This window comes from Mus musculus, chromosome 16 (genome assembly GCF_000001635.26).
Source record: "Mus musculus strain C57BL/6J chromosome 16, GRCm38.p6 C57BL/6J".
Taxonomy (NCBI): domain Eukaryota; kingdom Metazoa; phylum Chordata; class Mammalia; order Rodentia; family Muridae; genus Mus; species Mus musculus.
The window spans coordinates 86,211,241-86,283,329 of record NC_000082.6 but is presented as its reverse complement, the minus strand read 5'-3'; the positions used below and the strand labels follow the sequence as shown (position 1 = coordinate 86,283,329).

The 72,089-nt window shown below is 36.5% G+C and overlaps 1 long non-coding RNA gene across 1 annotated transcript; it reads right to left on the bottom strand.

The window, feature by feature from the left end:
• Positions 1-13,541: 13,541 nt before the first annotated feature.
• Gm32357 lies at positions 13,542-47,496 on the bottom strand. Its single transcript, XR_385003.3, has 4 exons — positions 47,006-47,496; positions 44,503-44,553; positions 35,872-35,930; positions 13,542-14,393 (listed from the first exon to the last, which is right to left on the bottom strand). It is a non-coding gene; the product is annotated as a predicted gene, 32357 (long non-coding RNA).
• Positions 47,497-72,089: the final 24,593 nt, after the last annotated feature.

Here is a 72,089-nt window from a genome sequence, read left to right as displayed (position 1 = left end):
ACCCTATAGGTGGAACAACATTATGAACTAACTAGGACCCCTAGAGCTCATGTCTCTAGCTGCATATCTAGCAGAAGATGGCCCAGTCGACCATCACTGGGAAGAGAGGCCCCTAGGTCTTGCAAACATTATATGCCCCAGTACAGGGGAATGCCAGGGCCAAGATGTGGGAGTGGGTGGTTAGAGGAGTAGGGCATGGGAAGGGTATAGGGGACTTTCGGGGTAGCATTTGAAATGTAAATGAAGAAAATATCTAATAAAAATTTGAGAAAAAAACAAACAAACAAAAAGAAGAATCACCTGCTTCTAGTTGACACTTAGATCAAGAATAAGTATCACGGGGCATTAATTGGAACAGGCTTCATTACTTATCTCAAAATTGATAAAATATATTGAATTCATATAGTTTAACTGGGATATTTTTGTCCATAGCATATTGATTCTGTGGATCCCACAAAATGATTAGTTAATGTGTCCATATTATAAAATGTCTTATTCAATACAAAACAATAACAGGAACAGCTTATCATTAGAGCACAGTGCAGTGAGAGAAGAAAAGACATTTGGTAGATAAATGGAGGCTGTAGGAGATGCTCTCTCTCTGTTAAGTTCCATAGCATAACAAAGAACAGGAGTGCCTTTCCAACTAGGAGAATAGTTATACTTACTATAAACAAGCTCAAAGGATGCAGTATGTACTTTCCAATCTATGGCCCAGACCTGTTTATTTACGAGAAAAAGTATCCTATGTTCAAAATCAAAACAAAAACCAAACAAACAATTAAAGAACAGCTAAAGTGATCATGTTTTCCCCCAAAGATTCAAACTTTGGTCCACTGAAAAGTGACAGATTTTAATGTCCCAAACAGTGAAACACGTGTTCTCCAAATGTATGCATCAACAAATCTCAGCTAAGTTCGGTGTTAACACCTAATGTTGACTTGAAAAAATGATAATGAATATTTGGACCCATGATTCCAAGAGAACGGTGGGAATCTGTGTTAGTCGTGGTGCTGTGATACAAGTGATTTGGCTTCCTGAATTTATATGGACAACTGATGTTGACCCAAATGCAATAGCTGGAGGTTCTGGATTCTGGTTTCCCCTGATGTTTTTATTTGCTTGGAAGAAAAGTCATCTAGAGGAGGATAAGGCTGGTGAGGTAAGGGGCCTGTGCTGGGGACAAAACAAGAAGAAAAGGCATGGGTGCATATCTTCAGAGCAAGGATGTGATATCTGTGTATGAAGGGTCAGGATTAGGGTATGCTGTCAGGGGAGCAACAATTATCTAGATTCTGGATAGTGAGCAGGGTAAGATCTATCTTCATTTAATTAGAAACAGGCAAAAAAAAACTAAGTATAACTAAACTGTTCTTTTGGGACCAGAGTGCAAATATTAATGTAAGAGGAAGTATTTGGTTGGTTGAAAAGATGCGAAATCCAATTTTAACATGTTAATGCCCAGAAGAGTTATTGGTTGACTGTGGTTTGTCCGTGAGTGACTTTAAAACAAACACATTACTTATGTATGTCAATATTTCACTTCGTTCACACATTTGTAATTTTATGTGAAGTATGCTAGCTCATTCAGGTCATTGGACTGACACTAAATAAAATGAAGAGTTGGCTTGGAAATGAATAATACTTAAAATTAAGTCAATTGGCAAAATAGCTTAGATTTTTTTTTTTACTCATAAAGTTGACTTATAATTTCTCACTGTGGACATTCCTAATTTCATAAACCAGAAAGTCCCCGCAAGTCTGTGGGTTTCCTCAATCTCCAGCTGGCTTTGCAGACATTGGAAAAAAGAAAAACCAACATCGAAGGGTATGTGCCAAAGTCAACTTTAGAGTCTTGCAAAAAATTATGAATGGATTCAGTAATGTAAACAAGAATACTATGAAGAACTGGGAATAGAGTTAGGGAACAATGTCTGTAGGACACACACATATTTTAAAAACCTGTTGCATTCTCTCCCTCTCTCTCTCTCTCTCTCTCTCTCTCTCTCTCTCTCTCTCTTTCTCTCTCTTTGTAAAGCTTATGTATTTGGGAAGTCAATTGAAATAATTGCTTAAAAGCAGACATTTATTCAATGTCCCAAAGGGCACATATCATTTTACTTCATTTTACTCATGATATTGAAAAAATTACTCATAATTACTATGGTAAAATTCATTACTGATAATGAATTGCCAAATTGTTCTTTTCTTTGATATAGTTTGTTCTAGATTTTTTTTCACAATCCAGTCATTATTCCCATCCTGGTCTGCCCTCTCACAGTTCCTCATCCCATTCCTCCTCTCTAAGAGGATGTTCTGACCCCATGCCCAGGCCAGGCCTCCAGACTCCCTTGGCCCTCAAGAGAGGGTTAGGCTCATCTTCTCTCACTGAGGCCAGACCAGGCAGACCTCTGCTGTACATGCCCCAGTCCAGCAAGTGTATGCTGCCTGGTTGGTGGTCTAAGAGGTCTATCTCAGTTGACTGAGACAGATGGAGATGCGTACACTCAACCAATGGACTTACTTCATGCACCCCTGTGGCTGGATTTGGGAAAAGCTGGAAGAAGCTGAAGAGGAGGGCTACCACATAGGAAGATTATTCTTCAAGAAACCCCCTTTGTGTGGTACTCTTTTTAACTGTTAAGTTTTAGTCTTTTTTGAATGCTGCACAGGTACAATATCAAAGGCTGTAGCACACTGAGCCTCTATATAAATTTCCATTTCTGCAAAGTTTGTAATATTCACTTCTTATCCACCTGGTCAAAAGAACAGAGTAAGTATCAGCAAGTCCTCAGGGCATTTACTTGACTACCAGCAATTTGAAACTTCAGACAACAGATTATACAAGCTTTGTATTTTTTTTTCACTTAGAAGAAAAATCACTTGTCAAGAAATAAAGAATCAAGGTCAAGTGATTTTCATTGAGAATAACAAAAGCATCCATTCTTACAATTTAGAACCAAGTGGTTGTGAGAACAATGTAGGCTTGGAAAATATACATCTCAAAGAATATCATTTTGTTTGTTTTTAATTTAAAAAAAATAATATGAACCATGCTACTTTGACATACAAGTAGCATGCTGTGTACACTAACACAAAGTTTAGTGTTTATTAAAACATTTACAGTCTGCCATTCTACACCATGATTGCCAAACATCCATGTCTATATGGTATATATATATTGGAATCTCAGCCTCAGCTACTGAGGCCGCTAAACTAAATCAATCACTATTTTCCCATCCTGATGATTCTGTAGATGAAATTTCCCTCTAAACCATTATCCTCAAGCCACTGGTTCAACTCTTCAAGTGAACAAAAATTGTCACACATCAATCATTCTTCTTTTCAAGCGTCATTTACTGAACTGATAAAGCTTGCCTTGTGAATCCTAAACCTTTGTTCTCTTTAATTTTGAGTCATAGCCTCGCCATGGGTCTAATTTCAGTTTCTTCTGTTTTGATTTTTAATTTATTGATTTTTTTCTATTTATGCTGTAAATGATATGAATGTATGAGCACATGTAAACATAGTACCTGCAGAGGTAAGAGGAGAGTAGCAGATCCTCTAGAACTGGAGTGACACACACACACACACACACACACACACACACACACATATATGCCACAATTATGGGGTCAGGGAATCATATGCAGAACTTCTGCAAGAGTTGCTTAGTCTAAACCAGAAGGGTTACCAGTGCTGAGAAGGGAGTACACTCCTGAAACTATCCTTAACCTACACAGTTTATCTAATGGTTAATCACTTGCAAAATTAGTTTTCTCCAGTGGAGTCTCACTGAGAATACAAACCACACTTATGGGTAGGCTCCATGCTCCAGACTCAGATGTAGATGATCAACAGGAAATGAACTTTAAAGGGTATTTTGTTGTTGTTGTTGTTGTTGTTGTTGTTGTTGTTGTTCATAACACTTTGCCAGGGCTTTTTTCCTCACAGACAGCTTGCTTATATATTATCGTTTCTGAATTATATATTATGGTTTGTTCTTATGGGATTCCTGAATGTGCAAATGAGTGTGTCTCAGTGTGTGTATATGTTTTTTATGCTTTTCCTTTTTTTTTCTGTTTGCTTGTTTTGGCCTGTTCTGATTCTTTATTTATTATTATTATTATTATTATCATTACTTTAGATGCCTGTTTGCATTATAACAGCAGATGAAGAAAAGGTGTGAATTTGGGTAATGGGGAGCTGAGGAGAACTAAAAGGATCTGGGTGGATCTGGTAAAGGAGATACTGAAGTTACTACACATATGAAAAAAATCTACTATAAAAGGCACAGGTCCAGATCTATTTTTATCTATCAATGTATTATCTGTCTATCTATCTATCTGTCTATCTGTCTATCTGTCTATCTGTCTATCTGTCTATCTATCTATCTATCATCTATCTATCTATCTATCTATCTATCTATCTATCTATCATCTGTCATCTACTTATATATCTATCATCTGTCTATATGTCTATATCATCTATCTAAATATGTGCAATTCTTAAACTAATCTATATTTGTCTGCATATCAATAAACCCCCATATATCTACCATCCTTCTTTATATCTATCTATTTCAATATATCATCTGCCTCTAGATAGATAGGTAGATAGATAGATACATACATAGAAAGAAAGAAAGAAAATAGTGAGATCAAAATATTGTTAATACAGAAATCATATATTTTTTCCAAATTGAAACAATTCTTTTAGGTGAAACCTTAATAAAAAGGATAAATCCATCAAGAAGAGAGAACAGCTGGCATGGTTCACGTTTTTTCCACTTCCTATATTCTTCTTTCCATGTACACCACACTTTACAAAAGAATAGGATGTTATTTGATGAAGTACAACTCTTAATGGGCAAGTGTGAACCAAATGTGTATATTTAAGATCTGATTCTCTGACTCATTATTATTGAAGCCATGGGCTGGGGGAGATTTTGTCTTTATAGGAGAAACAATACTATTGTTAATCAGCCTGTTATGACAGATAATCTGATGAAACATCCTTTGCTGTGACTGGCAACAAATTAGGACTCAGTTTCTATGTGCAGTAAAATCTGCTGCTCCACAGAGAGAAGGGCTGACTTGCTTAATCATAGGCTATTTCTCATGCTTATCCAGATCATAAGAGCTCTGTGCAGTTCATAAATGCAAGGCAGTCACCACTTCTGAACTGAATGTATTTTGAGCCTAAATTCCAGCAATTCTGTAAACGTCATAAAGACTATTCTGGTGATTTTACTACAAGTCAGTCAGTTTCAGAGTTTACACAGTATACTTGAGCTTGGTGATGTGAGACATGCAAAAGAAGTTGATGGTTTATTTATGTACATGTAAACTGGTTATGAAAGAAAATGATAAAAAGCATAGATCTGATCAGAAGAAGAAAAGGTAGCCTATATTTGCATGCTATGTGTGTATTCATACATACAAATGAAAATGTGTACACATAACATATATATGTATATACATATATACATAAATACATAGTTATGTATATGTATACCAGATATCCAATAGGAAAGTCTATTACATTGTCTTACATTGTCTATAAACTTTTATATAGCCTCTAAGTAGAATCATATATTTGCTCTGTTATGAATGTGCCTCCTAAACTCAAATCCCTGACTTTGAAACATCCTAACATAACAATAGTGAGATCTAAGGTTTAGCAGGAAGAGTTAGGGTCCTAAGGACTCTGTCTTCATGGGTATATTAATGCCATTATAAAAAGACTTGACAGAAAAGCTACTAGCAGCATGTGCTTTTCCATTTCCTTTCTCTTATCTCCAGGACATGCCACAGTCAGTGTGTGGGCTGCTGAGCACTTTCCACAGTCTGACTCTCCAGCATTTTCTTAGACAGCATAGTCTCCTCAATGCATGAGATAATGAATTTTCATTTTTTATAAACTACCTAGTCTTTGGCAGCATTGGACAAAGGCACAATAGTATGACTTTATGCCCACTTTATTATTGTTTTATCTTGTAATTTGTAGGAGACATGGTTCTATGTCAGTGTGTCTTTAAAATTTTTATTTTACAGGCCACAATTTTCTGTGATTAAGAACTATTAAAACAATTTATTTCCTCATTAACTTGAAAGTTGGAACAATTTATTCCCTCATTAAGTTGAAGATTGAAGCAATTTATTCCTTCATTAACGCAACTTGCCCTTGAATACTCCTTTGTCCTCACTTTCACTAACAATGGAAAATGCTTTACTCTTTGGTGACCTTGATATTGAAAATAAATACTGTACACATTTAGGTGAATAAACATTTAGATTTCTTAGTCATTTTAAATTGGAATGTGGTTGACATTTTATAAAGAATAAGAAACTCATTGGAAATCTATCTATCTATCTATGTGTTTATATATGCATCTATCAATGCAGTGAAATACTGGGACTCTAAATATTCTGATAACATTTTAGTAATTAGCTTTTAATATTCCCGCTTTGATTTGAATCTGTAATTTTCACTTTGAGCCACTTTATATTTTATTTTTACTTTTACTTTTTAATCTTTGTTTTCCTCTTTGAAGAATTAATCTCATCCTTGACTTTTGCCTTCTCACATCATTTGCTAGAATAAGACAAGCAGATCTTTCTAAGCATTCAAGTCTGCAAAACTATAGTAACCCTCTCTCATTTTAGACTTTGGTATCCTTTTCAGCAAAGTTTTCTAGTTTGCATATGGTTTTAGTTTTTACATTTAAGACTTTAATCAAGTCAGAATCTATTGTTTGTGAAGGTTGGGAAACAAGAATCTATCTTCTCTGCCACTTCCTCTAAAGTGTCTAGTGGACTTTCTTCGCCCCGTGGGTTTTTGTTTTTTGTTTTTTTTTGTTGTTGTTGTTCTTAACAATCTCTGCTTGCCTCATGTTTTAAATACCATTTAAATACCATTGGCAATTCATTAGTTTTGATACACGCAGCTGTGTTTTCTTGAGATTTTAATTGAGTTATTTTGAGCCATTTGTCATTTGTGTCTCTGTGCCACATTGAGTTACTTATCATGATTTAATCTGGTAAGCTAACTGTTTCCTTAACCAACACAAGTTTAGTGCATATTTGAACCAAACTCTTCCCAGGACACTATGGGGATAAATTCCAAACACATCCTAGGCAACTGAACTAGAGAAGAAAAATGGCTTTAAATTCTGGATTTTATACCAGATGAAAAGTTTTAGTATCATAGTAATTTTAAGGTTAAAAAAGTATTTAGTTGTTTTTGTAAGTGTGTGTTTTGCCTGTATGTATGTATGTATGTATGTATGCATGCATGCATATATGTACACAACTTATGTGTTTGGTGTCTGTGGAAGACATAAGAGGGTATCAGATCTCTGAAACTAGAGTTTGGGCAGTTGTGATCTCCTGTGCTGAAAACAGAACCCAGGCCCTCTACAGGAACAGCAAGTACTCTTAACCTTTGAGCCTCTATCCAGTTCCTCATTTAACAACCAATAACCATATCCCTTCTATACTTTTGTAGAATCTTACCCAGCTATTAAGAGATTAATTTAACAATAAGAAGATAGTTCTCTTTAATTCATAGACATGAATTCCCCCCTTGACTTAACTCATAGTTAATAATCCAAGAGAAATGTTATCTCGTTTTGTAATCAACAGGCTCAGCCACTAGCGGAAGTAGGAGTTTTGCATAGCTCAGCACCAGCACAAGAACCAGTGCACAGGAAACAACTCCTGAGATTTATTTCTGCAGAATTCCCAGAAGCCCTTCAAAACAGACAGCACATTTATAATCTGGTATCTAAGTCAGCAAATATGACTAGGCCTTAACATAACTATAATTAACTAAAGAAGATTATTAGGATTTTCCCCAGAGTGTATAAATGGAACAAAAGCTCTCATCTCTCTAATAACATCTAATTTGAATAACTTAAGTCAAAACACATTCATCTATTTTTCTTCCTATTAAAACATAATTATAATAGAATCATAGGAAGAATAGATGTTAAGGAAAGTTTATGACATAAAAAATAACTTTTTAGTGGTTGAAGTATTAAATAAATTTTCATTACAAAAATTAATGTGTAGAAATGATTCTGGTCTCAGAATCATCCAATTGCCCTTCAGTACCCAGACTCAGACTCTTGAATACCCAGAGAAACTAGGAGATACCACATAGTTAAAAAATATAACTAAAAGATGTGTGTGTCCCTCACACATATACAGCAGAGGACTTCCTGGTCTGGCTTCAGTCAGAGAAGATGTACCTAACCCTAGAGAGACTTGAGGCCCCAAGGAGTGGAGAGGTCTGGTGGGGTAGGGTGGAGAAGTGGGGATGAGGAACAGTCAGAGGGCAGAGCGGAATGGGGATAATGAATGGATTGTGAAAAAAAGAAAAAGAAAAAAAAAGATATTAAAGATAATAATAAAAAATGTTATCATCAAAAAGATGTGTTTTTAATTCATTTACTATTATTTATCTTCTTTTAGAAGCTTACATGCATTTTTATTTTGGAGATTCACTGTGTTCAATTGGTACTGTCTATGTGTGCATGGGTGTGGGGCAGAATAGCATGGGGTTGCTATCAGTGGCCAAATCCACATAAACAATGACCCCCCTGCCAACATAAGTAACTCTAAACTGTCAGTAGCTCCTTAGCAAAGGTTCAAAGCGGCAAGTCATTGCCCATCTATAACAGATTTTTGGCTGGTTTGGTACTGTGCAAGATTTGTATTGAGAACCATAGACCTTGGAAGTTCAGGAGTGTGATTGTGATCAGGATGTTATGTCAATAAAACAGATTTGTAGAGCATCCCTCCACATCTTCTGGCTCTTACACTTTTTATGCTTCCTCTTCTATGATGGTCCCTGAATGTAAGTGGTGGTGACAAATGATTTGTTGACTAAAAATTCAGTCTCTTACTTTCAGTGCTTTTATCAGTTATACATTAACTGCTGCCCAGTGCAAAAAGAAAAAAAGAAAAAAAGCTTTTCTGACAACAGTTGAGAAGAGTCTATTCATGGTATAACATAAATAGTTAGAAAGCATTTAGAAAGCAAGACCATTTAACAACCTAACAATAGCCAGTTCTATACTGAACCCTGTGATCTCTCTAACCATGGGCATTTGATGAGAATTACAATATTTTATAATTTTCAGTTATTGGATATTTTCTTTATTTATATTTCAAATGCTATCCCCTTTTCCAGTTTCCCCTCCAGAAGCCCCCTACCCCCTATCCCCAACCCCTGCTTCTATGAAGGTGTTCCCACACCCACATTCTCACTCCAGCCTTTTCATCCTGACATTCCCCTACACTGGGGCATAGAGCCTTCACAGGACCAAATACCTCTCCTCTCATTGATGCCCAATGAGGCCATCCATTGCTACATATGCAGCTGGAGCCATGAGTCTCTCCATGTGTACTCTTTAGTTGGTAGTTTTAGTTCCTGGGAGCTTTGAGGTGTCTGGTTAGTTGATATTGTTGTTCTTACTATGGGGTTGCAAACCCCTTCAACTCCTTCAGTACTCTCATTGAACTTATGAAAGAAAAACTGGTTTGAGAATTGAACATTACCTAGTCAACATGGCTGCCAATATTAATAATGTTGTTTCATTTTTCTGTCATAATATTGATCATAAGTCCACAGCTATGACAGATAATAGATAAGATCAAATTATGTCATAATGTTGAATAGACCAATAAGAAATGGAATTTTTATGGTAAATTTGAAATGTAATTGTCTTAGTCAGGGTTTCTATTCCTGCACAAACATCATGCAAGAAGCAAGTTGGGGAGGAAAGGTTTTATTCAGCTTATACTTTCACACTGCTGTTCATCACCAAAGGAAGTCAGGACTGGAACTCAAGCAGGTCAGAAAGCAGGAGCTGATGCAGAGGACATGGAGGGATGTTTGTTACTGGCTTGCTTTCCTTGCCTTGCTCAGCTTGCTTTCTTATAGAACCCAAGACTCCCAGCCCATGGTTGGCACCATCCACAAGGGGCCCACCCCCTTGTCACTAATTGAGAAAATGCCTTATAGTTGTATCTCATGGAGTCATTTTCTCAACTGAAGCTCCTTTCTCTGTGATAATTCTAGCCTGTGTCAAGTTGACACACAAAAGTAGCCAGCCTAATGTTCATGAGAAACTTTCATTAGTACAATATTTAGTGTTGTGATTTTCTTTATATAGAGTTGCTCAGAAAATACAATGTTAAACTAAACCTTTATAGGATCTTACAAAAATATTGAAATCACTTGAACATTTACTCTTTTTGGTCTGTTCTGATTTGTATGCCACATGTTTAAATAAAAGTACTAAGAGGTTTTTTAATATATGTGATATACAATGTGCTGCCTTGTTGAATATCTTGATTTAGTAAAACATCACAGCATTAGTATCAAAACCAAACTGGACACTAAACATTTTTGTCAGTTATTTGTTGTTTGTTTTCGCTGGGAGTTGGGTGTTATGATATTGATTCTTTAAGAACTGATAAATACACAGATTATGAAAACTGGGAATCCTGATCATGGATATCATCCTGACTCAAATCTGAAAAGGGCATGCTAATCAAAAATAAATGGCAGCCACCCAAAAGAGACATCTGGACAGAGACAGGATGCATGTTGCAAGCTAAATGCCAGGTGCTGGTTCTGTTTCAGAAAGAAATAGTTAAACGGGTAGTAGTATTTCCCTACTATATTGAAAAAAATATATTTACAGCCATGTCATGAAAATATTTCATAAAATTCTATTAATTTTAGTATGTAATACAGCTAGATGTTTTGCCTCAGGCACACATACCTTGTATGAAAAACACAGAGTGCCAATAATGTCTTCTTAAGTTCATGCACATTCCTATTTATATGCATATTTTAGAGGTCACATATAAAGAGGGTAATTTACCCAAACACAGAGGTCACCAATAGGACACAATTTCCTCTTGCTTCAAAGGTTCTGTGGAGTAATGAAAAACCTGATCCAAATAACTATAGAAGGAGGCTGATTTTTACTCTCTTGGTTTTCAGGTGTATGATTAGAGGAAATTTGAGCATCAGGAAATGATTTTCTGAAATGGATAAAGTCAATACTGTATTATCAGTTTTGGTTGAGAAGTTACTATTGTTCTGCTTAAAGTGAGAGACTCCAATATTTTCCCCTCTAGTGATTTGCATAATAATACCAGAAAAATAAACTAGTTAAAATCTATACTTGTCTCTTGGAAGACACAATAAGTTATGGAATCTTTCTTAGGTTAGATAGTATATCAATTAAAATACTGAAGTTAATTTTGTAATTCTGCTTAGCGTTTTGCTATTGTTGATATTTTACTGCATTTTGTTTGTCAAAAACATACCTTGTATAAGGTATGGATTATATTATAATATAATGTAATCTCATTATCTCAGTAGCAGCAAAGTACCAAAGAAAACATTAAGGAAAATGTAGGAAAATGTCATTTTTAAATCACTGTCTTTCAACTTTAGAAATGCTGATCTTTGTCAGTTGACAAAGACAGATTACAAGTTTCAGATATGTTACCATAGCTAACAGCTAAGAAAGTCCAAGGGCTATCTGAGATGAACACAGCCGTGGACTGACAATCCTTGATAATGTGAGTTAGAAAAAGATTGTTGGTTCTTTACATGTAAATGACCTGATATCAACATCAAATACTTGCAATACTGTCATCTAAGACTCCATGCATCATACAGTGTATCTAATAGTCTCCAAGGACTAGATATATGTTTAGGATGACTCAAAACCTTGTTTTTTAAATGTTAATTAGATAATATATTCAACACATGGTTCTGAAAAAACTGTATAACTACAAGTAAAATAATGAAAAACTAGGTTTCCATTTGTCCCCCGAACAAAGTCAACCAGAAATGGATGAAACAAAAGAGTTTGGTGGATATGAGGACATGGTTCAGTGGTCAAGAGCACTTGTTGCCCTTGCAGAAGGCCAGGATTTTCATTCATTGTATCCACAGAATGGCTCACAACTGTCTGTAACTTTAGGTCCAGAGCATCCACTAACCTCTTCTTGCCTCCACCAGGCATTGCACACATGTAATGCAGTTATATACACACAGGCAAAATATTCATACACAAACATTTTTAAAAGGAAAAAAAATGACATTGGTGGATAATGTCATTCCCAGAAGCCATGGGAAATAAAACTTCCAGAGGCAAGAGTGGAACACTTCCCAATAAGTTGTTCATCAGAATGTGTCCATAAATCCTTGAAGCAATGCAGGTTGTTATATTGCTATTGTGCTTGGTATACTCTGGAACTAGATGTTCATTCCTGAAGACATCACACAGCTTAGAATGGTATAGGAGAAGCAAATTGAGATTGTGAACTAGTAGTGCATTCCCTGTGGGCTAGCGTAGATAGTGCCAAAAGGTGTTACCCAGCCTTCTGGGGGAGAAGAGTCATCAAGTTTTATGCAGCTGGAACACTGTGAGCTATAATACAAACCTACTAGACAAGATGTATCTATTGGTACAGTACTAGTATATCTGGTATGTGGGTAACTGACTATTCTTTGATTGGATTTATGACTTGCTGCTCAGAAAATAATTCATGCTCCATGCTATAAACTTAATATGAAATAACTTTTACTATAGATAGCATTATATGGTTAGTAGTTATCATAGACTTATGTGGTTAGTGTGTTAATTACACACATGGATACCAATATGTGAAGATTTCTTCTTATGTTCACTTGTTCCTCTGGTACAAACACCTATAGTCTTTAGAAATTCCATTCTCTACTACCTAAATGGCCATTTATATCCTTTCATGTGAAGATACTCTTAAATTAAAAGCATGATATTCTAACATCAGAATTATAGTTCTACTGGAATTTAAAAATATAATTAGTTTTTCCTAATACCAGATAAATACTAATCCCAAATAAAGAATATTCAATATGTATTGTTATTTTCTATGCTCAATATAGGTATAGTCTTTCAATCTCAGTTAGATACTATTTCAACTGCAATCAAGTTACTATTTCAACACTACTTAAGTACCATTTCCACTACAACATGGGTCATTAAAGAAACATTATTTGTCCATCTGGACTTTGTTTTTAATTTATGTGTCACTATTAAAATACTCTCAAATGTTCCCACTGTTATTTGCTTAATCAAATGAATATTTTTATGTCTGTATGTATTTTTTTACTTATTTAATATTTATTATGAGAAACAAATTATTAAGGATCTCATAATATCCAAGGCAATATGTTAGTCACATATGAAGGTGATTAAAACAGAACTCAATCCTTTGAAACTTAAAATCCATAGAGCATAGTTGTCTGTAAAGAGGACAATAACCAAAGCTAGTAAGAGTTGAGTGTGGCCTGAAGAAGTTTAAAATGAAGAGATACGTGGAAGTCACATGGAAGAGTGTATATAGAAATAAGTGTAAATATCAATGAGGGAGTTAAAATCACACAAATTATGTTTAACACAAGACTTTACTGTACAATGCTGGAAATACGATGCATAAATTAAAGTAAAATTAATGAGAGAACTGTGTAAAATAGTTTATTGTAACCAAGCACTAAGGCTACTCTATTCCTTGAGCATAAACATAAACAGCAGAGAAATTGTGATATTTCAATCTCTGCGCTTGTGAACCAAATTCTATGATTATGGACAGAGAAGATTTATTTATGAACAAAGCCTTAGATAATCATACCTGAAACATTATATATGCTCAAATAAATAATCATATGCTCAAAACTCACGGTTAATATTTGAGTTATTATAATGATACATTAATTTTTGAGTGAAACAACCAGATAAGATTTAAATATTACATATAGGACCTCAGCACCATTTATAAACCCATGATATTATTATTTGTTAAACCATCTTATATTTAATGGCATGATAAATATTTTGTATTTCTGTTAATAACCTCCACACCAAATCTTCAAATAGACTTCTAGTAAGCACATCCATTTGAGCATTATTTAACTTGTCCTTATTATCATGGGCATATTTCTATATAGAAATGAAGAATCTCATATTCTTTCTGAAGATTTTTGAGCCATAAAGTTCATACTCTTTCTGAAGATTTTTTTGTGACTTTTATAAAATCTGAGGTCCAAAAACTAATGTTAGTTTTCTGTAATTTGAACTGATTGAAATATTTTTGGAATAATACACATTTTAGAAGGTTGTTTATTTTAGAAGATCATTTGTGGCAGGTTTCTCAGAGCTATCCAATCTATCTTACTCAGAAGTGAGAATTTCCTCAGTGATAACAACCTTCAGCCAGCTCAGGCAGGTTCACGTCTGGGCATGAGTGTTGCTCCTTGATTCCTGAGCCTCTGGTACAATAGAAGGGTGTGGACTCCTGGCTGAACCTGAAATTCTGCTAGAGTAGAATTTTGAAATAACGTGATTAAATTAATATTTATTGACAAACACATTTACAAATTTAGCTTTTGTTATGAAATTATGGAGTAATATATTTTTCTACAAAATATGTATTTTACTCATTAGCAAATAAGAAAATCCAGGACAATGGTGCTGATATCTTCATTGGCTTACTTAAGTTAAAGGTTTGGTAAAGCTTTTAATGAAGTTAAATTGAACTTAATCATTCATTAATTTCCCAAGAGGATAAGAAGCCCAAAAGATATTCTACACTGTTTACACAGTCTAGACAAAGTTAGGGTGTGATGGAATTGATTCAGTTGGCCAGAGTGCCAGGAACTGTGTCTCCTGCTCTGTGACCTGGGACGAGTCATGAGATGTTCCTGAAAGAATCTCATCTATGTTAAAGGAGTACTGATAAGAATGAGGGCAATTCAGTACAGAAATGCAAACTCAGGGAAATCAGTAAAGCTCCAAATACCCAAGATACAATTCACAGACCACATGAAGCTCAAGAAGAAGGAAGACCAAAGTGTGGATATTCTTCCAAAAGCTCTGAATACCCAAGATACAGCTATGAAGCTCAAGAAGAAGGAAGACCAAAGTGTGGGTGCTTTAGTCCTTCTTAGAAAGAGGAACAAAATACTCACAAGAGCAAATATGGAGAAAAAGTGATGAGCAGAGACTGAAGAAAAGGCCACCCAGAGACGGTCCCACCTGGGGATATATCCCAGATACAGTTATCAAACCCAGACGCTATTGTGGATGCCAACAAGTGCATGATGAAAGAAGCCTGATATAGCTGTGTCCTAAGAGGCCCTAACAGAGCCTTACATATAGAGACAGATGATCTCAGGCAACCATTGGACTGAGCACGGTGTCCCCAATGGAGAAGTTAGAGAAAGGATTGAAGGAGTTGAAGGAGATTGCAACCCCACAGGAAGAACAGCAATACCAACCAACAAGTCCCCCAAGAGCTCCCATGGACTAAACCACCAACCAAGGAGTACACATGGCTCCAGCTTCATACATTGCTGAGGATGGCCTTGTCATGCATCAATGGGAGGAGAGGTCCTTGGCCCTATGGAGGCTTGATAGATGCCCCAGTGTAGGGGAAATGAGTGCTGGACGGTGGTAGTGGGTGGGTGGGTGTAGGAACACCCTCATAGAAACAGGGGGAGGGAGGGTGGGATGGGGGTTACTGGGTGCAGAGAACCAGGAATGGAGATAACATTTGAAATGTAAATAAAGAAAATATCTAATAAGACCTATTAAAAAATAAGCTACCTGTAAATCTCGATAACTATAGTTGAGATTTCAACAGGTGTCTACTATAAATATAAGACTAATATTATGCATTAGGATCCTTTGAAACTAGTTGTCAGATAGTTTCATTTAAGATTGGACAATCTTACATGAATCTATTACAATTTTTTTAATTTAAATTTCATCACACAGTAAAGAGCTATCAAAGGCTAATGACTTTAGGTAATTTCCTAAGTTCGTTGTTTTTTTTTTTTTTTTTTTACAGAAAAAGAAAAACAAAATTGCAGCTATCATTAGCTTTCTAAACTCTCATCCTCTGTGCCTGAATGTGACTGGAATTAAATCACTCACTGTCTTTGCCTTGATCTGAGGGAAAATATTATTCATACCTTCAAAGTGATAGATACTTCTTTCTCATGAGAAGTTTCTTCAGACACTAGTTATTGCATTGTTTCTTGGTGTGGCTTAGAAAAATATCCTTTGAACTCTCTGCCAAAGGAACTAACTTTATTGTCTACCACCTGAATTGGCTGAGCACAGTGCTGGTTAAGAAAGACTACTCTCTCAATTCAAGCTTTCAGTTTGTGGCCAAAATTGCTCTCTTACACTGCTGGGAGACACTTAAATTGTAGTATATATTTTTCTATAATTATCTGATCCTTCCACAGTAGCAATGGTAAATTTCAATGAAAAACTCATTATCTACTTCTCACTTCTTTTGTACTGATAAATCATTTAGGATGGAAACAAATGTCTGAATCATCCAGTTACTAATTAGGATGCAAATTTCTTACAGGAACCACTGAATTGCAGCTATTTTATGATTGGTATAGTTTCACAACTAACAATGTTTTGTTTCAAGAGATTTCTCCTGATATAACCGTGCTGAACTGAACATAACGATGACATACTTATTGTGTTATATATTTTTATAAAAGACTTGGAATCTTTCTGAAACAGGAGTGCATATCTCAAGTTAAAATTAAAAGTGCTACATATATAAATAGAATTTTTAGAATCATATACTAAGAAATAGGAATTAGATATTCAAGTATCTTCCATAATTATTAATATTTAACTTTAAAAACTGACCTCCAAAATTGAATATCATTTTCTCAAATTATGGAAACTGATATTTTAACATTGGAGCAGGTAAATAAGTACATTGAATGTGTAGTACACTCTTATCAAAAATGTGACCTGGTAGGACATTAAATACCAAGAGATTAAATATCTGAGATATCTCATCAAAGAATTGGGCTCTTCCTTTGTAGTCAAGTACAGTTTTTCAAATATAAAATACACACAGTTTTTAATAGAAAATATTTAGCATTTAAAATTATTAGAACTTTTTGCTATATCTTAAACCTTCAAAATTTTAATTATTGATGAATAACTAAGTAGATGCTTTTCCAAATGTGCTATGAAATCATTATCAATAAAAAAGAAATTGGTCTTTTGCTTAACATGATCAGACATTATTTTGTTTCATTTTGTGGCATCCAGTCTGCTATAATAGGACCTGGCAGAAGTTCCCATTCTCAGAAACATCATGAAAATATGTAATTACTGAAAGGCTTTTAATTCACATTGCTGTTCTCAGAGATAGTAATTGATTCAGTGGCTAAATGGCTACCCTACACACTGCTCCACACTTTGTATGTCTTGAGGATGGTTGGAGCCACATTTTGATGGTCTTTGGGCCATAGATTTTCCTGAAATCATAACAACCATACTAGTGACACCACTGACTAACTGATACTCTCCCAGAAGCATGACCCCTTGAACCTGTGAAGTCCAATAAAAATTGAAGCATTATTTCTAAACAAGACAAGCTAATTTAGATGGTGACCTAAAAGTAGTCTTGCATGGCATGAAATCTATGGTGACATTGATAAATTAATAATACAGTAAATTTGTACTCCCATTATGAGCAAGGCAGTATTATGTATTGGCCCAATAGTCTAAGAAGTAGAAACAATCTCTAAGACTTCTCTTCAAGTCCTTGATCCTACAGTGTATATTTTCAACTTTAGTCCCAAGTACTTAATAACGATCCAGTTGATCATTCTTGTCTTTAGGAAGAACACATCTACAATACATAAGCACTCACTTGTGTGAGACATGTAGTATAGTGATGAGAAAGAAAACTCAAGAACTGTAACACAATTGCAGGTGGCTATACCTTCAAATATTCCTGTACTCAGTGTTCTGGGCTCTCAACAGATACAACTAGAGAGAGGGAAGATTAATTCTGAATAATGCCTCTGGTCAAGATCATAGTCATAACTTGTAACTGTGGTAAGGGAAGCCTGGGATGACTGGTTAAATCTTGTGGTCCTCCAGTAATGTACTAGAGATTAAACAGAAACCAAAACAAAGCAATAATTGATAAGGTTTACCCTCAGTGACCAGTTTCCTCCAGAATGCAACATCTTTTAAGTTGAATCTTCAAAAACAGTATTACCAGCTGGGACCAGGTGTTCAAGCACAAATAAATACTAGTGTGTGTATGTGCTTCCACCCAAATCATTCTCATCTTTGCTGGCTTGTAATGCTGTCTAGATGATATTTCACAAATTGCTTTCACATAGGAATTTGTTTTCTCATATTTACTATCGTTGATGCTTTAATCTTGACTAATAATGTATCAATCAATACATTATTAATTATAAGGTATAGTTATTTTCTATATATGTCTAATTATTTTTCTTTTACTGTGCTAAGCCTCCATTTTGATCTAGACAAGTTATAAATTAAAACATTTAATTTGGGATTCAGGGTTCCAGAGGATTGGAGTCCATGACTGCCATGGAGGCAAGCATGTCAGCAGACAGGCAAGCATGGTGCTGGTCCAAAACCTGAGAGCATAGATATTGATCCACCAGCACAAGGCCAAGAGAAATAATTGTAAGTGGTGTGGGCTTTTGAAACCTTGAATCATACCTCCTTCAATAAGGTCTCACCTCCCAATCCTTCCCCAACAGTTCCCCAAACTGTGAACCAAGCATTCAATATATGAGCACATGGGGCCATTCTCATTCAAACCACTAATATACCCCCATATTAATTATTAGTCAGGGTTCTCTAAATAAAAAGAATATGTGCCTATGTGTATGTGTGTATATTAATATATGTACTAATACAGATACACAATTTGTTAACACTCTATGTAAAGTTTGTATATATATATATATATATATATATATATATATATATATATACTTGCTAATGGAACAGCTACATATAGCTTATGTGTGCTTATTAAGTAAACCAAATTATTAGATCATATCACAATATACTTTCAATATTGGATTCAACCTAAAAATTGCTTGATAGTGGTCAATGAAATTTATACTACTCTGAATTCTGTTGTTCAGTAATTTGAATGCTCATAAAATTCAAAAATACAGTGTTTACTTTGCTAAGTATCTTTACTCAGACTTATTATGCACTTGGGTGAGAAATGAAGAAACATTCACAGCAGTAGCTGGTCATATTTCTGTAAAATAATTACCACATAATGTTTCAATATTAAAACGTTAAATATTAAAATATAAAACAGCTTCATTTCTAATGAGTAAAGTAATTAATTCCATACTCATCTATACAGAATTATTGGATACTAAAACTTGCCTCATATCTTTGGTATCACTCCTTAGAAGGCTGGCTCATGTGCAGTTAATGATTATTGGTTAAATACACTCTTTTTAATAATGTTGTTCTTGCTACAGATTAGCTGGTATATTTGCAAATATCATGGACACGTGATATGTGTCAAAAAGTATGGGACACGGGAAACAGCTGTGCATGCAATTGGTGACAAACATGCTGAACTTTACACACTTTAAACAATGTACCAGGGACTATGTGATTCAGAGACAGGAAGACATGAATCCTGACAAGGCAGCATGATTTAACCAGATAATCACAACTAGGGAACAAGCTAAGACATGAGAGAGAGAGAGAGAGAGAGAGAGAGAGAGAGAGAGAGAGAGAGAGAGAGAGAGACAGAGACAGAGACAGAGACAGAGACAGATACAGACAGACAGAGACAGACAGACAGAGAGAGACAGACAGAGAGACAGAGAGACAGACAGAGAGACAAAGAGACAGACAGAGACAGACAGAGACACACAGAGAGACAGACAGAGAGAGAGACAGACAGAGATAGAGAGACTCAAAGAGAGAGAACAAATTGTTTGTGGTATATGTATAGAAGGGGCTAGGAAACACCCAAACTCCAACATCTGCCAAACTGGCTATGTTGAAAGGGAGACTAGATATCTCAGTGCGAAGCTGCTCACCACAGACAGAATTTCCTCCTAGTTGGGGATGTGAAGCTGAATTCGAAGTCCTTTTAGCTGATTAATCTATGCCCTTTGCCGATTATTTGGGATCATTCTCTGTACTTAACTTCAGTTAATAATGAACTGTAACTGACAAAACATTTCCTCTGACTCACTCAGACTTCTAATGAACTAAATCACTGGAAACCATCTCCTAGCCACACAGATGCGTTATGTGATGTGCATGCTAAAGAAACCTATATTATATATTCCCTTAGGAAGACAGAATGGAATCAATCAAAGAAGTGAGCACTCGCCAGTTGTGCTTCATATTTATGAGTTCAAAGAAAAGTGATACTGAGCCAGTCTATATTCTAGGAGAGTGAACGTTGCTTCTCCAAATAAAGGCAGTATCTTTGATCTGAGCCTCATGCATCTACCAGAGTATTTCATGCAGTTTCTGCTCCTAGTGTCATCTGAAGAGGGCTTTGAATACAGTGGCAGCTAAACAAATATAAAGCAAGTGTGAATACATCATTAGAAGAGAGTTGACTTTGAGAGTCAGGATCTGTGACTAGGAGGTTTCAGAAATGGTGATCAAACCAAGTTTATCTCTATTTGCATGCATGCAAATCTATAATCAAAAGAAATATTTTATTTTCTGTAAAGTAAAACTTTTTGGCTATGTTTAGAATATACTTAAGATCTGGTTCAAATTTTTCAAAAATTCTGTTACTATGAAATATGAGATTCATACATTTTACATATGCATGCAATATGGTTAATGAGGGAAAGGATCTATGAATTAGAACAGGGGAATGGGTATATGAACATTTGGGGATGGTGGTAAGCAAAAGGAGAAATGTTAGTTATACTATAGTATAGTACTAAAAATTGCAAAGCACTGTGCTACCTTTAAAGTGAATCCCTTAAATTTAAATAGGATTTTTGAAAACAAAAAAATATGTTTCTCATGCTGTTTTTCTCAGCAAAATAAAAATTAATTAAATTTATATGTCTTAACTTGTTTTAAGACTCACTTGAAAATTATGTTATTTTAATTTTATTCTAAGATGACAATTATCAATAAACTATCTAAACTCATTCATTTATCAGGAAGCATTGGCTTAAATTCCCTTCATCCATAGTATTATACACATGATTGTCCATACTTATTTCTGTCCTTCTAGAAGAACTACAGCTTAATATGATTAAATTTATGGATTTCTATTGATTCCTTTTCAGTTTTCTGTCTCACCACTACAGCTATCTAGCCAGGAGATAGCTTCTTAGAAAGAAAAAAAAAGGGGGGGGGGTTCAAATAAGCTGCAAGCATCATAGAAAGAGGATAAAGGAACTATAGATATGGGGCATTTTATAGGCTTTCTAATTCACAAACTGTGAGCACTTTTTGGAATGCAGCCAACTGGAAGAGATATTGCTTGTAGGGGTCTAATCCCTGACATCTAGATCATGGATAAGCGCATAATTATAGGATCTTCCTCTTCCAGAAGAGGAAGGAAGCTGCTCATTCAGACGGGCGTCAGTAGTGCCGGAAACTGCTACTGAATAGAAACTCACCTTAAGTGGGAAGGAAAACGTACTGGTTGCTAAGCTACTGATAGGGTTTGCCCTTCCTCTGCAGCATGGGCAGCCACTAGGTCAAGGCACAAAAGATGACGCCAAAGCCGCCTTTCTTTTCTGGTTTAATGATTTCATAGGAAGTGGCTCAACTTTTCCTCCAAATTATCTGCTACCCCTTGCGATCCTCTGGCTTTCCCAGCTACGGTTGAAGGTTGTGGATGAAAGCACACTCCTGGTGTGAATGAATTATGGGATCTGAAGAGTTGCCACTTGCTAGAATAGTCAAACCAGTAATCATTAAATATGCATCCAAATATTACAGTTTCATAAACCAAGAGTTTAATTCTAGTCTTAAACATATCCTATAATAAAAGAAGTGTGGTACACCTTAAGTACTCTTGCCTATTCTGTGTGTCCTTGGATGTATTCCTAATGGTAAAGTATTGTGAAGATCTCTTCTCATTAGGGCTGGGGCATGGAGATAAGCAAACTCTGAAACGGATGAAGACAATCTAGAGGGACAAGAAGCCACTTCACCACTGTGGTAAAGTACAATGAATGTGGTATTCTTCGGTTGTTTCTGGCTTATTGAATTAAATTTTAATTCACTTAGTGCTCAATTAAAATGAACAGCTACTGTTGTCAGACTTGTAGATCTAATGACCTCTATTCAGCTCTATTTCATGTCGGACTTCTGGATGTCTGAGTTATAGTTCACTGATGATTACAAGATAAAAGAGATAATATCCAAGAGCACAGCCAAGAAAATGAAATGAGAAAACTTTATAAATTGAATTTTTATAACTTGATGCCTGTAGGCATTGGCTATGGGCTGGGACAACAGTGGAGCAGTGGTATGTATGTCACACTAATTACAGTGACCCAGTCTTGCACTACTTGGACAATGGCCCCCAGACAGATATTGGTGAACTGGACTTTAGACAAAAGACATTGTTTCGGTCTATGGTGGTGTTGTGTTATTCAGTGATCACTTGAGTTAGATTTTCCAACTGTATGCATGAGAACTATTCTGCAGTTTAAGTTATTTGTAGTTTGTTTCTTGCAGTATAACAGGTGTTATCTTGCACTATATTGATTACCAGAAGACAATTAGTTAAAACAAAAGATTTTTTTTGCCAAATTATGAAAATAGATGAAAAGGGCTGAACCTTGAATCACTGGAGTTATGGTGAGCCTGTTTTACTTTGTATATATAATCCAACTATTTCAATGAATCCATTTTTAAATAGGTTTAAGCCTCAAGTAGTCATAAGGCACAAAGGAGATTGATTTTTTTTTTCTTTCTCATTATCAAGTTTTGTGAAAATGTAAAGAATTGCTTTTCTATATACAAAATAGAAGACGAAATTGGTATACACACACAACACCACATGATTTATTGCAACCACCATGATTAAAGACAGTCATTACAGTTACATTGGACATTTTGAGCAAAAAGTGGTAGTGATTTTGAATTCTTTCTTGACCTAGTCATTCTAACACCAGAACAAAATTTGTCTATATACAAATAAAACAGAAGTACACATTATCAATAGATTTTAAGTAATACTCTTCTTTCTTTTAAATATTTTCACTCTAGGGAAAGTTTAATGAAGACTGCTTCTGGTTCTACTCATTAAAATCACTCCTCCTTACATAGCTAAGTGACAGGACATAAACAATAAACAGCAAGGAACAGAGTAGGGGACTAGAGTACAAATTAAACAAATGGTATGAGAAGATCTTCTTGAAGTGGTAGCATGTGACTGTGGAACCATGAATAAAAGTTCTTACTTTTCAGATGGCTCAGGGAAAATGATGCTAGGGAATTATCATAGAAGAAAGAGACAGAAACCCAGCTAGGTTACAGAAGTGAGGTAGGTGATGGGAGGAAGTGACATCATGCCAGCCCGGTGCTAGAGGATAAGAAGCTCTGTGAATTTACAGACATTCTTGAGATGTTCTCCTTACTAATAGAGGAGACTAATTTAGGTGTGTGCTTCTGAAAGAAAACCACCCTATTTGCTTTTTGTTTGTTTGCATTTCTGTTTTTGTTGTATGTTTCTTTCTATCTTTTTAGAAGAAACCTGGATATTTTGTGAATAATGAATTCCAGCTGACTCATATATCAATATGCTTGAGTCATGGTGGTTGACATTTAGACAGGAATTATTCTATCCTGTATCGAAGGGGCTGTTTGCTTGTTTCATTTGCTTATGTTGTTTTTTGTTTTTGCTTTTTATAATCAAAATTGTAAAGAATAAGACAGATTGTCCCCTGTAGTTGGAATGGAGCAGAACCAGTCATTATAAGACCTAAAAAGAACAGATAATTTCTCCTCCAGTTACTTCATCTGGGACATTGGCCTTTCTCTCCTCCAGCCTCAGTTTCACAAATTGGCTAGTTTGTGTCTGGAACTTGGCAGTCTTCAGACCAGTCCTAAAACCTACCAAGTGTCCTGGGTTTTAGACCTTTTGGGGCTTAGATCGGAAGTACATCATCCAAGCTCCTTGTCTCCAACTTTTAAATAAATCTGCACACTTCTTTTTCAGAAGAGTTGATTCATTATGCATCTTTTATCTATGTATCTATCCATCCATCTTATTCATATATTTTCAGAATTTAAAGATTAGAGGAACAGTGGCAGAATAAAGAATCTTATTTATGCCCTTTATTATTATTTTTTTTGTCCTCAGTTTTGTTCTGGTGATATTCTGAAGGCCAAGAATACTTTGGAAATATATAAGGATCATTGAAATTTACCAAACAGAAGCAAATGAAATCAATAAACTGAATTACATTTGTGTGTACAAAAATATATGTATGATTAAAATATACATGAATATAAATACTATTAAAAACAGTCAAACTAATTTTATTTTTCACTTTCCTTCTTTGCTATGCATCTTTTAACCAATATTCTTCTTTTTTTTTTTTTTAGTTTTTTTTTTTTTTTTTGAGACAGGGTTTCTCTGTCTATCCCTGGCTGTCCTGGAGCTCTCTCTGTAGACTATGCTGGCCAGAGAAGGCTGGCCTCAAACTCAGAAATCTGCTTGCCTCTGCCTCCCAAGTGCTGGGATTAAAGGCATGAGCCACTACTTCCTGGATTAACCAATATTCTTGACTTTCTGGATCATATTAAATTTAATTGGAAGAATTTATAAAGATCAAGTCTCAAATATCATAATTTATAAAATGAGAGATGCAGAACAGGAAAATATAAAGACACATGGAAAAACGGGAATATAGTAAAAACATTGAGGAGACAAAGAGTCTGAAAACTTAATAACTGACTTTGAGATAGGGTAAGAAGCCATCATTGGAATTTAAATTTTACATTACTGTCATTTAGTTTAAATTTTTTCATTTAACTGTTTATGTTATAGTGTATATATGTGGTATGTGTACTATATGTGGGTGTCCACATTCCTGTACACATGTGCCAAGGAGATAGAAGAACACTGATTTTTTTTTTCTCAATTACCCTCTGTTGTATTCTTTTGAGACAGAGTCTCTTACTCAACCTGGAGGTTACATTTTCAGTTAGATTGGCTAACAATCCTCTTACCTCTATCTACTAAGAACTGACATTTCTGGGTTTTGTTCCCAGTCTCAGCACCCTTCTATAATGTGGGGACCTATGATCAGTTTCTCATGCTTGTACAATACGTACTTCTACCCAACAAGCCCTCGCCTTGAACACCTAAATCATATTTTCTAATGCTATCACATGCCTTACAGACAATATACTTTTTACTTATTTGTAATTTTTTATTAAAGTTTATTTCAAAATATATTTACAAGCATAAGAGGAACTATAAGCATGTTGGAATTATTTCAATAATCCTGGTAAGGTGTTGGCCATCTATTTCTAGGGTGATACCTGCTGCAACATTTAGGATTGAAAATCTGTGATATTTTTAATATAATTTAAAAGGGAAATGGTGGTGATTAGACATGTGGCTTCAAAAATAATTACACAGTATTTTATGCCCTTAGTACCTCTATGTACAGCAGGTTTTCACTAAAATAGGAAAGAATTTGGGTACAGGTGGCTTGATCATAGAAATGGAGTGTTATTTATATTATGTCACACCACTAAGGTTAAAATGTCAGACACATTGAACACATCCATAGAGCAGACAGATGCTGGAGTGTGTTAGAGTACATACATGAACTGGGGATCTTTAAGCCATGGAATGGTATATAAAGAATACATGAGAAACAAAAATGGACCAGTTATGTTTCCTGTGGCACTCCATCATTTTCAGCTTTGAGAAGGGATGGGAATATTATCCAGGAGTCTGCAAAAGAAAGCCTATGAGATCAGTAAAACGTCAGCAGACTGAAATTTCCTGAAAGTCAGATACAAATTATTTTCAAGAGGAAAGATGTGGACACTGCTAACAAACACTGTTGGGAAATGGATTGCAACAGGGAGCAGAAGTTCCTTTTGGCAAGATGGGAGTCTGGGAAAATGTTGACAATAGCATTTTCAGGGGATACAGTGCAGATGAAAATCCAAATGACACCTGAATCATAATTGCAGTCAAAAAATGCACATTTGAAGATTTTTGTTGTAGAGATAAGACTGAAGTGGGTGGAGAGAGATGAGGAAATTGGAATCTTTGAGTTTGTTGCTATTGTAATATGGTATTTACTTACATGTTTGTTTATGCTTATTATAAATATAGGGAACTTGCATTCTGTTTGAATCATATAACCTACAAAGGTTGATAGTAGAGAGAAACAGGATGTATTTATTGGAAAAAAAATGAAATAAATATCCTGACTGCTTCACAGAATTTGAGATGGTAGAAAACAAGTCAAGACAGAAGGTGACATGAGAGGGGACAGCAGAATTTTTTACATTAAAATTAAAATAATATTCATGGTGGAATAAAACTAAAAAGTTATTCAAAGTGGCAGCTGTATTTGCAAGCTCTTAACAAGAAAATAAAGACGTTTCAGCTGAGAAAATAACGAAGAGACAGAATGATAGGAAGAAGCTAGACAAGTAGAGCGGTTTACAGGTTCTCAGCCAGCGTAAATATTCTCATGTGTAATATGTCCCAGATGCGCAGCTTTATGTTGGTCTGTGAGTTACAGCTCTGGGTTTCATACAAACATGTCTTTTGTTATTAAGCCACAGAACTATCTGCAGCTTACTGTTAAGAATTGATTTAAATGGACTAAGTAGTTGCACACTATAGATTTCATTCTTGGAGGATTCCTAAGTTTTTCTCTCCTTATCAGATCTTCAGACAGGAACCCTGGTTAACCCCTCCCATGACAGTACAGCTAATTGTATGAGCAGGTATCTGCTTGTTAGACTTGTTGCTTCTTAGGCAGTATTTCTGACAGCATGACCAAATGTTGATTTACTTTATAGTATGAATATTAAAATTATAAGAGTGGGTGATAACACATAAGCCAACATCCCTTCCTGATTTTACTTTATATCATTTGACTTGTCTCCATTTTAAAAGTGAATATTTCCCTAATTATAAAAATATGACCATTAGGACAATCAATAGCCACCCAGCAGGCCTGTAGCCCTTAAACTGCTCGGCGATCTTACAATTTACTTTCCCTTTTAATCACACCAGTGAGAGTTTCTTGACCTTGAATCTATGAGAACTGGGTAAAATTTTGACCATGTAATGTCAGCGTGATGAATTTCTTTAAACCATTAAGTTCATTGGAAAAGGCTTATTTTGCATGAATTTTGCAATGTGAATACCTTTGAAGAAACTTTTGTTAGATACACTAATTGAGCACATGGAGCTCTGCAGGGAAACAGAGCAGATAAGATAGAGCGAAAGGTATGCAATAAAAAAGGCTTATTATGGGAACTAGTTCATGGAATTATAAAGACTAAGAAGCTCCATGACCTGCTGTCTCCACATTGAGAACAAGACAATCAGTGTAAGCATGGCATGTTCCAGTGATAACTTTTATCCAGAAACTGTTTCTCCACTTTCCAATTATCTTCAATATAATATTTTAATCGATTTGAGAATTTTATACAATGTATTGATTAGATTCAACTTTTACTCTCCCTCTAACTTCTCCCACTTCTATAACCCCCTCCTACCTCCCAATTACTGTCTCCTAATTGTTTTCTAATCAATTCAATTTTTTTTCTACCCATGTACTTCTGGGTGTAGACACATCAAATGGAGCATGACCCACCTATCATGAACCATAATCTTAGAGAAATCATGCTCTTTGCTCCTTGAACTCACCAGTTTTTCATGACTCCTTTGTTAGCGTTGGGGGCTCAAACAAAACCAGGCTACAATGTTGCCAGATTTTATCTTGTGCAGGAAACTACAGGTATCATAAGCTCATGAGTACAGGTCTGTCTGACCTTGTTCTGTCCTAAAGACACTTAACTCTTGTCCTCCCTGACATCTGACTCTTACAATCTCCCTGTCTCCATTTCCCGGATGAACCAAAAGGCTTTCCAGGTAGTGAGTTGATGAAGATTATCAATATATGGATGAGATGCTCATTGGCACAGTCCTCTGCACTAGAAAACCTCTCTAATGACGCATGAGAGCTACACTAACCTATGGACATGGAGATATGAATTTAGATGGCAGTGTTATACTATGTGAATTTAGCTGAATAATAATAGTAGTTTCATTTTTGTGTCATGCAAGCTCTCTAAACAAGGGTTCTTACACAGATTTACCTTACTAAGCATCTGCATCTATCCGTGAAACAGGCCTTAAATCCAACCAGAAAATGGCTGATAATCACAATCATGTTCATGACACTGTTGGACAGATCTGTATGTTTTGCCAAAATAGTTCTTATTTTAAGCACTGTGTTCACAGCAGCGTAAGACTGACTAACTTTCTTCCTCCGTTGCCTTCATAATGCCTTCAGGAAATATGGAAGCTAGCCTTGGAGGAGGGGGTTGATTAAGGGCTAAACACTTGACTATGGTTAAGTCTTTTCGACTTGGCAGGTTGTAGGTCTCTGTTTTGATCATAATCAAGTACAAAAAAAGAACTTCAAGAGTGAGTGTTAAGAGATGAGCTAATCTATCATTATAATAAGTAGTTAGGAGTCCATTTAGCAGAGTAAAAATAGTGACTTCTTTTCCGGAAATTGCAATGTGTTTTGAAATGGGTTCTTGATCCCAATAACGATTCCAAGTTTGAGCTTCAATATGTGAAAAGGGCCTTAAAGGGAATCAGAAAGTGATTAGTGACTCTAAGGATATTTATGCTTCCATGGGACCAGTAGGCATTTCTTGAGAGACTCATAATTGTGACTTGCATCGTTCACATATGTGCAATATGTATAGACCTGATAGTTATTTTGCTCCTCTGGTAGCATATTTTTTTCTTTTCTTTTTCCTTTTTCCCTTCCCCTTCCCCTTCTTCCCCTTCTTCCCCCTCTTTCCCTTCTTCCCCTTCCCCTCCTTCCCCTTCCCCTTTCTTCCCCTCTCCCTTTCTTCCCCTCTCCCTTTCTTCCCCTCCCCTTCCCCTTCCCCTTCCCCTTCCCCTTCCCCTTTCCTTTCCTTTTTTTGCTTTTCTCTTTATTTTTTCCCAGTTAGAACTATGAACTTAGACAGTAGGAAGAAAACTTTGATTTGAATACCAGCTTCGGTTTTTGTATTCTGTGACTCAAGCATGCTATGCTATCAGTAATAGTGTCATTGTGTCACAATCTGGAGAATAACTAAGAACATGGCAATAGCCTTTATGTCTAGTGGTCTAAAGGACCTCACTGGTCAATGATTCTGAAGAATTTAACCCATTCCCAGTCCTGGGAGTTTTTATTTGTTAGCTAGTCGTGTCTAGTAGGAATATTGTAATCTCATTACAAAGTATTACCTTTTTAACTCTTTATGGAAATTTACTACAATAGAAACTATTCTAAGAGAAGACATTTAATGATAGTAGGCAAATAAATGTTATTTACCAAATATGGTATTTTAAAAAATGTGGTGATCTGAATATTGCTAATGTCATATGTTTATCTTCATCATGAAGTTTTCAATGGTTTATGAAATAAAGTTTTATGTTTATCTTTGCCATCTTGCTGTTTTCTATGTAAATCTTCCAGCAATCTCAACACTGTGCTTTCATTCTTAAGATTTTCTCTCACATAAGATAAGAGGTTCCATTAAAAATACATGAAATCTTATACAGGAAATTCTGATATAATTTTGTAAAAGAAAAACTTGACTAACATACTTTACATACCATAAGGGTCACCCCACCCTGAACACACACATTTTCTCTCAGTACAGATTTCAATTTTACTAGCTATTTTCTAGAGTTGAATTTTACAAGCTTAGTAAACATTAATTTCTGAGTGCTTCTGCCTGGGGCAAGATGAAATAAATTTAAGGACCATGTTTTAGTATCTGTGCACATTGTTTCTAGCAGAGCTGGTCTACTTTATGAATAAATATGCTACCTCCACATTGTATAAGTATAATTTCATAGGTAAATGAGCATCTGTTTTTCAGGTCTCCACATACTTTATTGACAAATACAGTTTATAGGAGTGTGTTATATGCACTCAGATGCTGTCTTCTCCTTTATGTCGATGATGCAGTAGAAATACATAAATGAGCGTTTCTCTTCTCAGATACAGCTCAGTCTTTTCTTTTTCTTCTTGGGAGACATTTTTCCTTCTTAAAGGTCATCTGGCATTCTAAGGGTTTCTTACTTAGCACATGATAATAGAATGAGTGTTAGTAGGGTGAGCTGTACAATAACTAATTGTGTACCTCATTATGAAGCACTTTTTAATGTTTTTTATTGCCATAAATTTATAAAAGTTCCATTTGGGAACAGTATCTGTGTGAACTAGATGTGCTTTTCCAGTTCCAGGGATGACAAAGGTTAAATTCAAGCTCCCAGCTGTTTCCCACATGCTGGGTTTACAAAGGAATGTATCCAGCTTCCTTCCTCTGTTGGTACCTCCCCTGTGTTCTTATCTCTCTTTCCTCTACCCCTCCCTTAGAATGACAGCCCTAACTAGGTCTCAGGGACTTCAGGCTGGTTGATAAGAGACAGGATGTGAATGGTTCCTCTGGAAAAAAAAAAAAAGCTGGATTGAAAATGTGCCTCCCTCCCATAGACCAGGCTTAGAACCAGATACTTACATGCACACAGAACTGTCTCATCAACAACATGATTACTTGATTTGGTGAGTATAGCAAGAAGATATCAAACAAAATTTAAATGGATAACAAAATTTCCATCACTTAGTTGCCAGGCTCCCATTTATGATGAGATAGAGTAGAAAAAGGAGAGGAGAGGGTAAATAATTGTCTACCTAAAATATGAAATATCCATGTAAGAATTCTTGAACGTCTGAAAAGTGTATGGTACATGGAAAAAAGAGACTTGGTAGATGTTAGCCTGTGATTGATTTTAAAAAATATATACATTATCTGAGTAAAGCCAATGTAATCATATTCTTCTCAAGATGAGAATTTAATCTAGCTAATGCCAAAAAATTGCAATCACAGGTCTCCCAATGTGACAGAAATTCAACCTCAACAAGCGTTTTCTCTTGCAAGTTTTAGGTGGCCATAAATAAATACTGAGATTAGTCTGGGGCAATGTGGCCAGTTTCCAACGTATAAAATGAGAAATTGTGAACCTTCCATCGAACCCATAAAGATCTGGCCAATGGTATGATCCACCCTCCCCCAACTCCACACATTGCCTCAAGTAATGAGCACCCTACTCCTGACACCTGGGCTGTAGTCTAGGCCTTAGGCTTACATTCTGTGTTAATTTGTTACAGAAACCTATCAATCTAATAGGACAGAGTTGAATATTGACATACATACATGCACAGACACAAGCTTAGCACTGAGGACTGGTGACATACAAGCGATCAAGCACAACTTCAAAGACACAAAGCAGAGCAAACCCGGCCCCTTATGCTCCAAAGTAAATCCTACCATGACCATTGACCATAGAGATATGTTTCGTGTAATACCAGAAAACATATATGAAAGTAGGTCCTTAAGCTTAAGGATTCATTGCATCAATAAATCAATCAATCAATCATCATCATCACCATCATCATCTCATAATACTGTAATTACTAACTTTGTGTAGAAATTCTTTCTTATCTTCTTACATTCACCACTTTCCCTAACAATACATTTGTTAAATGTAACCTGTTATAAGGCGATGCATGATTTTATTATCCTTAATATGCTACCTTCTTCCAAGACTTTATTTCTCTTCTGGCTAAATGACAAGTTTATATATTCAGGGAATGAAAACAATATAAAATTGAATCACTCCTTTTTTAACTTAATGTTTTTTTTTCTTTAACAAACAAGCATTTATATGTAAAAGGAAACATGCAATGTTTATCTTTCCGAATCTCTGTTACTTCTCTCAGAATAGTTGTTTCCAGCTCCATTTAGTTACCTGCAAGTTTCAAATTTTCATTTCGCTTTAAATAAGCATATTCCCTTTAGAATACCCACAGAGGTTAGGTAGCTAACAAGGGAGCAGAAAAAAGAAAGGAAGCTCCCAAGGCGGGAGAAATCGTATATAGTGCTATGAAGAAATTGAGGGAAGTTTATAAAGAAGGGTTAAATACTTTGGGAACAGAATGAACGCGGGATGTATGAGGAGAGGAGGGCAAGGTAGAAGAATAGATCTGTGGAAAGATTGCTCTAACTAAAGGCCTTTGGAAAAGCCATATAGAAACATATATAGAAACTTCCTAATACATATACCTCTCTGTGTATATGTGTGTATATGTGTGTATATGTGTGTATATGTGTGTATATGTGACTTGAACGCAGGTAATCAAGGTGATCAGTAGAGGCCATCAAACATCAGCTCTCTTGACATTCAGGTTCCAGGTAGCTCTGAACACCTTGATTGGGATCTAATCATCCGAGTAGTAAGAGCAGCAAGCTCCCTTAAATACTCAGCCATCTCAAAAAAAAAAAATTAAGAAGAAAATTTCAGTAATAAAACTTGATAGTTCCTTTGATTTTTAAGTATTTTATTTATTCTTTGAAAGTTCTCCATATGTACACACTGTATATTTAGATCCAGCCAATAAATGCCATATCTTCTAAAGGACAGTGAGTCTCCAATAGTAACCACTCATTGCAAACAGTTTCTCCTTGTCAAGGTGGGATCTTTGGGTCCCCACTATCTATACTTTGCATAGTATCATTCCTATTAATAATTATACACAGATATCATAGTGTGACATCGGCATATCCTATATCTTCTTCCACACTATATAAGTCTGCAATGAAGGTACTGACAGGTCACAGTACATCAACGAAATCAAAACTCTGAAAACATACAATGAAAGGCACACTGTGGACATATTTTCATTTAAAAGTTCTGATGAAGAATGTTTATAGCTGCCTCATTAATGTTAACATGATTGAGACACTTTGGTAAGGACTTAATAAGAACTGGGGTGTTGGTGTGTTCCTTGTGAGTGTTCACTGTCTCAACATTACACAAACCCTGAATAAGGCCCAAAACATGTGCCCCACTGTTCCCGCAGCTCCGTGCTCACCAGTTGACCACATCTGGAATTGGTAGTCTGGCAAAGAGCAAGGGAGGGAGCATGTACTAGGCTGTTTTGCAACTTGGAGGAAGCCGGGGAGTGCCAAGAAAAATGGCAAAGCAAACACTTTGCTACTGACGGTCTGGATCCAGCTTTCTTGCCATAACAGAATGGTGTCAAATTGGCCCGGTAAAGCACCGAAAGCACTACTCAGAATAAATAAGGCAATGAAGGCTTGTGTTTATGAGGATAGATTAAAGAAGTTCTACAAGTGTGACTTGGCCATGAAAACATGAAATGAGAATATGAAAACTATGAGTAAGTACATGAAAATTCACCATGATTAGGAGGGAAATGAATTGTTTAATCAATGAACAAACCTTGAGAATGAGTATCTTAAACTGAACCGACCTTAAGAGAAATAAGAAAAGACAAGCATTTCCTAAGTTAAAAGTAATGTAGAAGAACAGAAACCTAAGCATATAGTCCTTATCATGAGGCTATCCAGGGTGTATTGTAAAGGAATGATGATTCATTATGGCCATAAAGCACCAGGAAAGTGGAAAACTGACTGGCAACAAACACCAACAATTTAGCAAGTTTGTTATGAGAAAGAGATTCTATGGCTTTCAGAGTGCGTTTCCAAAGTAGACAATGTAATGAATTCTTTCCTCTCTACATCATCTCTATTGACAGACTACAACAAAACCTACTCAGGTGGGGAAAAAAATGTATATATGTGTATATCTCCAACTTTTTAGTTTTCTTACCTTAATAGACACACACACACACACACACACACACACACACACACACACACACACACACACAAGACTGGTCCAGCATGAATAAAAATTGGATTAATAAATTACCAAATAAGTTCTTAACCTCTTCCCCACCACCTCTCCAGAGAATACAACATTTCAGCTAATTAAGTCATAAGTCTTCAGGAACAGGGTGGTTGCTGACTTTGGTAATCTGCTCTCAAGAACTTGCAAAATGTATCTCAGAGGGACAGGCATGGCATTACTCAAAAATACAAGGAATATTTTTTTAAATAGAGAGAAGAATATGGAAAAAAACAGATTAAAAATTTCACTGACTAGAAAAACTACACTTAGAAGATGCTGTAAATTATGGCGGTAGTTTCTGCAAGTCCTGTTTAAATAGCACCAAGAAGAAACATTCAGTTCAGTGCTGTCCACTGCCGGGAAAAGCACATGAATCAAGGGAATGTACTAATGACTCTGATTGACTCATTCCACAATGAACAGTAATGTATATGCAAGCAAGCACACACCCAGAAGCCAAGGAAGGATGGTGAGTTTAAAGTCAGCATAGGCAGTGAAGGAAAAGCCTACCCCTAAAATTTAAAACATATACAATCAAAGAAAATTCAGTGTTTAAATAATCATATAAGGCTTTCTTCAGACTTTATTGGTCTTCCTTCTCATTGAGCTTCATGTGGTCTATGAATTGTTTCCTGGTTATTTGGAGCTTTTGGGCCTGTATCAACTTATCTATATCATGTGTTTTCTTTTGCGATTGGGTTACCACACTCAGGATGATATTTTCTAGTTCTATCCATTTGCATAAGATTTTCATAAGTTCATTGTGTTTTATAGCTGAGTAGTACTCCATAGAATAAATATATCACATTTTATGTATCCATTCCTCTGTTGAAGGAAATCTGGGTTCTTTCCAGCTTCTGTCTATTATCAAAAATGTTGCTATGAACAAAGTAGAGCACATGTCCTTGTTATATGTTGGAGAATCTTTTGGGTATATGCCCAGGAGTGGTCTAGCTGGGTCCTTAGGTGACACTATTTTCTGAGAAACCTCCAGGCTGATTTCCAGAATGGTTGTACCAGCTGCAATCCCATCAGCAATGGAGGAGTGTTCCTCTTTCTCCACATTCCTCACCAGCATCTGCTGTCACCTGAGTTTTGATCTTAGCCATTCAGACTGGTGTGAGGTGGAATCTCAGAGTTGTTTTGATTCTCATTTCCTTGGTGACTAAGGATGTTGAACATTTTCTTAAGTGCTTTTCAGCCATTTGGTATTCCTCACTTGAGAATTCTTTATTTAGCTCTGTACCCCAATTTTAATAGGGTTATTTGGTTCTCTAGAGTCTAACTTCTTGTATTCTTTGTATATATTGAATATTAGTCCTCTATTAGATGTAGGGTTGGTAAAGATCTTTTCCTAATCTGTTGGTTGCCATTTCACCCTATTGACAATGTCCTTTGCCTTACAGAAACTTTGCAATTTTATGAGGTCCTATTTGTTGAATGTTGATTTTAAAGCATAAGATATTGGTGTTCTGCTTAGAGAGTTAGAAAGAGCAATTTCCAAATTCACTTGGAATAACAAAACCCAGGATAGCAAAAACTATTCTCAACAATAAAAGAACTTCTGGGGGAATCACCATCTCTGACATCAAGCTGTATTACAAATCAATAGTGATAAAAAACTGCATGGTATTGACGCAGAGACAGGCAGATAGATCAATGGAATAGAATTGAACACCCAGAAATGAACTCACACACCTATAGTCACTTGATCTTTGACAAAGGAGTTGAACCATCCAGTAATAGAAGAGAAAGTGCAGAAGAGCCTTGAACACACGGACATGGGGGGAATTTTACTGAATTCTTTGTTCTTAATCCAAGGCAGAAAAATATTACACAACCATTAGATACTTCAAACATGAGCAGTAATTCATTATTACTGTCTTCTCAATTCATTTTACAAAGCTCTTAATCTCGCTGTAAGTAGGAACATGACTCAGCTTACCTCTGGTTATCCTTTTTCTAGAGCTTGTCAATTGCATTTTTCTGCCTTGTATATATGCCCTGTAAAAATGATTTTATCTTTGTCAATAGAGTTCGAATTACTATTGTTTCAATGGACCTATTACGAGTGTAATATCTTTTTTATTTTGAAAGTACACTTTAAATCAGAGTTGCTTTTATACAAATTTATACAAAAGCTAAAGTGCAAAGCAGCAGTAGATGCTGCAAAGGAAGAGGAGGAAGAGGAGGAGGATGAGGAGGAAGAGGAGGAGAAAAAAGGAGGAGGAGGAGGAGGAGAAGGAGAAGGAAGATTACCACACAATTTTGAGCAAATCATTATCATAAGATTGATAATACTTTTGTGTATACATTAGCTTAAAGGTGAACTCCACTTTTAGTCTAATATTCTCTTTCAGAGCTAAACCTATTTAAGTGAGAACACCCTATGTAAACCCCAGTAGAAAGCAGATTAATGTAAAAGCAGAACAGACAAGTGGCTGTTAACAACATTATGTGCATGCTTGTGTGTATACACACAGAGAGACACATTGAACTGAACCTTTGGTTTTCTTTGATTTCTTTAGTGGAATAAATAGGAGCATTGCCCCTTCTATATGAAAGCTATGAACATAGAAAATGGTTGCTCACAGATTAAAGAAAGACAGTTGGTAACAGTAGCAGTTCTTTGTTGTATAATTATTAGGGTAAAATAGCTGTGTTCTTTAGTAGTACTAGCTTTATTGCTTTGAGAAACTTCCATGAATATTTTCCTAAGGCCTGAATTGATTTTTAACCCTCCTGAGAAGCAGTGAAGAATTATTTCTCTTTCCCTACACCTTTTCCTCCTTTAATTATTGCCTTAATGACAGTTAGACAGTTGTTCTAATTGTAGTGAGAAGGAACCTCAAAACGTTTTCATTTGTATTTTTTCTTTTTTCTGATGCCTAAAGGTTTACACGTATATAAATATGCGGAGAACATTTTACTTCTGTCTATTCATTTCACTTACCCATTAATTCACTGGAAGATTTCATTTTATACCTGTGTATATGTGGCTGTGTGTGGATGGAGGTCATAGAACAACTTAGGCATCATAAAGAGAAAGATCTGAAGTAGGTAAGAAAAGCAAAACATGGCAGTAGGACCCAGTGAATGAAAGCTCTCAGACTGAGCTGCACTGCAAGGCTGAGTGGCTGGTGAGAACTTTCATGAAAGAAGAGGTTGGGACATTGAAAGCTCAGACCCAACTCACAGTTTATCTTGATTTATTGTTAGCTGCCTTTTTAGTTATCCACCTCTTACCTACTCATGATTATCCCTAAAATTCCTGTGACTAATAGGTGAAACATTTTGCAATATATTAAAGATCAATAGCTTCCAGCATGCTAATGTTAAGAGTATTGTTAGTTTCTGAAGACTTCATCAAAAAGTCCAGCTTTGTTCTAACCTGATGCTCTAGTTATCTGATATTTCCACCTATGTATTTTAAAGGCATCTGAACTTAGGATTTCCCTTTTTTTCTCATAAAATTTTATCAAGCTATTAACATGTTGGAATAGGGGATTTGTAGAAGCCAACATCTGCATTTTGCAGCCAAGGCCAGTCATATTATTTTAGAATAAGTTCCCCATTTTTTGCTTGTGGTGATAATTGTGTTTATGTGCCAATAAGATATGTGACAGGAAAGCAGAAAGGAAGCTATAAGTGAGAAAGAGGAGCAGGGGAAAGGAGAGAGATGGAGAGACAGCAGAGGGAAGTAGTTTCAACAAGGACCTCTTTATGTATTAAGTATCAGAATGAAACCATTACTCTTATGATAAGTTTTAGAGAATCATGAAAAATCAGACAGATAGTAAAATATAATTTATTTTTCTGTAATAGTGTTAAATACTATTATCAATTTCTTTTATTATTATTATAACACTTTCACCCTATTAACAATGAGACTATTACAATTATGTGAGTAATACATGTTCATGTCCAAATTCAGGACTGGACGGATATGTGGACATGTGATAATGAAGTAAGCACAGACCTTGGGCACACCTATGAAAATGGCTATTGACTTAAGCATTGAAAATGTCAAGTTAAAAAGAAAACTATGAGACTACAAATAACTAGAAAGAAAAGTGCATAGAAATTCTTCGTGATAAAACTAGTTTAGAGCAGTGAAGACTGGGTCCCTCACTCAGAAATTCTGTTTAGACTGAAGTCTTAAAATTTTAAAAAATCCTCTCACCTCTCTAGATGTCAAGGGAACTGAAAATATACATACTGCATGTTAATGGGGTTATGACACATCCATGTAGCACCTACAGATTGATGGAAGCAAATACTACTTCTGCAAAGCTGAAGTGCTGGAGACTTACACAGACGACCAATAGGAGGGCAGATTATAACACACCAAATTCTGACAACGCAACCAAACAAGCTATTTTGGATATCACTGATTTTCATGAGTGGAATATTTGAAGCTTAAAATTATAGTTTTAAGTATATTTAATAAAATCTGTATATTACCTTAGAGAATCTATACACTACATTGATCCAGATGAGGGAAACTCACTTGAAAGTTTTCCAGAGACCCCCAGGCCCATGAAAAATAATTAATATGTAAAGACGAAGGTCTTTGACTCAGAAGGCTAAGATGGGATAAAAACATGTTAAAGATGGTGTAAACGGTATATCCTCCAGTTTATACATAGTAAGCAGGTTAGATGATTACTAAGGCTATTTCAAAGTCTGGAATAAGCCTAGTAAAGAGCAGGGGTTTAAGTTCAATTGAAGGCCAACATGCAGATGTTTTGCAAAGCACATACTGTTTATTTAACTACAACAGAATTATTGATTAAGTTCATCAGTTTCACACAGAAATACATACTGAGAACATATATAAGTCACACATCCAATTCAATACCATGTCTACCATGTATTGTGTGTGTGACTATCAGCAAATGGTTCTTTCTTGGTGTGTGCATTCTTGAGAGGGCATTCTGCAGAGTAAACCTTCCTTGTGAAAGCCAGCTGTGCCTTGTTGCTGTAGCATCACACTTGTGAGCTCCAGAGTCTTCGTGAGTAATGGTCACTCTGCTAAGGCAGAATTGGAATTACTGAACCTTTCAAGTCTGGTAATTACAATGTCCATCTAAATTAACTACAGGCTGTGACAGCATTTTATGGTATGCTGGGCTTTGGAATGCACCAAGAGAGATGTGTGTTGTTTACATAATGAAACTTAAGAAAAGGATAGAAACGCAGTAGTTAAAACTATGGTGTTTAAAATAATAGTTTTATATTTATATATGCAAATGTACTTTTTTATAAGTCATGGGAACCATATAACTTTTAGAATCTAATTTTGAAATTTTCATGTAGCATTTTCTCCCTAAAACAGTTTAAGTAATATAAAATCATGTGTTGGGTAACGTGTTCAAATTTAAATTCCTGAGAAGGCATTCAGGGAAAATCTTGAATGATATGATAGACTACAAATATGAGGGGAGGAATGAGCCAAAGATTAGCAATGTTTAACAATAGTGCTGCTAATTGTTCAAAAATTAAAGCATAAACAATATTTTCTATTTGTCTTAGAATATTGGCCCAACATAAGGCATATACATATTGCTTTAGGTAAAGACAAAAAAAATGAAATGAGCAAAAACAGATTTAAAGGTATTATCTTTAAATAGCTACAAGTGATTATGTGGAAGGAGGAAAAAAAAAAAAAAACAATCACCAAAAAACAGGAAAGGGACAACTCGTGAAAACTCGTGAAGAAGGGAGGCCAAGGATGACTCAAGTGAAGAAGAATCCCTCTTAACATTCCTCTGTATTATACCTCAGATGAACTTGTCCCCATGTAGAAAACAAGGTAACCTAATTTCTCAATAGTCTTGTTACTCTTATTTTAATTTGTGATACAATTTTTGCTTCCTTTAAAACTGTATTGATTGTGGTAAGATTCAGAGCACATCCATTTTCCTATACTTGGTGTTCTCTATTTATTAAAATATATTAAAGACGGCTATGCTAGTATGTCTTCCAGGCACATCTGTCCCCATTCCCTCTCCTCCATGTTAAACCACAAGTCTCTTGCCAGGGAACAATCCTGCACAGAACTGAGTCAGAACATCTGGATTCTGATCTCATGGCCCTGGGAAGATAAGCAAAAAATAAAAATTGTTCTGAATTCCCAATGTCTTCCCTAATAGGCATTTTGTAAAAGAATAATAGTCCCTCTGGGCAATAGAAAAATGACTGAAATGATCACATTTAACCCTAAACCATTTGAAAAAAATGGATTAGGATTGCAGACAGTTTGAGGCCTGGGTGTTTATATTCAAACTGAAGATGTGACAGCAAGAATCAGTCACAGAAAGACTCAAACTTTTGGCATTTGAGAAGAAATATTTATTTTGGCAAATTAGCAAATTTCGGTCTAATGATTTGAACAAGTCTATTTAGAAAACACAAAATACTGGATTACAAAACCGAAGCAGAACCATTGGACATGCAAACAGGAACACATCTGCTCAGCAAGAATGCCTGCTGTTGGACCTCAAGTCAAGAAAACATGGGTACACAGTGATTTTTGCTATTTACACACACACAAAAATAAGAAAATATTGCAGTAGATGGATAATTAAAATAGCTGAGCTAATCTATTGGCCAGAATGCAATGTACATGTTGTGCCTTTTTCTATTGCACTGTCAAGGAAGTGACATTTGCAAATAGAAACTATGTGACTTTTTTAAAAAGGACTAAAGACAAGTGTTTTCTGCTGAAATTTTCTACAAAAAAAATTATCTTTCTAACAAAATATTTAAAGCATTTGAAATAGGTTGAATGCGTTTAAAACACTTAAGTTGATATCACCTTTTCGCAGGTTACCTCCATTTCATAAATTATTTGCAATTGATCCTAGCGATATGTTAATTATTTTAGCCTGGAAGGGTTTATAAACAATTGTTTGGGATTGTAAGTTTTAAGCTGTTGGAACTGTGAGAAAGAATTGTAAGTGAGGTCAATAAAACAAAACCAAAACAAATCAAAACTTCAATGTGGTATTTTAGAATAGGTAATAAGAATCCTGACAAGTATAGAGGATTTCAAAATTATTAATATGCCAGCTGAACTTTAATCTGAGGTCTCAGACTTTTTCCTTCTATTTTTTTCAAAAAGATTTATTTATTGATTTTATGTAGGTGAGTACACTGTAGCTGTACAGATGGTTGTGAACCTTCATGTGGTTGTTGGGAATTGAATTTTGTTTTTTAGGACCTCTGCTCAGTTCGGTAGGCCCTGCTTGCTCAGGTCGGCCCTACTCCCTCAGTCCTTGTTTGACTTCAGAGGCACCAGAATAGGGTGTCAGATCACATTACAGGTGGTTGTGAGCCACCATGTGATTGCTGGAATTTGAACTCAGGACCTTCAGAAGAGTAGTCAGTGCTCTTATCCACTGAGCCATCTCGCCAGCTCCTCTTCTCTATTTTTGTTGTTTAGTGTGGACCAAAGGAGGCTGCCTAAATAACTCATAAAAGAGAGCAAAGTGGAGCCTGGATTGCATCCCATCAAGGCCGTGCTGCTCTGCTCGGTCACCATTAAGCGGAATTTATACATGTGTCTTTACCTGCTTTTAGATCATTCTATGCTTCATATATTTGTAGGACAGGAAAGTATATTTATATTCATGCAAGCTCCTTTGGGATGTCCTCAACTATAAGGACAAAGTCAAAGGTCTCAAAAGCACACTTAGAGCGCATGAGTACTTTCTTTGAAATACAAAAACAACAGTTTTCCTGTAGAATACCAACCTTTTTTTTTCAAGAAAGAAACCAAGATAATAATCTCTCACATAGTTTAAAAATAAATATATAAAATACCTAGGAATGAACTTAAACAAAATGTCTGCAATGAAACTGTGAGACACTAACAATTAATTAAAGAAGGCACACGTGCCTCCATGCTACTGTATTGACTTAATTTAATATTATGAAAATGGCTGTGTTACCAAAGTCAATCTACTGACTCAGAGGAAACCTTATTAAAATTGCATGATATTCTTCACAGCTCTAGAAAAAACAGTCTGTAAGTTAACATGGAACCAAAACCAAAACCAAACCAAAACAAAACAAACAAACAAACAAAAAGTCCCACAAATAGCCAAAGAAATCTTAAGTAAAATAACCCCTGTTGATACAGAAAATGTGGTTCATTTACACAATGTAATACTACTCAGCTATTAAAAAAAAAAGTACAGCCTGAGTTTTGCAGGCAAATGGATGGAACTAAGAAATATCATCCTGAGTGAGGTAACTCAGACAAAAGGATATACATGGTATGTACTCACTAATTAGTGTATATTAACAATTTTAAAAAGTACAGAATAACCAAGATACAGTCCACAAAACCCAAAAAGTTTAACAAACAGAAGGGCCCAAGTGAGGATGCCTCAGTCCCACTTGAAGGGAGAAGAAAGTAATCACAGGAGGGGGGAGGAAGGGAGAGACCTGGATGGGAAAGGGGACAGGGAGGGGAAGAGGGGAACATGATCAGGTATTGGGTGGGGGAAAGGGACAGAAGCCTTGAGGATCAGCAGAAAGAATCGAAACAGGTTTTGGGAGGTAGGATGTGTGTGGGGGGGGACCCTCCTGAATGTACTAGAGACATGGGAGGTGAGAGATTCCTCAGGACTCATAGGGAGGGGCCTTAGATGAAATGCCCTACAGTGCGGAGAGGGAACTTGTTGAGCCCACCTCTAGCAGAAACACAGGGCACCAACTTAAGGGATGGGGTTGCCATCCTACAGTCAAAACTTTGACCCACAATTGCTTCTGTCTGAAAGAACTGCGGGGACAAAAATGGAGAAGAGCCTGAGGAAAAGGGGGTTCAGTGACAGGCCTAAAGTGGGATCCAGCTCAAGGGGAGGTCCCAAGGCCTGACACTGTTACTGAGGCTAAGGAGTGCTCACAAAAATGGACCTATCATGACTGCCCTCTGAAAGACCCAACAGGCAGCTGAAAGAGTCAGATGCAGATATTTACATCCAACCAATGAACAGAAACTGCTGACCCCTGTGGTTGAATTAGGGAAAAATTGGGAAAAGCAGAGGAGGAGGGTGACCTTGTAGGAGAACCAGCTGTCTCAATTAACCTGGACCCTGAGATCTCTCAGACACCGGATCACCAACCAGGCAGCATACATCAGCTGATATGAGGCTCCCAACACATATATAGGAGAGGACTGCTGGGTCTGGATTCAGTCAGAGAAGATGCACCTAACCCTCAAAAGACTGGAGGCCCCAGGGAGTTTAGAATTCCGGTGTGTGTGTGTGTGGAGACAGGAAAATGGGGAGGAGTTATGGGATGTAGAGCAGTCTGAAGGTAGACCAGAATGGGAATAAAATATGGAGTATAAAAGGAAAAAGAAAAAAGAAATAATAATAAATAATAATAATAAAAAAGATACATTAGCTAAGAGTGCAAGTAACTTAGAGCCACACCCAGCATGCTCACCCTGCCCAAAGCCCATTGTGTCTGAAAGGAAGAACCTCTAGGGAAATTACAGTTATATCCAGTTGCTTTTCAACCTAAATGCAATGGTTATTAGAATAATGCTAGTAAGTGCCACATAGGAATGAAGGAAGATGAATCCCTTGTGTGGTGCAGGTGATAAATAAATATGCACAGCTGCTATGGTAATAAGTATGGAGTTATATAAAAAAAACTAATATAATCACCACGTGATCCAGTTATAAAACTCTTAAATAGAAACACTATGGATGTCAAGTAAGCACTCCAAAGCAATACTTCCATAACAATTAAGATTTGAAACCAATCTACAGATATGTCCTCAAAGGAACAAATAACAAGCAATTGCTTCATGTACAGAATGGGATTTTAGTCAGCTGAAAAACAATTAAATTATATCTACAAAGAAATATAGATGAAACTAGGTGACACCATGCTATACAAAATAAACCAGACTCAAGTAGACCAGTATTGTAGTTTTATCTGTGTCTTAGTTAAAACATTATTGCAGTAAAAAGACACCATGACCAAAGCAATTCTTCTAAACATTGTTTGCTGGTGGCTTACAGTTTCAGAGGTTTAGCCCATTATCTTCATGGTGGAAACATGGCAGCTTCCAGGCAGGTGTAGTGATAGAGAAGGGGCTGAGAATTCTTCATCTCGATCCACAGGTAGCAGAAGAGGACTGTGTGCCACACTGGGAGTAGCTTGAGTATAGAAGGCCTCAAGTCACACCACCACACTGATAGACTTCCTCCAACAAGACCACACCTTCTCATAGTGCCATCCCCAATGTCCAAGCATTCAAACACATGAATCTATTGGGGTCACAGTTATTCAAACCACAATTTATATACAAAAACCTAGATTTAGATGTATATATATCTTTTTATTCTCATATTAAATATATATATATTCTCCTTCCATGTCCTATATATGTATGTATGTACAATATATGTCTATTGTATATATGTATATATGTACATAAATATGTATATGTCAGTTTTTCCACAAATACATATATAGAAGGATACTAATACGTTTAAATTTCTTTAGAGACTCAACTCCAGAAAACTGAGAAATAATTACTTAGATAACTCACCCTGGAATCCCTGTTGCTCTGGACTTTTCTGATATCACATTCAATTGTTTCCTGGATTGATCAAGTAAGAAAGAAGAGAATAGAAAAAGCAGTATGTTTACATGTATGACAACATATTTTACAATATGTACACATATGAACATTTCCTTATAATATAGTTTATACTGTGAATACATGTGTGCCACATGCATGTGTGTGCATGTGCCCATTATCTTTGGATAATGGAGTAGTAGGTTATGTACAATGTCTATGACTGTCATCTTTGCGCATGATTACACTCCACAAGAAAAATTTATAAAGAAACTTAAATGAAAGTTGGTGGATTTGGGTTCTATTTTTGTATTTAAACTACTAAAGGGAACCTAGGAAGGTTAAACTGGAATCTATGTATTCTATTTGTAAGCATTTGTTAGCATTTGTTTTATATATATATATATATATATATATATATATACATATATATATATATATATATATATATATATATGGTTTAGTCTCTATAATGCTAATATTATGTATATATTAAGGGTTAACCTTGCAGCATTGGAAAACTAGTTTGTTTGCTCATCCCTTTCGATATATATTCTTCCCATCATTTTTGTTGTTCTAGAGAACTCCAAATAATATAATATCTAATCTTTAAAAGAAACCATACAGGAACATATATTACTAAGAGTAAAAAGGAAAACACAGAGTTTATTAATCTGGCCAAGACAAAGTAGAAGAATGAGGAACAAGTAAGTTTTGAGTTTCAGGAAAGACACATAGTAGCACCGCCACTTTCTAGGTTGACAAGGTCAATAAAAAAGCTTATGAACTTGAAAAGTGAGTAAGCAGTCTAAAGGAGAGGTTGGAGGAAGGGAGAAAGAGAAGGAGAACTTATGTAATTACATTATATTTTCAAGGGAAGGCACTGGGGTATAAGTAGAGTAGCCTGAGCTAATGTTGTAGAATGAGGTTTGGAAAGTCTATTATCCACATTCAAGTAAACTCTGACACTATGATAGCATGCCAAAATACCATTCATAGGGTCTCTATACTACTAAGAAGGGCAGGAAGAATATTTAAATGTTCTATGTTCTATATATACAAACATAATTGAATATGCATGTATGTTTGTTAATACATTTGCATTAACATGTATCTTTGGTTGTGCATGTTTGGGGATGTATGCATGAGTATATTTTGTGTATTCATATATCCACATTGCTATGTTTTTATGTTTTTAACTACCAAACACAATAATGAATGCTGATTATTATTATACGCTTCCATTTTAAGTATTAACGGAGCTCAAATGTAACTCAGTATGAAAAATCTCAAAAGAAATAACAGTTGAAATTGAAGATTGAAATTCACACATTCGGGGAAGCACATGCATTTTTTTTTTAAAATTCAAGGATTTTGGTTTGCTCATATTTCCATTTTTGTGCACTCAACATGATACTAAATGTGCCTGGGGTAGAATACCATGGAATGAAGACTTGAAACATCTGCAGGTAGGAACCTAAAGACATAACCTTTATGTGGTACACAGAACTTTAGTTTGTTTACTACAGCATCTAAGGCTATGGAGTTCTTATCTTCTGAAACATAGGACAATGGACTCCAAACTCAAACAATCACATCACCCTTCCTTGTGTGACAACTACTAATCATAGCATCATTGATTAGGTTTTCTTTTTGTAGCAGAAATAGTGAAAGAGTGTCAATTTTGTTATATTTGTGTATGGCACCAAGAGTGAGTAAAATTTTCAAATGGCTATGATTCTTGTATTGAACAAAAAATATTTGTTGTCTCATTTGAAAATCCTATGAAAATAGAGTGATATAGATGTTAAAGTAGACAAAAAGTATAAGCATTTTTGTGTCTTACATAGGAGCTTATCAATATCTTATAATTAATACTTGGTTCTTCCTCCAGAGTTAAGATACAATGTTGACCTGCCATGCTCTGTTGCAGCTTGCATGTTTGGTATGGATATGTTCTCCCTTTTCCTCAGAGTCTGATATTCCACTCTAGTATCTCAATGTTCCTTTTCTGATTATTACATCAAAGGTTGAAAATACTCTGGACACAGTGTAAATACCATCCTTAAAGAGACAAACCCAACACTAATCATGTGTATTCATTCTGCTTATTATAGCACAATGGGTATTGGTCAACTCTTTCATAGTTTTCAGAGATGTGGGGCTGAAATTTCACATTTTAAGGTAATGAGCGTTGAAAAGAATCCTGTGGCCTAGGGTCATTGATGCTTCTTACAGCCACCTTCACTTACTTGCCTTCTCAGGATCAGGGCAATGAAGATCATAAAGGGATTTATTAGAATGGCTGCAGAGGTTCTCAATCTGTGAGCCACAACCACTTTGAGGGGTCAAATAACCCTTTCATGGGGCTTGAATGTTAGATATTCTGCACATCAGATATTTATATATGAATCATAATAGTAGCAAAATTACAGTTCTATAGTAGCAACAGAAGTATTTATTTAATACTCACATACAATAAGTCATGATCTCAGTTTCTCCTTTCTCCACACATCCCATTTCTCATTCCCAACCCCACCCTTGTGGAGAGCCGCAATCGCCATTACAAGATGGCGCTGGCTTCAGCTGCGCCTGCAGGAATTTTCCAGTAAACAAGCATTGTGCGCATGTGCGAAAGAGTATTGGCGCCAAGTCACAGCTCATCCGGGGGCGTGTCAATGGGATCATGAGCAAGCAGCCAATCAGGTGTGGACACGCCGCTTTAAGGGGTATATAAGCAGCGCCTGTTTGGGGCTCTGGGTCTTCCTCTTCATGCTGAAGCTAGCGTAATAAAGCATTGCTGCAGAAGGATCCGGTTGTCTGCGTGTGTTCTTGCTGGGGAGATGATAGTGCGTGCGACACTATCCTGATTTACTTCTCCTTTCCCTTCAAAAGAGCAGAAGGGGAAATGAATAGACAAGGGGTGGGGGTATGAGGGATGGAGGGATGGAACGATGGAGCGATGGAGGGATGGAACTCGGTGGGGAAGGGGGGAAGGGAGGAAGGGAGGAAAGCAGGGGGTTAAGTGGGGTAGGACTTGGGGAGCATGTATAGGGAGAGAGGACAGGAATCAATGGCTGGGGATGATCTCTGTGACTAGCTTGAAACCTAGGACAATGGAAACTCCCAGGAATCTATGAGGGTGACCTCAGCTAAGACTCTTAGCAATGGAGGATATGGAACCTGAAATGGATATCTCCTGTAACCAGAAAAAACTTCTATTCGAGGGACTGGCATATAAAACTCAGTCACAGAACTTTAGACATACAATTTGTCCTGCCTACATGGTGTGCAGGGGTAAAAATGTAGCAGAAATTGAGGAAATTCACAACCAATGCTTGGCACAGCTTGAGCCCCAGGCCATGAGAGAGAGCCTACCCCTGACATTATTAATGATATTGTGCTATACTTGCAGACATGCATCTAGCATAACCCAGCCACAAAACCTGCAACCTAACATGCCTGTAAGATGTGCTGGAATAGGGTGTTGCAGAACTTGTGGGAGTAGACAACCAATGATTAGTCCAACTTGAGGTCCATGTGACAATGGGGAGGTTACATTTGACATTGTCTGGATGGCCAAAATCCAGAGGCTGAATAGCCCAGGAATATAGGAGAGAAACAAACAGGACTGGAAAGAAGCTAAATCAATCAATCAATCAATCAATCAATAAAATAAAGCCAGTGAAATGATTCCTAATGGTATTCTTCTATATTTGCAGGTTATTTTCCAGCTCAATGATCATAAGAGGAGCTCCATCAGTAACTGAAGGGAGCAGGGAAACACAGCCAAACATTAGTCAGAACTCTGCTGAAGACTGGAGGAAGGATTGTAGGTGCTAGAGGGCTCAAGGACATCATGAGAACATGGGCTACAGAATCTACTAAGCAGGGCTCATAGGGGCTCACAGAGACTGAGTCAACAAGAATGTATAGAACTGAGCCAGATCTTCTACATATACATTTGGATTACATTTCTTGATATTCTTGTGGGATTCCTATCATGGGGGGGGGTGTGGAGGGTGTCTTTATCTCTTTTGCTCATTCTTGGTAGCTGTTCCCTTCTATTGATTTGCCTTGCCCAACAGTGATATGAGAGTTTATAACTCGTCTTATTGTAATTTGTCATGCTCTATTCTGCTGGTACCTTTGAGAGAGGCCTGCTCTGAAGGGAAATAAAGGAAGAGTAGGTAGGAGAGAGTGTAGAGGGGGGAACTGTGGTCAGGATATAGTGTATGAAAGAAGAATAAATACAAAATGAAAAAGAAAATGCAAATAAAGGATAGAAATTATAGTGATTCATCTCAAAATTTTCTAAGAGATTGTTTCATTTTTAAAAAAGTAGTAGGGAATTTAACCTATCATGTTCTCTGATAATAAAACTAAAGTACTAAAAATCTCATTCACTCCATGAAAATGTACAATACCATGTGATTACTAAGAGTTAAAATCCACAGAATTAATAACATGAATGAACATAATCATCTAGTTCCTGTGGTTTCAAGTTAATCAGTGGAATTTAAAGGTAAACCAATGCATAGTCTCTGAGCTCTATGTGATCTCCTATTTTAGTTCAGAGGAACAGTGAGGCCACCTCTACGAAAACACCACACAACCATAAAAGCATCTCCTGCAGGAGGACCTAATTGAGGACTGTCTGAGAGACCAAGAATTGCTGGTGTAGACAATGCCAGCCAATTGGGAACTGCTGTTTAGAAGACATGCTTTCTTGGGACCAATAAGGTGGGCAGGGGGAGGGTATTAAAGGAGCATGCAGAAGGGTTCAAATGAGCTTGCTGTAGTGTTTCTTACTTGCTCCTGGAGTCTGTGTCATTGACTCTGCACCAACTCCCCCTCAACCCCCAAGGGTAGGTAGGTATCTAGTAGTTTAAGGCTCGGGCAACAATAACCATTGAATTATTTGATTTCTTTTACTATGTTCCTGCTCACTGGACTTATTACATTTTTTTTCTTTTCCTGGAAACACATCTGTAATATCTGTGGAGTCTCTGGGGGTGTTAGAATGATTATTAGTTTTGGGATAGCATTCTAAATGTAATTGAGGAAAATACGTAATAATAAAAATATTTAAAAAAAAGAAAATAGTGATTTTCAAAAATAGTTTATTTTGACATTTCCGTATTTTGATCATATTCTAATCCCTCTACCCTTTTCTCCTTATACCCCTAAAAACATCTCCACTTATTTTTATACCCTTCCTTTCAGCACAAACTCTGCACTTGAGAAAAACATCTGACTCATTTCATTGTGAGACTCACTCATTTTGGTTAAGATGGGAATTTCTTTAAACTTCTTGAGAAGTTAACTGACTCATGTGGATCAATGACTAAGCACCCATCACCCACAGTGTGGAATTAGCTCATTCTTACCTGACATACACCATCTATTTCCTTCTACTCTGTAAGTAAAATGAGGTTTTTGTGTATTTAAAGCCTTTTAATTCATTTTTAATTCATTAATTACTCCTGACTACTATTTATAGAGAACGCTATATTATCTCCCCCTTCTTTTTCTCATTTGCTGAATTTAAGGAATTATTTGCATATCTGCATAAGTGTACTGTATCTTCTGTTCATGGTTAATGGTGGAAGTCACAATAGCATTTAAATGACCTACACATTTGCATAGGCAAGTATAAATCACAGTTCAGCAGGTTAGAGATCCTTAGATAAAACATGGTTTGCCAAGGATAAGAAATGAAGTTCTATGTTTTCTTTGGATAGAGACTATAAAGGGCATACTTCAGAATACTGAATAACTGACCTTGTGCCAGCATATGAACTTTGATAGAAGTTTGTGTTCTCCTAAGAACCATCTCATTTGCGAACATATACGAGGATGCCTTTTAAATTTCCTATTTGAGTTACTGAAACTCATTAAGAGTTATGTATCTTACTACTCCAAGAAAAAATATTTCCATCATAACAGGTTTAACAAAAATGTTGAAAGTATGGCAGTATTTTCATGTGGTATACCAATTCCATGACTGTTTCATAAGCTCAGATGTTTGTAGTGTGATGAGAATGTTAAACCACAACTGATAAATTGAAAAGGCCAATGGAAAAATCTCACTTGTGTTTCTGAAACATGCCAACTGTTTACAATCACATGTTATAATTCCCGAGTCAGATTGCCATATCACATAATTCTGTGCACTTCACATGGAGTCTGCAGACTGAAGCAACTTCCTGCCTGCATAACAGTTAGAGTTTAAAACAAAAGCCATAATATAACACAAAGCTATGCAATAAGAATCAAACTACATCATTTCACATTTGAATCTTAGTGAAAGAATAATTATATACTTGCCCTTCCTAGATGAAGTGTTAAATATGACCAGGTATAGCCATCTCTAATCTAATATTAAATAGACATAGAATATCTAGAGAAATAGAAAATAAATCTGAAAAGCTACCTACCTGTATATTAATGGTGATTGGTCTAATAAGTGAGATGATTGGAATTTTACTTTTCAAGACTTTTAGTGTTTATTTCTTTGTCCTTTGCACACCTATTACTTTAGGAACTGGGTATAGAGTAAGAGCTGTCATCTTTTTAAACTTTTTTTTTTTATTTCATGGCTTGGATTGTGATCACTGCAGACAGAAACTTAACTCAAAAGAATGCAACTTCCACACAACATGACAAACCATCAAACAAGAAACACCTCTCCTTCCACTGAAGTGGTGAAAGCACTTCTGACAAATAAGCACAACATGACATTTAACCTCACAGAACTGATAGATATTTATTGTTATTTTTTGATGACACATAATATTTAATAGTTAAATTAAAAAATGTTCTTGGGTAAAATCTCCTAGGTTTTTGAGTCAATCATTTATCAGAATATAATAATATACTAAGCAAATTTTTTGTATTTAATTATTTTTATTGTTTATTCACTTTATATCCAGATCACAGTCCTCTCCTCCTAGCCCTTGTACAGGCCTTTCCCCCATCCTCTATCCCCTTCTCTCCTATGAGAATAGGGAATTCCCACCTTCTTCCCTTTATCACCTCACTGATGTATCAAGTCACTCTAGGCACATCCTCTCCCTCTGAGGCCAAACAAGGTGACCAAGTTAGGCAAAAAGGATCTACAGGCCAGCAACAGATTTAGGGACAGGCCTTGCTCCAGTTGATAGACCCACATTTAGACCAAGCTGCACATCTGCTACATATGTATGTGTGGGAGGGGGCTTGGTCCTGCCTATGTATGGTCTTTGGTTGGTGGTTCAGTCTCTGAGAACCCCCAGGGTTCCAGGCCAGTTGACTCTGTTGGTCTTCCTATGGAGTTATCCTCTCCAGGACCCTCTAATTAACAAATTAACTTCTTCCATTCATCTGTTATCTATAACTCTTGCTACAATAGCATAGGAAATATGTTTGATAGTCACTGCTTGCTGAGGTTAGCAGAAATATTAAAATCATTGTGTCTCTGTCTCTCTCTCTGTCTCTCTCTCTGTCTCTCTGTGTCTCTCTCTGTCTCTGTCTCTCTCTGTCTTGTTCTCTCGCTCTCTCTGTTTTGAAAATAGAGGACAAAATGATTTTCTGAAGGAAACAAGTAAGGGTTGAAGCTCCTGAGAGGAAACATGAAGACAGGGTACTTCTTAAGACCTGTGACAAATTCAGCCACTCATTACTACATATAAGGAAGTGATCTCTGCTATGGAAGTAGGGTCATAAAATAGAAGAGAACAATTACACTGAACAAGAAAATATGTCATGACTGCCATCATTAGAAATGCTAGAAACAACTGGATGGTTTTAGATTCTTTGTCAAAGATCAAGTGACCATAGGTGTGTGGGTTCATTTCTGGATCTTCAATTTTATTCCATTGAACTACATGCCTGTCTCTGAAGCAATACCATGCAGGTTTCTATCACTATTGCTCCATAGTAGAGCTTGAGGTTAGCGATGGTAGATGCTTCAATCCTATTTAGAAGGGGAAACAAAATGATCATGGGAGATAGAGGGTGGGCAGGACTTGTGAGAAAGAGAGGAGGGGGAGGGAACAAGAAGGGACAGGATCAGGTGTGGGAGGAGATGGGGGAGAAGCACAGAGGGACAGGAAGTTGAACAGAGGTGTGTAGTAATGGGAAGGGAAACTGGGAGTAGCCAACAGAAAGTTCCAGATGCCAGAAAACAAAAGACTTCCAAGTCCCAATGGGGGACATTAGCTAAAATGCCCAACAAAGGGGAGAGAGAATCTATAGAAACCATATACAGAGGTTAGACATGGCCCCCATTTGAGGGATGGGACCACCTACTCTTCTCAAAATTTTAACACAAAATACCTCTTATCTAAAGGAAATTCTGAAGGAAGGCCACCCAGAAACTGTTCCACCTGGGGATCCTTCCCAACTGCAAACACCAAACCCAGACACTATTGCTGATTCCAAGAAGTACCTGATGATAGGAGCCTCCTGAGAGGCTCTGCCAGAGCCTTACCAAAACAGATACGGATGAGCACAGCTAACTATCAGACTGAGCACACAGGGACCCCAATGAAGGAGTTAGGGGAAGGACTGAGGGAGCTAAAGGGGTTTACCACCCCATAGGAAGAACAACAGTATCAACCAACCAGACCCTCAAGAGCTTCCAGGGACTAAACCACCAACCAACGAATACACTTGGAGGGACCCATGGCCCTAGCTGCATATGTAGCAGAGGATAGCCTTATCTGGTATCAATGGGGTGGGAGACCTTTGGTCCTGTGAAGGCTAGAACCCTAGCATAAGGGAATGCTAGGTCAGTGAGGCTGGAGTGGGTACATGGGTGAGTGGGGAACACCCTCATAGAAGCAGGGAGGAAAGGGGACAGGATATGGGTTTTTGGAGGAGAAACTGTGAAGGGGGGGGTAGCACTTGAAATGTAAATGAATAAAATAACCAATAAAAATTTTAAAAAGAAAGAAAAGTGTGAAATTTTCAAAAAATTAATTGATTTGGAAAAATATCATACTGTGAAGTAACCCAGACTTAGAAAGATAAACGTTTCATGTTCTCTCAAAAATAAATAAATAAAATAAAAGCTAGAAACCTCAAACAAGGCAGCAATGTCTGATAGGTGCTGCAGATGAGAGATGGGTGATGGTGGTAGACACAGGGATGGAGGGTACTTTCCTTTAGAATAGGAAATAGGAATAGGAAAGTCTTCACAGTATTATACACACTATTAAAAGTAGGCTGCAAGCAACGCAAATGGGCAATGATCGGGGTATCTGAGAGCACAATGCACTCAACTGTGGTTACAAAATTGGCAAAACTTTATTTTACAAAACAAATATGCTCACAATCAAACATCACAAAGCACAATGGCTGAAAATATTGAAACTTTGTAACTGTAACAAATCAAAAAACAAATCAGTATCTCAGACCTCATGGCATGTAGACAGTAACTACGTAAGTCAGTACAGAACAGAGTCTAGGCAGAGAAAGGCACCTCTAGTCTGCCCTAGGCTCTCATTCAAGAAACTACTCCAAGTTTACAACTTGCAACTGTTGCTTATTGTTTCCTACAAATGAACTAGGATAAAGCTGACCAAATGAGACAGCGCAGAAAATGACATTTGTAAGCACAGATCTCTATTTGTTCTATGTTAGTGGTCAGAAGATCCCTGATAACGGTATGATGAAGAATGGATGCAGGTGAAGGCCCCAGGCATAGTTTAGGTTTCTTGCCAGAGACTCTTTCAAGTATTCAGCCATTTGTTTTAAGGATGTTTTAATTATCTCCTTTATATTTGAGATTATAATATAATTACGTAGTTCTTCTGTTTCCTCCTCTGAACCCTTATATCTGATTCTCCTTACTGTATTTAAAATTTGTCACTTTTTAACCATTAATTTTGGTTACATACATATACATAGATTCATATATGTTCCTAGATTTAACCTTCTCAGTCTGCATGTCAGTGGAATGTATGTTTTCAGGGCTTACTATTTTTTAAAGAGATTTATATATTGTCCACAGCTAGTTTTGCTTGGTTGGACTGATATTTCTTTTTTTTTTTTAACATTTAAGGAAATATTTTTTTCTTTTTTTTTTAATTAGGTATTTTCCTCGTTTACATTTCCAATGCTATCCCGAAAGTCCCCCATACCAACCCCCCCCAATCCCCTACCCACCCACTCCCCCTTTTTGGCCCTGGTGTTCCCCTGTACTGAGGCATATAAAGTTTGCAAGTCCTTTTAAGTATATACTGATTTTCTATTTTCATCCAAAACTACCATGTGTTAAGCATAAGTACAAATGAATAACACTGTCTTACATTCAGAGTTCAGAATGTTCAGCAACACACTGCGAAAACCCAAAATGTTCTTCATTCAATATTATGAGTTTTAAAATGGATATTGAATGCTTGAGAGTCTCCTTGTAGCAGTGGGGCATCCTACACAAACATTGTAGAGCTGGCACAATAGAGAAATGATGTTCATTTTGAGGCATACGGCTCCTACCAAGGGGGAACACTATAGTAGAAGAGGAGGCAGATAGAACATGATGCTGAAACTTGAATACTCTGAGGTCACACAGTATGACAGGCATGAGAAGAGTATCATAGCTTACTATGCAGGTTTACTCAGATCCAACTTATTGTCTTACTATCTTGTAAGCTCTGAGAGAAAAATTTTCAAAATTGATTATTTCACAAACATATTAGGGAATCTCAATATGGGAAGAAAATTCAAAATATTCCTACTGAATCTGTATGCTCTTAGAATGTGCCATTATCTGAGGAGAATGAGAACTTAGAGTCAGATAGGCAAGCACACCACTCTCTATGACTATTTTCAGATGATCTTACACACTCAGCATTTCTGGAACTGAATCCTTGAGCTGAGTAAAACTTTGTGGATGTAACATGAGCAGTCCTTCATAACCTGCTGGCCATGAGATGCCTAGTTTTCAGAATGTTTTCCTTCTGCCCTTCCTCTTCTTCTTCATGGTCATTTGCATGAATCCTACATGTATGTTGGCTTTGGCAAAATATGCAATCTAGTATTACTATCACTCTACTAATTATATGATTAATAGAAACATTTTCTTCATCACAGAACAGGACACAAGTAGCCCTTTAACTTGTCTGAAACACTGAGTTTATATTTGTGTGGTACACAGAACTAGGAAAATATCAATGCAGAATGTGAGCATCGCTAATAGGCCTACTGAGGCTCCCTTTTGCACACATGAAAAAAAAAAAAAGCAGCGAGTTCACTGCTACTTCCTGCCTCCTCTTCAGGCACAATCAGCTTCTTTCCAGGAACTGTGTCAGGGATTTCAGAGTTCTTCCCATGCTTGTGTTAAGACCTGACTTTTACCTCTAAACAACCATGTTCACATCCTGCTGAATACACAGATGCTTCTGAAGATAATAACTAGAAATCACAGTCACTGCAGTTCTGGTGTTTGACCCAACAAGGAGTCTACTAAACCTCAGGATGTGATAGCAAAAGGCATTGAATGTAAGTACATGGAGTGACTATTGGAAGTTTTATATGAATTATATAGGGTAAAATGTGAACAATTAAAGACAAACACAAAAATAAATTTAGTACACATGTAAACCATTAAAAAATTGAAAATTAATCCTAAAGAGTAAATAAAAGATATCTTAAAACTAACTGTGTAAAATGCATGGGTCAGTGAGTTATATTGATCTAATGAAACATGAGATTAATCTTTGGAACCAACATGGTGAAATTCAGGAAATGACTCCTGTAAATTTTCTTCTGAGTTCTGATCCACACCTTGTCCATAGCATGCATGCATGCATGCATGTGTGAACTTGAGTGTATATGCACGTCCATGTACACACACACACACACACACACACACACAAACACAATTTCTCTGTAATGTATGACAGAAAAAATAAATATAAAATTAGCAATAAAATGAGTTATATATAGAATTTTATTATTATATTAAAAGTAAATGATTAGACACATCAAATCAAAGATAATCAGATGGTTCAGTTAAGTATATTCTATTCAGATAAGCAATCAAACAAAGATGAATTTCTGTGTGTCAGTGAAGATGTCAAAGCTGCGGAACCTGTCTTACCTCTATAATGAAAGAGTCCACTACAGTACTAAACATGACCATCATCTGAAAACATATGTTTGCTGCTCAAGTCACAATCTATGCAATAAAAATATAATTTAAGCCTTCTGGTCCACTCCAGCACTGGGGTGCCTTCCAGAGGAGTCTCCGGAAACCTGCAAGGACCCACACAGGATCCCCCATGGAATCTTAAGACCTCTGGTGAGTGGGACACAGTGTCTGCTCCAATCCAATCACACGGGACCTGAGACTGCATTAACTAGGGAAGCAGATAACCCGGCCTGATCAGGGGCACAAGTCCCTTCCTGTCCACTCCAGCACCAGGGTCCCTTGCCAGCAGAGTCTACGGACACCCGCAAGGACCCACACAGGATCTCCCATGGGATCCTAAGACCTCTGGTGAGTGGAACACAACTTCTGCCAGGAGGCAGGCTCGAACACCAGATATCAGGGCACCTTACCTGCAAGAGGAGAGCTTGCCTGCAGAGAGTACTCTGACCACTGAAACTAAGGAGAGATTTAGTCTCCCAGGTATGCTGATAGAGGCTAATTTAATCACCTGAGGAACAAGCTCTAACCAGAAACAAGTATAACAACTAGCTTCAGAGATTACCAGATGGCAAAAGGCAAAGGTAAGAATCCTACTAACAGAAATAAAGACCACTCACCATCATCAGAACACAGCACTCCCACCCCACCTAGTCCTGGGCACCCCAACATGCCCAAAAAGCTAGACCCTGATTTAAAAGCATATCTCATGATGATGGTAGAGGACATCAAGAAGGACTTAAATAACTCACTTAAAGATATACAGGAGAACACTGCTAAACAGGTAGAAGACCTTAAAGAGGAAACACAAAAATTCTTTAAAGAATTACAGGAAAACACCACCAAACAGGTGATGGAATTGAATAAACCATCCAAGACATAAAAAGGGAAGTAGACACAATAAAGAAACCCCAAAGCGAGGCAACGCTGGAGATAGAAACCCTGGGAAAGAAATCTGGAACCATAGATGCGAGCATCAGCAACAGAATACAAGAGATGGAAGAGAGAATCTCAGGTGCAGAAGATTCCATAGAGAACATCAGCACAACAATCAAAGAAAATACAAAACACAAAAAGATCCTAACTCAAAACATCCAGGAAATCCAGGACACAATGAGAAGACCAAACCTACGGATAATAGGAGTAGATGAGAATGAAGATTTTCAACTTAAAGGGCCAGCAAATATCTTTAACAAAATTATAGAAGAAAACTTCCCAAACCTAAAGAATGGTGTGCCCATGAACATACAAGAAGCCTACAGAACTCCAAATAGACTGGACCAGAAAAGAAATTCTTCCCTACACATAATAATCAGAACAACAAATGCACTAAATTAAGAGAAAATATTAAAAGCAGTAAGGGAGAAAGGTCAAGTAACATATAAAGGCAGGCCTATCAGAATTACACCAGATTTTTCACCAGAGACTATGAAAGCCAGAAGAGCCTGGACAGATGTTATACAGACACTAAGAGAACACAAATGCCAGCCCAGGCTACTATACCCGGCCAAACTCTCAATTACCATAGATGGAGAAACCAAAGTATTCCATGACAAAACCAAATTCACACATTATCTTTCCACAAATCCAGCCCTTCAAAGGATAATAACAGAAAAAAAACAGTACAAGGACAGAAATCACGCCCTAGAAAAAGCAAGAAAGTAATCCCTCAACAACCCAAAAAGAAAACAGCCATAAAAACAGAATGCCAACTCTAACAACAAAAATAAAAGGAAGCAACAATTACTTTTCCTTAATATCTCTTAATATCACTGGACTCAATTCCCCAATAAAAAGACATAGACTAACAGACTGGCTAAGATACAAGGACTATGACTGCAGGACCAGCCAAGAAGGAAAGGTCTTTATTTATTTCTGCATTGTCTCTCTAGTCAAATAACTATATGTACATTGGGTTGAATGTGAAATATTCCCCAATTATTCATGCGTTTGAACACTTTGTTCTAGCTGATAGAGTTGTTCAACAAGATTGTGGGATCTTTAAGGGTTAGCAGATTCACTGGAAGAAATAATAAATAGGTACAAGTCTTCAGATTTTATAGGGCTAGACTCATAGCCTTTTTAAACTCTGCTGGTGGAATATGGCTGCCATATGGCCAACTGGCCAGCAGCTCCTGCTACAATATCTTCCCCATGGTGGACTGTATTCCCATAAGCCAAAACCCTTCCCCCATGAAATTGCTTCCTATCTAGTCACTAACAAGATAAATAACTAAGGCATAGGTTGAGAAATAACATGTAGTGCTGGAAATGAAATATCATCACAAAAGTCTTGAAACCCACCCTAGTTATTTTGACTGATAGCCAGATATCATTTTGAATCTGATAGCTGGCAGAGAAACAGGAAGTCCCACTGTCTTGATTGGAAATTAAAAGTACAGTTACTGAAACTACGCACTTTAATTTGCTGAAATCATGAGTTTTCTATTTTAACGATAGAATTTTCACTATCTAAGAAAAGAACAGCAAAAAAGTTTCTCCACACTATATTCAATTATTAAAAAATGAGCTCTCATATTACATTTAGTCAAATATTTGAAGCTTATGTATTTGATTTAATTAAGTCAAATTATGATACACCAAAAAATTATTATAACAGTTTTCTTCACCAAGGCATAAAATGTCAGTGATTTGTGAAATAGCCTATTAGATAGTGCTGTTGTTTATTTATGAAATGCTTTAAATTCTATGAGTTTAGAGGCCTGTTTCCCAAGGTCTACTGTTGAATGGGGGTGAAGCTTAAAGATGGAAGCCTTCTAAGAAGTTTGTAGGCTTTTTGGGACATATGCTGAAAGAAATCATGGAACCCAAGTCTCCTCTTCTCTTCTTGTTTTCTTCCCCACCACAAAGAGATTAATTTTGTTCTAATTATCACATAATCTCACCATGGGCCTAAAACAACTGGAATATACACTTGGAATTTTAAAGTCTGTGAGCCAAAATAAGTCTTTTACTTTATATAGCTCGATTATCTTCAGTGCCTCTCATTCTAGCAATATAAAGCCAACTAGTGCACTTATTTTTAAATCTATAGCTGTAGATGGAAAGATAGCATAAGCATGTAAAAGCACATATGGTTACCAAGAATTCAAGTCAATAAGCAACGCACAAACATATTTTTAGGTCACACATTAACAGGACATATTTGGAAACACCCAGCACTTTAAATAGATATGTTTTAAGGCAATTTCTCTTGTGCTATTTTATTAGTTACATGGAGTACAGTTAGAAACTTATAAAAACTCCCAATCCCTTAATATCCTGATGCTGCTTGTCTGGCCTCATCAATGGTTCTTACTCACACCCATGCCTGATGAAGCCAGTCATTTTATGTGAACTCTATTCTGGGATCTCATTCCTTCCCATCACATTCTAGCACCACACCTGCCTAGTCAGACTCTCATTCTCTGATCGGTTTCACCATGTGTTTTCAGTGTGTCAGTCCTCTGGAGGCTGAGCGTGGCTGGGGAATGTTTCATCAGCCTGCTGATTGGCAGAAATTCAGGTCATTATTCAATCTCAGCTGTTCTCCCAATGTTCTTTAGAAAGTTATTTTTGTAAAACCCCAATGACATCCGTTATTCAACCCCTAAAGTCTAGTAACTTCAAATCACTCTCACTCTTAAGACCTTTAAAGTTTTTCTTCTCTGAAAAGAAGCAAGCAAACAGAAAACAAAAACAAGACAAAAACCTAACTAACCAAACAACAACTACAACAAAGTAACGGTCTTGAGTGGTGGACACATTCTGACAAACATTGTACCTTGTTCCCTTCTTTCTGTCTCTCTTCTCTTCAGAGTCATCTCAGATTAGTTCCTATATCGGTCTCCATGTTTGCAGATTTTACTTCATGTTTGTTCACTATGACAAATGACTTTTCCCGGGATACATATGGAATATTGACTCATTCAAGTGAGAGATGAAATGACAGATATAAGAATGGATTCTTTGGAAGTCCAGTTTAGCAAATATGGTTATTATAGTTTTTTTTACAAAATGTTTTGTGTAAGCATGGGTAAACTCAGATATAGCTCTACCACCTAGAAGTCCGTATGTTCATTTATAGAATTCTACATGACTAAAAAATTCCATTCTGGTCAATTGATTTCCCTTACAAAATTTTGAGGAGCCAAGGAGCCTTCTGAGGATATTTTAAAACTCCATAAGCTTCCTTATCTTTTATCCTTCCTCCAAGAATTAATGGCGATATGCCAGTCATTCTGTAAATTGCCATGCTGCTCTGACCTAGATGTCAGTGGTCAAGTCCAACTCAAAAGGAAACAGCTACTAAGCACAATGTCACTACCATCACTTTCTTTTTTTGGTTTTATCTTTAACTCAGCTTTATTAGCTTTTTGAGAATTTTATAAAATAATTTTTTGCTCATATTTTTTCCTTGGCAATTTCTCCAACATCCAAAACTCCTCCTTCCCTACATAGCCAACTTCGTGTCTTCTTTTATTTATTTTTTTCTCCATCAAGTACAATTCCTTTTTCCCATATATTCTTAGATGCGCTGCCTTGTGCTGGAATGTGGTTACCTTACTAGAGAGAGTAAAATTAAGCAAAATTGACCTCTCCTTTCTCAGAATCTATCAATTGCCAATAGCTCTTGGGCTATGTGTTAGTTTGACTTCATGCCAACTCCCCATTTCATGCTAGGATTTGGTCTCATTTGACAGTATACTTACATGAAGATTCTGCATGGTGTCACAGTCAGGGGGAGCTCATAATGAATTTAATTCAAAATACAAAATAAGATTTTATTTTAAGAAATCTAGGATACAACCCACAGACTGTAAGTAGTGTAACAAGCAGAAAGTCTGAAGTGAGATGCTTCAGTTCTACTTAGAAAGGAAAAGAAAATAACCATGGGAGGCAAAAGAGGGGGGAACCTGAATAGGAGAGAGGAGGGGGAGGGGAAAGCAGAGACAGAATCAGGGATTGGGGGTGGGGGTGGGGCAAGAGAGAAGCCCAGAGGGCCCAGAGAATGAATGGAAATAAGCAACATTGGGAGGGGTACCTTCTAGAAAGTACCAGAGACCTTGGAGGTGAGAGATTCTAAGGATTCAGTGGTGGTGACCTTAGCCAAAATGTCCAACAATAGGGAGAGAAAACTTGGAAGTATCCACCTCCAATATATAGACAGGGCCTCAAGCAGAGGGACAAGGCTACCAACCCACAGTCAAAATTTATGACCCAGGACTGTTTCTGTCTAAAAGAACTGCAGGGACAAAAATGCAGAGGAGTCTGAAGGATCAGCCTAACTTGGAATCCATCTCATGGGGGCACACCAAGACCTGACACTATTACTGCTGCTATGATGTGCTTACAGATGGGAGCCTGGCATGGCTGTCCTCTGAGAGGTCATACCAGCAACTGACTGAGACAGAGGCAGATACTTATACACAACTATTGGACTGAAGTTGGGGACCCCTATGGTTGGATTAGGGGAAGCATTGAAGAAGCAGAATCGGAGAGAGACCCCATAGGATGACCAGCAATCTCAACTAACTCAGACTGCAGAGAGCTCCCAGAGACTGACAGTAATCAGCAGCACACACCGGCTGGTCCAAGGCCCCTAGCAAAACTATAGCAAAGGTCTGCCTGGTCAGGCCTCAGTCTGAGAAGGTGAGCTTAATACTTGAGAGCCTTGAGGCCCCAGGAAAGGGGGAGGTCTGGTGGAGCAGGGGAAGCACCGTCTCTGAGGCAACACAGGAAGAGGAGTGGGAAGTAGAACTGTGGGAGAGGGACTGAGAGGGTGGGGCAATGTCTCAAATATAAATAAATGGAAGGAGGTGGAAGAGGGGAGTAGGAGGAGGAGGAGAACGAGGAGAGGCAAGGAGGATGAGGAGGAGAAATCTGATGTCTGCATTAAGCAAAAGTCTAAATTGAACCTAGTGTAGTGATTCTACACTTGGACGTCAGAAGTAGATAGATATCTGGATGTTTAAATCCAGCCAGTGAGTTCCTGACAACCAGGGCTACATACTCAAAACCTGTCTTAAGGGAAAAACAAAAAACAAACAAAAAACAGTTTTAAGAATAAACTCACTTCACAATTCCCAAGTACTCTAAATTACAAAAGACAAAGGGAGAATTTGGAAAAGGAGACTTTCTTACTCTTCGTTGTGGCATTGCAACTAGCCTTCCTCGCCACCCTCCTCAGCCACAGGGCTATTTGGCCCTGCTCCAGCTTTATCAGTTGAGAAAAACAAGAACACATTTTCTATCTCATTTGACTTTTCCAGGATCTGTGCTTGCCACATCCCTTCTTGTTTGAGTTAATCACAAGGGTGGGAACGTAGAAGATTCCAGATTTCAACAATTACTCCTTCATCCTCACACCCATGAGGCAAGTCTTGATAGATAAAGTCATGTTCTGCAGCACAAGGGAGATTCTCTCAGCCAGCTTTAGGAGAAGAAAATGACAGGGGATATGAGCACTGAGTGTCACTTTTCCTTTCGCGTGTCTGAATAAGAAAATGTGTAGTTAATAAATCATGGTCTTCATGAGAAAAGATTTGATCACTTTTCAAACCTTTCTTCACTCAAACGTAGTTATTAATTGAATCAAATATACAGACAGTTTAGAAATAGTTGAGTATGTTATTTTCTCTACGACACAATTTTGACTATTGTCTTGAAAATACTTTTTCTGGGCATCTTAATTTTAAGAGTAGAAGATGTCTATGCTTGAGTAAATTTATCCATCGTCTATGCTTGAGTAAATTTATCAGTTGTCTTATTCTAGGAAACTAATCTCTGATGATTGCCAAATTTATCATTCAGTTAGTCGGTACTTTCTGCATGTGTAGCCTTTCGTTCAAAAGTTGTCCTATGTGTAGCAGGCTTCAGAATCACCATTTTACTTATTTTGGCAGGCCATATACACATACAGTGATTTATTTTGGCCATATACACATACAATGATTTTTTTTCAAGTTTACATGTGGTGAATTTGGTCTGATGCCCCCATGAAAATATCTTACTATTAAACAATGGATAAATAAAACCAAAGCTGTGATTTACAGTACATGTATACTAGATGAAATAGACTTTTGATCAAAAGGTTCGTCTCACAATTTTCATTTGGCTCCTTGAATATATGGCATCTAATGTTAGGTTTTCTTTATTAACAGCTGTGTTTGTTCACTGAGATAAATCAATCTCATTTTGTTTAAAAATGCACACACACAAAAGCAATCTCTTTCAACAGCACTTAAATTAAAAGGACAGATGCAGAACTTAGGTACCACAAAAGCAAATAAGGAAGAGAGTATTATTAGTAATGCCAAATTGAAATGATATACTTAAGCCACAAATGTTGTTGATACTGTTATTTTCAAGGTACAAGAAGAATTGCTCATTGTATTATCTTTACCAATCCCACTCTGAACCTTGATTCTCTGACTAACACACATAATACCACTTTGCTTATATTGCCTTTTGCCTATTTTATAATAAAGTCGAAAATATTAGAAATAATATTTAACTGAGTGATAATAGTACCTTTATGTCCCGAACAGTTAATATTCTATTTGTTTATCTCTATAATGTCTAAATTATATATGAGTGATGAGATCATTGAATTTCATACATTTGTTAAGCTGAGAAAATTTTAACTCCTGCTAAGATCATGAAAACAATGATTTTTTTTTTTATTAGAAGCCATTGCATCATTCACCTAGGGAGTTCAAACTTTAAGTATCGTCTGCATTTTCCTTTAATTAAACAAAAATACATTCACAAACTAGGTATGTTTTCCAGGTGTATTTTTTTTTCCAAAATGTGTTAAGACAACTTCCTACTCATAAGTCACACCTTTTAATTGGCTGTTAGAGCAGGGTGGGGGAAGGTTATTAGGGGACTTTCAGGATAGCATTTGAAATGTAAATGAAGAAAGTATCTAATAAAAATTTGTTTTAAAAAAGAAACTATATATATATATATATATATATATATATATATATATATATATAATGCCACTGAGAAATTTTGTTTAGGGAATTCATGCACTTAGAGCAAGCATTTATGGATAATAGAATAATGTATTTTACAGCATTTTGGGTAGCATCTTTAATGCTTTATCAGTTATGGCTTGGTTTTAAAATAATGAATCATATAGCTCTTCCTTTGGGAAGTTAGAAATTGTCCTTACCTTGAGCTCACTAGTTCTGTGATAACCTCTGGCATAGACCTTTCCATTCTGTGGACACACAGAGAGAAAGGGGTGGTGGTGATGAATTACATACACGTCTAAGCACTCATGCACAAAATTCATAGAGAAAGAGACTGGTAATAATTAAGCTGCAGTGCGAAGACTCCAATTAATTTTTCATAAACGGGGGTCTCATGTAACTCAGTTGAGGCTGGCGTGAAAGTCTTTATCTGCCTAACCTCGCCTTCCATGTGCTGGACTACAGCCATGTGTCAGTACATAACTTTAAAACAAATAACTTCTTTCAAGGAATTAGCTTCAGTATATGAGTAGGATGACTATTCAAAATATACAGAACAGACCTTATATTTCTTCCTGTTGGTCTGGCGCTGCTATATATTCAAATGCTAAATTCTATATCCCAAGATCTGGTTACCCCAAGATGAGCAAATTCCCACACATACCAGGCTTGGTTGAACAAACTTTGATCCTCAATTTAAAATTATTGGTTAAATAAAAAACAGCAATAACCCAATTCCTGGAGAGAATAGAGAGAGATGGAGTTTGAGTTACCAAGCTGAGGCTTGCCTGTAGGGACAAGGAGAGGCGAGGAAAGCTAGAGAGAGAGAGAGAGAGAGAGAGAGGAAGAAGAGGAAAAGGAGGAAAAGGAGGAGGAGGAGGAAGACAAGGAGGACGAGGAGGACGAGGAGGAACACAAAGGAGAAGAGGATGGGAAGAACGTAGCGTCTTCATTAGTCATGATGATCCAGCACCACATGCCCAGGTGAAATATCTCCTCATGACACCAGACTACTGGAGCAGAAATAACCCAGGAAGATTCAAACAGCACGTATATGAGGTTCACAGATGGTAAGTGGAGAGTCTAGTTGTTAAAAAAAGTTTACTAGGGATTACATACCCTCAGTAATTCCCTGAGACAAATAAATAAACTATAGTCTGAGATTCATTCCTTTCAAATTTATACTATCCAGTGAAGTCTGATAATTTAGGACAAAAGCTGTTTGTTAATAGACTGTAGTCTTCCCTCCCCCAGCCTGAAACCTGCTTGCTCAGGGGTGGAGCTTCCTGCTCATTCGTTCTGCCACGCCCACTGCTGGACCATGCCGCTTTGCTGTTGGTGCCACCACGTGCTCACCCTACTACTGGATTCCGAGATTATTCGGCGGGAATCGGGTCCCCTCCCCCTTCCTTCATAACTGAGTGTTGTAACAGTAAAAATTGAGCTTTGATCAGAATGACTGTCTTAGCTACATTTCTTTCTCTTGCCACCTAGCCCCTCTTCTCTTCCAGGTTTCCAAAATGCCTTTCCAGACTAGAACCCAGGTTGTGATCCGCTGGCCGGACACAACAATAGACAAGAAGAATTTCAGCTCTTAAAAAGAAAACCTAGTTTGTTATGACTTTTAGCTGACCAAATAAAGCCTTCCACATTTACAAGGACAACATCTATTGTATAAGTTCAAATGATTCCACACATCAAATATATCAATAACATCCCATAGCAATACCTAGATTATTGTTTATATTGTTGAGTAATAGAGTCTAGTCAAGTTGATTGAACACTAATGGTAACAGGGTCTATGTCACGTTTTCTCAGTACTTTATAACCAAAATACCTTGGATATTTAAAAAAATATTGATTTATAAAATTGATCATCCAAGTTTTGTACTGTGTTAATATTTTTCTCATTTAGCTTTATATATGTGGGTGTGTACATTTTGAAAAGGAATTGAAAATGCACTGTAGATAGCACACTGTATCTCTAAGAATTTCAATATGTACCTTCTAGGAATAAGGCATTATTGCATATCATTATTATTCCATCATTTTTCCTAAAGTAAGTTGATAATAATCCTACAAAATAATCTAAAATAAATCCATAATAAAAATTTCAGTTATCCCAAAACAAAGAAGAGGGAAAGAAGAAAATGAAGAATTTACAGAAAGAAATATGTGGAAAAAATAAAACAAGAAAAGTAATGGTTGAAAATGAAGCTTGAAGTTTCTTTCTGAGATTTAAAGTCTTGTAGGGGGTTCATTGGCATTAAACACTTCTGTGTTATTTCTGACACACAATCCAAGTTGAACATTAAGGAAGATTAATGTGAGTGGATCCACAAAAAGAAATAGTGTTACCTGGAACGATACCTCAAACTTCTGCATCAAAGATTAGGCTTCTGTATAGACTAGAGAGTAATGAATATATTACCATCATGCTACATCATGCTGGGACCTACATGCTACAGGCTTATTGGTTTGAGGTACAAATGTATTGAAACATTGAATCATTAGTTATTGTGATGAACAACCCTTGTGCCAAATCAGTCTAATTCTTTTTCACACACCAAGAACTGTAATTAGGCACATGTAAATGATGCCTTAATTTTATTTCCCATATCAATTCTATACTCTAAGTTCTATTAATTAACTTTTACATTACCTAAGACAAGAAAACCATTACCTGGTAAAGCCAAGTTTTAGGTAACTTGTATTATTAAAAAAAAAGGGGGGGGTATTTCTTTTCATTCATTTTTAATTAAATTTGAAATTTGATAATTATACTATTAATTAATTATGAACTAAACTCATTAAAATCATTAAAGCTATAAATTTAGGTTACTTTCTATCACTACCCTAGGAAGTGCAGGGACCCTGGGTCTACTTTCCATCACCATCAAGAAAATATATCAAATCTCTGTCAATGTTCTTACCAGAATTCCACATAGATGTTGTGATGAAGTAAATGAGGTAAGCATTAAGTGAAGAGAAATGGAACACAGAAATTAAGAGTCATAGAATTTGGTGAATGAGTACTAAACATCTGCTCAGTTGACCAACTCAACTCATGTCTCCATTCAAACTTCCCTTCCCTAAGCCCTCATCAATTTCTACACTCTGAGTTAGGAATTAAACTGTTGCCCAATCCTGCATCTCATGACCCAGCGTCTAGAGAATGGATTCCAACATAGGCATTCTTTCAACCTGGAATGTGAACAAATCCATTTTCTCCTTTACTCGTTTAATTCTACTTGATGTGAGCATACTTGAGTATTGTATAAATCTAGCTTCAAAAGGAATTAAGGGAAGACTACTTCAAAGTAGAGAGATGTTACACAAAGGAAGTTGTTTACTGTGTATCAAGTAATGAAGAATTCAAGGCAGATAACATTCTTATTTCACAGAACTTGGAGTAATTGATCTAGATCTGACCAACAGTGGAAGAGTATCTCTAATAGTATCAATAGGAGATGTGTCAAATTCCTATGGAGAAAAGCAATCCATGTTTCTACCCCATGAATGTTTACAAACAATGAAACTGACCAAAAAGAATAGAAAACTATAAAGCTTCAATAGTGTCATTTATATCCTTGGAGTCATACCTAACAGGATTTAAGACTCTATGAAAAAGCTCAGTGAGTAGGAGGTAATTCATGTCTGGTACTGTAAAATTAGCCAACTACTGAAGGCTGGTGAGACTACAAAACTTGGATATGAACCAACAATAACCATTTTCATAAACAAGTATCTCTAACTTAATTTGAAATTAATACCCTTATGCACATTGATAAGTGTAGCTCCCACTTTTCATCAGTCAAGCTGCTTTGTAGCAGATGGAAGTAAATTAAATAAATTTACAACTGGTTCAAACAAGAGGAAAATTGACTGAGAACTACCTGGACCATTAAATGTATTTACAGCACAATCTATTTTTGAGGCTCAGGGAGCATTGTAGAAGAAGCTGAAAGCAACTTATAAGGAGAACAAATATCAAAGGACCAGAATATTTGCTAAGAGATAGCTTCTTCTAACTTAAAAAGGGGAGTGGAGAGTGATGGATGGAAGGGAGGAAGGGGCAGTAGGAATATTAGTAGTGAATATGATCAAAACGTGTAAAATTCTCAAAAAATGATAAAGTTATTAAATCTTTTAAAAAGAATAAAAGACCTTAAAAGTTTGTATCTAGGTAAAAGTTTAAGTTTCCATTTTACAAAAATTTTCAAACTGTAGTGTAACCCACCAGCTCATTGCCTTAACACAACAGTTAATAAGAATGGTTTTCAGAACACAGAGCAACATACGTTCTAAATATCTTTGTAGAAATTCAGTTACCTTTCTTTTAGTGTTTTTCATAAAATGTTTGTGTGTTCTCATATCATGATTTACTGTGGCTATTTTTTGTTTGTTGGTTGGTTGGTTGGTTTTGTTTTTTTGTTTTTTGGTGTTTTTTTGTTTTGTTTTTTTTGTTTTGTTTTGTTTTTTGTTTTTTGTTTGTTTGTTTGTTTGTTTGTTTGTTTTTTCGATACAGGGTTTCTCTGTGTAGCCCTGGCTGTCCTGGAACTTACTATGTAGACCAGGCTTGCCTCGAACTCACAAATCCTCCTGCCTCTGCCTCCAAAGTGCTGGGATTACAGGAGTGCACCACCACTGCCCGGCTACTGTGGTTATTCTTGTCAGATAAAGCCATATTCTGTTTAGAATAATAAACCCATCAGAAAAGGTATAACGCTGTGAAAAGTGCTGGAAGAACATTCACAGACATGAACTTAGATCTGATGCAATTATCTTTTCATTACCTAAACAATATTCAAGCTAGATAGAATTTCTCTAGAGATGATGGTGATGTTCCAGGTCCTACCCCATACTGAAGAGTTGCTGAAGATAGTTGCTGGAGGAGAGAAATTCATTCTTTATTTGTCTCTTTGTTTGATCTTTCTATATAGATCTGTCTGACTTAAAACTCACTATGTAGATCAAGTTAGTTTCAAACTCCAAGAGATTTACCGGGCTCAGCACTCTGAGTCTCGGGAGTAATGTCAAATATAAACATGCCTAAATTGGAAATTGATTCTTTATTAAGAATACGGCTACTTGTAGGCTTCTCATGTAGTGCTTGTCCCCACATGAATAGTAAGGCAGTCTAGATGTGCATAGAGGGGAAGCTCTAGCTAAACTTAGTGGGCTACATGAAATAAAATGTCAGGAACATAGGAGGATGGCACTTTGATAGGATATACTGGAAGCTATAAGGGGTGAATGGAGATTATGATAACATTCCAATGCATATGTATAAAAAATTCTGAAATATAAAAGAGCAACACACTTCATCTAGGATATACACTCAAATAAAACATAACTAACATAACAATAATTACTCTTACAACAGCCACATTGAAGTTATTTTCTCTATTAAATTTTATTTCTTATTAGATAATTTTCCTCTACTAGATAAAATTCAAAATCAATGACTTTTGTCCTGAGCAAAATGTAAGTTTGTTAAGATAAACAACTTTTCCATAGATTTCACTACTTTTCATTCTGTCTTGTCATTCATGTGTATCAATTCTTTAGACATTAAATAAGTAGTCAGAAAGCAGAAACCTAGGAGTGGAAAGACCTTACCTAACATAAAATATTAAAATATTAATAATGTGAGCTGTATCTGTGGAGCATTAAATGACCAAACTACTACATTTATAACACAGGAAACATATGGTGATGTAAATATATCTTTAATATATACTATTAGTTGAAGTGTATTCATTAGTAATGATTTGGAAAAATTAAGGCAATTGTGACTTTATTTGCAAAAATACTTTTATTAAAATTCAGTGCTGAATTCCTCAGTGTCTTGTTCTTCCTTCTTTATCTGTATCTCCTGAACTTCTAATTTCATCTGGTCACATGCAGGGATAAAGTTAGAGCAGAGATTCAGAGAACAGCTAACTAATGACTGTCCCAACTTGAAATCCACCCCATATGAGAGAGCCAAGCACTGATACTATTAACGGTACTCTGTTATGTTTGAAATCAGGAACCTAGTATAACTGTCTCCTGAGAGGCTTCATCCAGCAGTTGATTGAAACAGATGCAAAGAGCCACACCCAAGCATCACACGGAGCTCAGGAAGTCTTGTGGTATATTGCAGGACAGAATTGAGTGGGAAGAATGGATCAAGGACAGCACAAGAGAACCTATAGCATCAACTAACCTAGGCCCTTGGGGGCTCACAGAGACTGATCCATCAGCCAAAGAGTATGCAGTGTCTTGACATAGGCTCCCTACACATTTGTAGTAGATGTGTAGCTTTGTCTTCATATGCGTCCTCTGACAATTAGAGTGGGGACTATCTCTGACTCTGTTGCCTGCCATTAATTCACCTTCCCCTAGCTAGACTGACTTTTTGGGCCTCAGTTGGAGAGGATGCTCTTAATTCTACTGAGACTGGATGTTCCATGGTAGGTGATACTCAAGGGCAGCTTTCCCTTCTCTAAGGAGAAGGATCAGGGATAATTAGGGAATGGATTTGTAAGAGTGAGACTGGGAAGAGAGGAGGGGGCTATGATCAGTATGTAAAGTGAATAAAGAAATAAATAAATGAGAATAATTTGACATAATCATGGAACAGGCATTGAGCACAGCTTGCTCTCTTTTATCGTTTAAACTTAGAAAAGGGCTATACCTGTCTATGTAGTATTATGATTCATTCTAGCTGTGTAAATTTTACCATATCAGCTCTCACTCACCCTTGCTTGTACCAATATCTTTCTAGTATTCCCAAAAGCTTATGAATCATTCGCCATTTTTATTTTTCTTACATTCTCACTTTTAATGCACATGTAAATCTTGGGACATTTTACAGACCTCTCTGGTCAAACTTCTCCACTAACATTTCACATTCCATTCCTAGCCACCACAATACTTCCATGCATGGTGACTAAGGAGGCTTCTTAAACTTCTTGTTACAGGAGTAATTTTTCTTAAAGCAAATAGCACTGTTTTCCAAACATCCCAACTAGCTCATGATATTTCCATGCCCAGCATATTCCACAAGTTTATATTTGACTTACAATAAATTATGTGACTCTTTCTATGGCTGAACCTTTAGAGCCTTTGGTCTCTACCCAGCTCGCTTTACATTCTGTTTCACTGTCTTCACTGTTTTCAGGACTGCTAACCTGACCAGTTTTCACATGTATCAGTTTGCCTTCTTCCTATGGGCTGACCACATCTCTACCTATGTCCATCTTGATTTATCTGATCCATCTTGACATTATCATTGCAGCTTAAATGTAAGATTTTTCAAGCTTGGCTTATTCATCCAATATATTACAACACATGTGGCTATTCTTAATTTCAACATAACTTTTAATTTTTTTCATAAATCTATCACAACATAACAGTATGGTGATTTGCTCATGGGCTAGATACCACCATGG